Raw genomic sequence first — 72089 nt, forward strand, 5'->3', positions numbered from 1 at the left:
TATTGCATTATTATCTGGGAGTGAGGTCCACCGTGGCAAATGGGACCTCTGTATAAATGCGCGAAGGACTGCATGGATGAGATTCCAGACAGATTGCTTTTCATGCTGCCTGTCTTAATGTACAATGAAGCTGTCTTTCTTTGCTTGTTTTCTCCAGAAAGAAAAATGAATAGAAGGTGCTATAGTGGGACAACTCTCAAAATTTGGTGACTAGGTAGGGGATAATCCCTTGACTGGAAGCATCCTTAAAGGATCCAGTAAAATCATGATTTCTAAGAGAGCTAGGAAATTAAAAGAACTTCAGCATTTCTTCAACTCCTGTATCTTTGTTTCCCATGCACTATGTTATGTTTCTGTGTTGAGTTAAATTGTGGCTTTTTTAGCTTGGGTTTATTGAATAAGTTATAATTGGCCATATTCATACAACCAAGGTAGTGTGGTGTATGTTGGTTGAGGACCAGAGAGAAATCTAGATTCAAATTCACCCTCACTTTGAGCCAGTCTCTTTTTTTCCCACTTACCTATTTCACAACTTGAGCTCCTGCGGGAAAGGCACCCGGAAGTGTCTCTAGGGACAATGCCGGCTCTAAGGCTTAGAAACAGAGATGAGCACCGCCCCCTAGAGTCGGACATGACTGGACTTTACATCAAGGGAAACCTTTACCTTTATCTTTAACTAACTAACTAACCAACCATGCCCAACTGAACCATATTATAGAGTGAATCCAGAATAAACGTGAATAGAGGAGCACGTAGTCCATTCCCCTGGTGCTCAGTGTTGCAAGATGTCATAATCTTCCTCTATTTCTGCTTCAGCAAACCTCAGAGGATTGCTGGGGCATGGTGAAAGGAGGAGGTACATGTAAAGTAAATCCAGAAGAAAGGTAAATCTAAGGATACAAATGGGAGCATGCGATGAACCTGTGGACATGCAACTCAAGAGCTTCTGACAGAACTAATTTGAGGGAATTGGAAACAGAGTTGCCAACATTTCAATTGATTCCTGTGGCTATGCTTTTACTGTGCTTGGATGTAAAGCAATTTGGATATGAAATTTTCACAGAATGAGAATTTTGAAAAGGATCCCACTAATTACTGTAGATGAAGCTATTGAAAACACAGTATCATGAACACACTGAATGCTCCTAAAGGCATACAAGCATAAGTTTGTTGCATAAGTGGAAACACTGGCTGAGATGGGACTATGCAAATGAAAGAACAACTGGTTTAGATTGTCCAAGGCTATGCAGCAAGTTAAGAGATGCATAGGCAATATAAAGTTTTTTTCAAGACAGTAGATTACTCTTCTGTTATGTTTAAACCTTGTCTTCACAGTAAATGTGTTTCTATGTTACAGAAAATTTCCTTGGGGAGAAAGCCAGTTAGAACCAGCCAAATCCCCAAGCCTGGACCAGTACCACTAAGACTAATATAGCTAACACAAACACAGTTGATGTTATCCTTACTATACATACCAAGTTTTTGTTTAAAAGGCTCCAGATGAATCAGAATCAGAGGTGCATAAATAAAAAATGCTGTGCACTTTTGTCAAAACTGCTTTATTGACCAATAATGAAAATTATTTTTAATTAAAACAGTGTAATACAGTGTCAATCAAAGTATGGGGTTCCAATGTGAATAGGAATGAGAATCATGTCCGATTGTGCCTCTAGTACAATTTTTTAGAAGGCTATAAAGTACTTATGATGTAGTCCAGACCATGCAGAGGATGCCAGATTGAGACAAGCTGGTTTAGTTTTATCAGTTGCAACGCCAGTGCTTGGATCGCATGGTCACAGCTATCTCCCTTTTTTTGACACCCCCATGCCCCCCATGCCTGTCCTGGGTTCATACCATTACTGACATCAAACAAACAGAACAGTATGTTGTAAAATATTTTGCAAACATCTGTAGCATGAATTAATATATCCTGTTTTAGAACATTCCCTCACTTGTAGTGCCTGAAGCACTGTACTGTTTAGGTAAAATCTGATTTTATCACACAGTAACTGACAAACAGCTGAAAATTATTTGATTATACTGTATGTTTTAATATAATCTATTAAAAATATAATCTGTTCTTGCTGAAGTAAACCCTACTTAATTCAGTGGGATTTACTTCCTGGTAGGAATGTACAGAATTGCAGTTGACTCTTGTGCAGAGGAAACAACTCTATTCATACAGTTAAAAAAGGCAGAAGCTGTTAACCAACCTATCCATGATTCTGCAACCTTTTGATTGATTTTCACATGTGAACAAAAGAAAACCTTTCTTACTAACAATAAAATCCAATTATTTCATTGGAAATAAAACAGATATCCCATAAAATTCTGTCTTTTTTGTTTTCTATTTTCCTGCTAGAAAAATTATGTTATTCTTTAGAATCTTATTTTTATGGTTAGTAGAAAAATACAGCATCTAAAATGGTAAATGAAAATGCTTCTATCTTATGTCTACAATAATGTGCTATCTACTGTATATTTAAAATGTATATATTTAATGAATAAAAATGAAAAAAGAAAACATTAGTAACATTAGATCTGTATGTAACTAAAAATAGAATGCAGTTTCTTCTAGCAAATGATAAATTAGGAAAAATGTATACTATATTTTTTTAAAGGAAAAAATTGTGGTGGATATAATCTCAGAACATGTTCTAAAAAATTTAATTTCCTGACTCAACTGATTTCATTAAAGATACTTTCTTTTTTGAAATGAACATTTCTTATGTAGATTGACTTAAAGGGAAAAAAAAGGCAAATGGGAGGATGAGATGAACCAGGAAAAATTGGACATACCAGAATTTGGTTCTGCATCTTAAGGATTGGATGGGCATTTCTGCTTCTCCTTGAAGAGGGCATTTCCTGAAAGTTTGAATGTTAGCAGTACTGGCCAGAGAAAAATGCACCACGGCTTTTGAATTGTGTTAGAAAGGTCCATGAAGAAGTATCAAGGGGGTCTTTAACTTTTTGAAGTCCATTCTAGAACGGGTCTTCCCTGTGAATGAAAAGCTACTTCACTGAAGCAGGAAGAGTGGGGAAAACATTGAGGTTTTCCTGTTCAAGTGTTGACAAGCCATCCTCAGTACAAAGAAGATAGACCAATCAAGACTTTACAATGAGAAATAATGCTTACTAAAGTAGAAGATATTTACTATGGATGGGCCATGTGCGAAATGAGTACAAGGAGGTATTTCTCACTGACATTTGTGCACAGAAGGGGTAGAAAAAGTACAGCACCATTTTGGGGTTCCTCCAGAGTGGCTGGACCACATAAGGAATGAAGGGTACACTTTTTATATCCCTGCTGTTCCCTAGCGTCAGTGTGAAATGGCCCCTATTATCCCTGTACTTCCTCTGTTTGTGAATAATATGGGAAGACTGGCAAATTTTAAGGCACCCAAAATGGTGTAGCATATGGAAGAGGGAAAGAATTGAGAATAAAGTTGCTATTCTCTCACACACAAACCCACACAAACATGTTTCATTGTCCCCTTACATCATCTCTTAGTTTATGGAAGTCTAAGATAGGTGGGACCCAAACACACAAAAAACCTAGCGACAGTGTGTTCAATAAAATAAATGTGCCCACATGAAATTTTATTTTAGATGTGGTAACTTTCGAGTTTTGTTGTTTTAGTCAGGCAAGCAAACTATAATTCTCATCAAGTACTGCATAAAGATAAACTCTCTTAAACAATTGATCAAACGCTATGATAAACAGCAATTCCAAAGGAAAGAAAGAAAAAATAAAACTGCCTACATTATAATGCCTTTATACAAAGCTGTGGTGTGATCACACATTGAGGTCATGCATCATGCTAGACCATAGTTGAATTAACCATAGTTTATTAAATAAACTATAACTGGGTTCACAAAATGTTCTCAGCCATAAACTATGGTTTACAAGCCATAGTGGATGGCCTCACACATCACAATTGTTCTAAGCAGGTTATAGTATCAATGAAACAATGTAAGATTTTTAAAAATATATTTCTACCTGGAAAAAAAGCTGGACACCCATCTCTTTGGCACACTTGGAATGATTATCAGTGAACATTAGTTAAAGGTAAGTGATCTTTGGGAAACAAATATTGCTGTCCCAACATTACCATCACATTGATTGCATGCACTTTTTTCTTATTGATAGCAGCCTACCAGATATAATTATTCATTGGGAATTATATAAATAAGAAACAAATGTTTTTTTAAAAATCTACATAACTCATTGGGATTAGAGACTTCTGAAAGTCCTGTAGACAAAATTATCGTTTAATGCTTAAATGTAGATGGGTCTTTCCCTACTCATGTAAAGTCCATGCTTCGAAATATAGATGATCTCTTTCTTAGTTCAGCATTTTCTCAAGGCACAGGGACTGAGCTTCAATGGAGTTGTAAGAAAGGAGATTTACACTGCAGTTTTTCCTGAAGCAATACTGTTAGGTGGAAAGTTGGTGCAACCATCTTTGGTTCCAATCCCTTGTGCTACAAATTAAATTCAGTTTTCCCCAAACTAACAGTCGATCATTTTTATAAGGTTAAGAAGTTATATAAAATGGCTTTTCTGGTAAATAGTCCAACTGAAAGAGAAGCATGCTCATTGAGTTTCTTCATCCAAGAGAAACTGGCTCAAGGTGCAAAAACAACAGAATTTAAAGAACGCTGGTCTCTGGGGGACAACAAGAAAAAAAATAGTTAAAAGGATCTATACAGCCTGATTATTATCTTTTAAAGTAGCCCCTTTAATTCTTTTTCTGCATTCTATCACAGAATACTCAGATCAATTTCAGAGGAGGTGATGTAAAATGCATCCAAAACAGAAGAGACAGCACTGTCCAGTACATATTTAATTCCTAGAATCATTGTTTGATAGAAATGCATGGCTTTAAGTAATTAAGTTTCAGTCCTTGAGCAAAAATGAACAGAAGCTATCAGTATTTGTAAGGGAGAAAAATGCCACGAAGAATAATGGAGGTGTCTGTAAGTGTGCATGGTACTCATTATTTTTCATATTCCAAATATTTCCCTACATCATGAGCAAGGGGCTGGACTTGATGGCCTAAATCATTGCTCCCAAATGATTCTGCAATCTGATTGTATTTTCAATATAATGCTAGAAAGGTAGCATGAGTAACCTTTGGATTCATAAACTTCCTTTTATCTTTTTTGTACAACAGTCTAATGGAGATCAGAAGCTTTGCATTCATTTTCAGCTATCTGAGATTTCTTGTTATCTGTACCATTGAACAAACAATGGTTTGCCTTAGTCATGGTTTAGGGAAATTAGCCAATTTCAACTGATTCTGGCTTGCTTCCATGAATCTTGTTAATGTTATCAACCCACTTGCTTAACCATCAAAACTCATTTAAATTCTAGATAAAAGCAGAGACTAGGTTTTAAAATGTGGCACTGAATCAAGATCAATGTAAGTGCCAACTTAGTGTCGGGGGGGGGGGGTCCCTTCCATAATCACTCTGCCATAACCAAGAAGGCCCTGTTGCCTGTAGTCACATGGAACACAAAAGGCTTTTCTGCATATCTTAATATTATGCTAGATATAAACAGGAAGATGTGCTTCCTGAAATAGTGACTAACCATAGTAATTTCAGTTGTCTCACAGTTTAATCAACTATGTGCAGTTTAATTAACCATGATTAATTAAAAATTGAAAAAAAAGTTAATCGAATATGAAAGAGAAAACTTTCAGATCTTCATGAGGAGGAATTAAAGAAAAATGAGAGTAAAGCACTCTATTATGGCTTGGGCACATATATGAAACAAAGAATAGTATTATTCCTGAACCCACCTATAATACCTTGTACACTGTAATACATACAAATGATGTAGACTTATAAAAATGGTTCTCTACAAGAAGAAACAGATTTTTTTCAGACTAAAAGTACTGCTTTAGGATACTCTGTTCTAAACTGGAACTTACCTTTCTATCCTTTCTGTTCTGTGGGAGATGGCTTCTGAACTCCAAAAGCAGTGATAAATATATTGATAACTACTATAACAAACACCAGTCCAGTGGCAAGGTTGTTGAGAAAGTCCAGCTTGGCATGTTTTGTGGGGTTATTAAGGTCATATTTAACTAGAAGGAAAGAACAATGAAAGAGATTATATTTCACTAAGGAACAATTACCTTTAGAGGTCAGCGTGAGGAAGTAACGTTTCAAAACTGCATGCCAAAGCATCTAATAAAAGATGTGCAAGAACAATTTGGATTCTAAAGAGTTAAAAAAAAATTAAATTGGCTGCTTTTCTCTGATTCCCATAATATGGCATTATCAACCACAGGCCATGTTTTGAAGGTGAATAAGAAGAAATCTTTATTATTTGGGGTGGGGGGGGAACCATTTGCAAGCTTCCAAAGACCTCTCATCGGGGTTGAAGTAGAAATATAAAATCTGACACTACTACACAGGTCAGAACACTGTGTAGCAATGAAGTGGAGTAAAACTAAAGATAGCTCTCAGACCCAAGTTGCTGGGACTGGAGCAACCAAAGGCGGTCTAATCTCAAGAGTCTCTCTGGTGTAAGGGGTCATTCAATCCAAATTTCAATATGCAACAGCTGTGAAGTAGGCAAATTCCATGTTAGGGATCATTTCATTAAGTAAGTGAAAATATATTCAGAATTACCCTGCTCAACTTTCTGAACCAGGCTTTGTCCAAATCTTGATGCTCTGTTTTATTTTTCTTCTCTTTCTTTCCTATAATTTTCCCTTATATTTTTATGTTATATATTTATATTATAATATATTTTTATATATTATTTTTCCCTAACTTAGCAAGTTGACCTTTATTTTCTATAGTTTTGTGGTTCCTAAGCTATGAATATTAACCTCAAAAAACCTGTGGCCTCCCACATGATAGTAGTTGTACTTTAATGCCTGCTGACTGAAATAAAACACAACAAAAAACTGAATTCAGTAGGCATAAGAAACGCCTTTAGGTAAACTGCATTTAGTAATCAGAGCAATATCTACAAAGAATTGAAAAATAGTATTACATATATGTGTATTTATTCAGTCTTCTATCATCATTTTCCTGTCCAGGAGTGGAAAGCCATTTGGTAGCCCACTAAAATAAAAAAAAGGGCAATTGTAGCATCTCCCCTTTCTTTTTGCTCCTTCCTACACAGACTTATTCGAAGAAGGATATAGAAAAGAAGCCAGGGTGTCCACATGCAATACAGAACAAATCAGTCGCACCCTCATGGCCACCATCTTGAATTTTTTAGCTATAAAACAATCATTTTCTGGTCTGAAGCTCTTTGTGGATGCTTAAGGAAGCAATTTGGCAGGCTGCACTATCATCATCTCCTTAACTCAACTGTATTTTCTGGGGACTGTGTAGCCACAGAGCAAATCCAGAAAAAGGTGCAGCTTCTTAAGGTGCCAATAGGTACAATGAGTTCACTTACACACACACCCCCAAGCAACTTTCCCACTTCAGATGTGAATCCCTAATCCTAGGATTATGCAGAGTTCCAGAGCCACTTCACGAGACAATGCTTCGATTTCCCTCAATTTTGTTGGTTTTTATCCACTTTGGGCTGTTTGCTATGCTATTATTTGCCATACTTCGCTTTTAATATTTTGTTGTAATATTATGTTTAGAATTTCTACTTGTACTCAGTGATGGTTCCACATTTTAATTTGGTTATTTATTAAATTTTATTTTATTTTAAAAATAACATTTACAGGAAATACGGACTGGAATCCCCATAACGAATGTAGTTGTGCCTCAAGAATGGTGTTGGGAATTTCTTTACTTTGTTCCATTAAGCAACAGACGTCCCAAGCTGTATTATTAGCACTGGTTTCCCTGAGTGTCAAAAGTGCCTGTTGTATAACAATGGCAAAGAGGGTTGCTTTGGGGTCAGGGACGAATTCTGTTCATACCTAGCCCTGTGGATCCTGGCTGTGACAGGCATTATATTATAGTAATTCAATTCCTTTCATTTTGTGAGGACTAAACTATTCACTTCTTCATGCTTGAAACCACAAGAACTAAAAAGTGGAAGTAAGCTTCATGAAATTCAGAAACGTAAACATCACAGAATTGCCACTCAGTTTCCAGGAGCCAGCACTGCAGTTAAATTAACGGATTGGGGTATTTCCCCAGGGCTAGGCTCTTCAGAAAGGAAGGACAATCAGCGCAGTAACAGACTCTGGAATTAAGAGACGCATCCACTTTTAGAGCTGGCATGCAGTGATTTCTCCATAGTGCTGGAGTTGTGGAAGATATTTGTTAAATGCAAATGTTTGTATGAACAAAGCTGAGTTCTAAGCTTTCAGAGGGAATTAGAGTTCGGCTGTTTCATTACCATGGTGCTACACAATAAAGCTGAACTTGAAACTGTTCTTATGGATAGGAAATGTTAGGCATTATATTATAGTAATTCAATTCCTTCATTTTGTGAGGACTAAACTATTCATTTCCACTTTCATTCCAAAAAGAAGGCTCTTGTAAATAATACAGGGTTTTCTGTAGATAAAATCTATAGCAGGGACACCTGGGTGGGTGGGGAGTAAAAAAAGTGAAGTTGGTGCTCACGTCCGATCCTTTTTTACGTGGGTCACAAAGGACATAAAAAGGGGGCAGGTCTTTGATCTCTCTGACACAGCTGCTATCTTAAATGTTTCTTTTTTTATGTAATAATTTTATTAGAGTTTACAAATACAGAGACAAAAGACTAATACAAGCTAAGAAAATATAAGAAGTAAAGAAAAAGAGAAATGCAAAGAGACAGAAAAAAGAAAAGAAAAAAGAAAAAGAACAGGAAAAAGAGGATATGTAAAAGATGACCCTTCAGCAAAGGATCGTTACCTTGTCGTGGTGCTGGGGCTTGAGCACCTCAATGATGCCATGAGCTAAACCGTGAAGGGCCACCCAAGACGGGAAGGTCATGACAGAGAGGTCAGACTAAATGCGATCCCTGGGGAAGGTAATGGCAACCCACCCCAGTATTCTTGCCGTGAAAACTAAATGGATCAGTACAACCAGAGAGATGTCGGTATACCATCGGAAGATAAGACCCCCAGGTTGGAAGATGGTCAAAATGCTACTGGGGAGGAACAGAGGATGAGCTCAACTAGCCCCAGGCATGATGACACAGCTAGCTCAAAGTCAAAAGGACGGCTAGCGGCCGACGGTGCTGCTGGCGAACGGCGAATCCGATGTTCTAAGGATCAACACACCATTGGAACCTGGAATGTAAGATCTATGAGCCAGGGCAAATTGGATGTGGTTATTGGTGAGATGTCAAGATTAAAGATAGACATTCTGGGTGTCAGTGAACTGAAATGGACTGGAATGGGCCACTTCACATCAAATGACCACCAGATCTACTACTGCGGACAAGAGGACCACAGAAGAAATGGAGTAGCCTTCATAATTAATAGTAAAGTGGCTAAAGCAGTGCTTGGATACAACCCAAAAAACGACAGAATGATCCCAATTCAAATTCAGGGCAAGCCATCTAACATCACAGAGATCCAAATATACGCCCCAACCACAAATGCTGAAGAAGCTGAAGTAGAGCAGTTCTATGAGGATCTGCAGCACCTACTGGACAACACGCCTAAAAGAGATGTTATTTTCATCACAGGAGACTGGAATGCTAAGGTGGGCAGTCAAATGACACCTCGAATTACAGGTAAGTATGGCCTGGGAGAACAAAATGAAGCAGGACATAGGCTGATAGAATTTTGCCAAGACAATTCACTCTGCATAACAAACACTCTCTTCCAACAACCTAAGAGACGGCTTTATACATGGACTTCACCAGATGGACAACACCGAAATCAGATTGATTACATCCTTTGCAGCCAAAGGTGGCGGACATCTTACAATCAGTAAAAACAAGGCCTGGAGCTGACTGTAGTTCAGATCACGAACTTCTTCTTGCACAATTTAGGATCAGTCTAAAGAGATTAGGGAAGACCCACAGATCAGCTAGATATGAGCTCACTAATATTCCTAAGGAATATGCAGTGGAGGTGAAGAATAGATTTAAGGGACTGGACTTAGTAGATAGGGTCCCGGAAGAACTATGGACAGAAGTTCGCAACATTGTTCAGGAGGCGGCAACAAAATACATCCCAAAGAAAGAGAAAACCAAGAAGGCAAAATGGCTGTCTGCTGAGACACTAGAAGTAGCCCAAGAAAGAAGGAAAGCAAAAGGCAACAGCGATAGGGGGAGATATGCCCAATTAAATGCAAAATTCCAGAGGTTAGCCAGAAGAGATAAGGAATTATTTTTAAACAAGCAATGCGCGGAAGTGAAAGAAGACAATAGAATAGGAAGGACAAGAGACCTCTTCCAGAAAATTAGAAACATTGGAGGTAAATTCCAGGCAAAAATGGGTATGATCAAAAACAAAGATGGCAAGGACCTAACAGAAGAAGAAGAGATCAAGAAAAGGTGGCAAGAATATACAGAAGACCTGTATAGGAAGGATAACAATATCGGGGATAGCTTTGACGGTGTGGTCAGTGAGCTAGAGCCAGACATCCTGAAGAGTGAGGTTGAGTGGGCCTTAAGAAGCATTGCTAATAACAAGGCAGCAGGAGACGACGGCATCCCAGCTGAACTGTTCAAAATCTTGCAAGATGATGCTGTCAAGGTAATGCATGCTATATGCCAGCAAATTTGGAAAACACAAGAATGGCCATCAGATTGGAAAAAATCAACTTATATCCCCATACCAAAAAAGGGAAACACTAAAGAATGTTCAAACTATCGAACAGTGGCACTCATTTCACATGCCAGTAAGGTAATGCTCAAGATCCTGCAAGGTAGACTTCAGCAATTCATGGAGCAAGAATTGCCAGATGTACAAGCTGGGTTTAGAAAAGGCAGAGGAACTAGAGACCAAATTGCCAATATCCGCTGGATAATGGAAAAAGCCAGGGAGTTTCAGAAAAACATCTATTTCTGTTTTATTGACTATTCTAAAGCCTTTGACTGTGTGGACCATAACAAATTGTGGCAAGTTCTTAGCGGTATGGGGATACCAAGTCATCTTGTATGCCTCCTGAAGAATCTGTATAACGACCAAGTAGCAACAGTAAGAACAGACCACGGAACAACAGACTGGTTTAAGATTGGGAAAGGAGTACGGCAGGGCTGTATACTCTCACCCTACCTATTCAACTTGTATGCAGAACACATCATGCGACAAGCTGGGCTTGAGGAATCCAAGGCTGGAGTTAAAATCTCTGGAAGAAACATTAACAATCTCAGATATGCAGATGATACCACTTTGATGGCTGAAAGTGAAGAGGAACTGAGGAGCCTTATGATGAAGGTGAAAGAAGGAAGTGCAAAATCTGGCTTGCAGCTAAACCTCAAAAAAACCAAGGTTATGGCAACCAGCTTGATTGATAACTGGCAAATAGAGGGAGAAAATGTAGAAGCAGTGAAAGACTTTGTATTCCTAGGTGCAAAGATTACTGCAGATTAATCCTTGGGAGAAGAGCAATGAGAAATCTCGGTAAAATAGTTAAGAGCAGAGACTTCACACTGACAACAAAGGCCCGCATAGTTAAAGCAATGGTGTTCCCCGTAGTAACATATGGCTGCGAGAGCTGGACCATAAGGAAGGCTGAGCGAAGGAAGATCGATGCTTTGGAACTGTGGTGTTGGAGGAAAATTCTGAGAGTGCCTTGGACTGCAAGAAGATCAAACCAGTCCATCCTCCAGGAAATCAAGCCAGACTGCTCACTTGAGGGAATGATATTAAAGGCAAAACTGAAATACTTTGGCCACATAATGAGAAGAGAGGACACCCTGGAGAAGATGCTGATGCTAGGGAGAGTGGAAGGCAAAAGGAAGAGGGGCCGACCAAGGGCAAGATGGATGGATGATATTCTAGAGGTGACGGACTCGTCCCTGGGGGAGCTGGGGGTGTTGATGACCGACAGGAAGCTCTGGCGTGGGCTGGTCCATGAAGTCACGAAGAGTTGGAAGCAACTAAATGAATAAACAACAACAAAAAGATGACCTCCCCCTTGCTCCAGACAAGTATAAACCATTTTAGTAATTTAACACCTTCTCTAGTAAAAAAAGGAAAAAATTAATCTCTTCTTCCCATATTTCATCCCTTCTCAATAATCAAAGTATAAAAAAATCATCATTTAGTGCTAATTAGCAAAGGTCTATTAAAAGCTACCAGAAATAACATATATATTCCATCATAGTGTTTCTGACACACCACCTCCTCAATGCCCCTGATTTATAGTGCATCCAAAAGAAGACTTTCCACACATTCTTCACCCAAATGATAAATCATTCATCACATTCTTTTTCTATCTTTAAACATTAATCTGGGCAAGAAGTCCTGACATTTTCAAGTGAGCTGAAGTTCATTTGATCTTTATGATCACAGCAATAAAAATCAGTATCTGTTCTCCTCCTGTTCTCCCTCAGCCTGAAAATATAGGAAAACAGAGAGTTACACACCACTCCCAGCCCTCACAATCTAAAAGGCAGAAGAAAAAAGAACATACGATCCAACTGCAAAAACATGGACTTGGAACATGATCAAAGGATGCCGCTGTGAAAGGAGGAACAAAAGAGGCAGAAAAACCATTCTGGCAGTTAAGGTGACCACTTTGCTCCTCCCCCTTTTACCCTACAATTTACAGGACTATTGACAAGCCAATGTCTTCTAAATGAAGTAACCAAGAAAGAACAAAAGAAAAGGCTACCACTGTATATTGGAGGCCACTCAACATCATAACTCAGAATAATCAATGCAAGAAACATCATTCATATTACTTTCCTATGATTGTGAGCAATGTATAAAGACAATTGTGTCAATTTTATCAATTTCCCACCCTCAACCTCTCTGTAATGATTGCCTATTCAAAATCACTATCAGACTCACACAAGACTTTCATGAATATCTGATTTAATAATGAATAGTATGCAGGATCACAAGCAAAGCTGAGAATAGTAAAAGTGCGGGATTTCTCCCAGTAAAAACCCAAGCAGTGCCCAGTCCCTCCCCCCAGAGTCAGTACAATTCCATTCCCTGCAGGTGCCCCTAACGGTTCCTTCCAGTCTGTGGGAAATGTCCTTGACCAGGCAAGATAACCCAAACATGCATTCTTCACTCCTCGCATCGCAGCCTGGTGCAAGGAACAGGAGCAGCCCCCTCCCGGACAGCAACCCATGTCAGCACCAGCATGGCATGGGAACAGGTTACGATATTTTTCAGGAACATTGGAACAGGGACCATGACACTGTCTTTATACCAAGAATATGTCACCACTGAGATGCCTGTTAGGGCACATTTTGTCATCCCCCCGACGATTCCCTCCCTCCTGGTGTTACAGTATTCACTGGATCTGTATAAAGTATTTGAAAGGCATGTTTCACTATTAGTGTGGATGAAGCATCCATGTCCTTTGAAAGCTGTCTCTGGAGGTCTAGGTGTGGATATGTAACACAGAGAACATCCCCTCTGAGACTGCATTCACATCTGGGTCGAGCTACTTGTGACAATCAGGGAATTTAATGCTCTGTACATTAAAGAGTATGAGAGCCAGTTTGGTGTAGTGGTTAAGGCATCAGGCTAGAAGCTGGGAGACCATGACTTCCAGTCCCACCTTAGGCACAAGACAGCTGGGTGACCTTGGGCCAGTTGCTCTCTCTCAGCCCTAGGAAGGAGGCAATGGCAAACCACTTCTGAAAAACCTTGCCAAGAAAACTGCAGGGACTTGTCCAGGCAGTCTCCAAGAATTGGACACAATTGAATGGATTAAAAAAAAATTAAAGAAGGCACAAGGACTAATAATCTAGAAACCTCAAGAAGATAATATTCCCACATAGAATCACTGCAGATGATGAACCAAGTAAAAAATTGAACTAGATGACTTCTGGGACCCCTTCTGTGATAATACCAGACCTGAAAAATAATTTATAGTGGGACATACTGACCAAAAGTCTGAAGATGATTTTGTAAGAGAGAATGAAATCTATAAAGGCAGGCAAAGGATGGCTAGCCTTAATTATCATCAGAGAGGTGACCTTTTAAAATACTCTTTACATCTGACATAGAATAATTGGCTATAGAAATTATCAATGGGAAGGCAACTATAGATTCAAACTGAATTGGTGCACAAGACTTTAGACAAGTTGTTTGATCTATAAAATTATCTATGAAGTCTAAAACAGTCTTCAGTCACATTTCACTTTGAAAGAGGAACATTTAAGTAAGGAAGGTGTTGGCAAAAAAAAAGAAGAAGCTCAAAGAATAAGATCAGAGACCATTCTTTCCACGATACATGGAGGTTACTCAGAGCCAGAATAACAGAAGCTCAATTAGGCTGAAAAAGTAGTGCCTAAGGGAAGAAGAAAGGACAGCTGAGATGAAGTACTAGACATTACTGAGAATCTGAAACCATGCACCAGGTTCTAAATACTACTTCTAAAGAGCTCTAAAACAACTCAGATATATGATATTATGTACCTATCAAAAATAACTAACAAGCTATTAAGACCATTTCCTATACCAGGGTAGAAATGTAACACCTTATTTACTAGACAATTTTGGCCAATATAACATCAAATCTTAAAAAGTGTTCCTAATCATCTGCTTTATCCAGAGCCCTCTGCAACAGCAGTGCCACCACCTACTTAGCTGGAGTACAGATGGTGGAGGACTCAGTGCAAATATGACTGACCACAGGTGAGAGTGCATTATCACCAATCAACCACATGGCAAGTATGGCAGAAAATATTATCTTTTTGCCTCCACTACTGCATCCACCACAAACCATTCAGCAGAATTTTGGTGGGTATTTAAGGATCTGGACCTTGTCAGTGTGAAAAATCAGTTATGTCCCAATTCATTGAAGCAACACAAATGTATTTGTGAAGAACTTCATGGACAGAATTTGCTCAAATCTGCACTGATCTTGGGGTCTACTTTTCCAATGGTAGGAGAACTGGGCAATTAGGGGTAAATATATTAACACGTCTTCAGCAAAGGATCGTTACCTTGTTGTGGTGCTGGAGCTTGAGCACCTCAATGATGCCATGAGCTAAACCGTGAAGGGCCACCCAAGACGGGAAGGACATGACAGACAGGTCAGACTAAATGTGATCCCTGGGGAAGGTAATGGCAACCCACCCCAGTATTCTTGCCGTGAAAACTAAATGGATCAGTACAACCAGAGATATGTCGGTATACCATCGGAAGATGAGACTCCCAGGTCGAAAGGTGGTCAAAATGCTACTGGGGAGGAACAGAGGATGAGTTCAACTAGCCCCAGATGTGATGACGCAGCTAGCTCAAAGCCAAAAGGACGGCTAGCGGCTGACGGTGCTGGTGGTGAACGGCAAATCCGATGTTCTAAGGATCAACACACCATTGGAACCTGGAATGTAAGATCTATGAGCCAGGGCAAATTGGATGTGGTTATTGGTGAGATGTCAAGATTAAGATAGACATTTTGGGCATCAGTGAACTGAAATGGACTGGAATGGGCCACTACACATCAAATGACCACCAGATCTACTACTGTGGACAAGAGGACCACAGAAGAAATGGAGTAGCCTTCATAATTAATAGTAAAGTGGCTAAGTGCTTGGATACAATCCAAAAAACGATAGAATGATCTCAATTCGAATTCAGGGCAAGCCATCTAACATCACAGTGATCCAAATATATGCCCCAATCACAGATGCTGAAGAAGCTGAAGTAGAGCAGTTCTATGAGGATCTGCAGCACCTACTGGACAACACGCCTAAAAGAGATGTTATTTTCATCATGGGAGACTGGAATGCTAAGGTGGGCAGTCAAACGACACCTGGAGTTACAGGTAAGCATGGCCTGGGAGAACAAAACGAAGCAGGACATAGGCTGATAGAATTTTGCCAAGACAACTCACTCTGCATAACAAACACTCTCTTCCAACAACCTAAGAGACGGCTTTATACATGGACTTCACCAGATGGACAACACTGAAATCAGATTGACTAAATCCTTTGCAGCCAAAGGTGGCGGACATCTATTTGTTGTTTATTCATTTAGTCGCTTCCGACTCTTCGTGACTTCATGGAAGAAGAGATTAGGGAAGACCCACAGATCAGCTAGATATGAGCTCACTAATATTCCTAAGGAATATGCAGTGGAGGTGAAGAATAGATTTAAGGGACTGGACTTAGTAGATAGGGTCCCGGAAGAACTATGGACAGAAGTTCGCAACATTGTTCAGGAGGCGGCAACAAAATACATCCCAAAGAAAGAGAAAACCAAGAAGGCAAAATGGCTGTCTGCTGAGACACTAGAAGTAGCCCAAGAAAGAAGGAAAGCAAAAGGCAACAGTGAGAGGCAGAGATATGCCCAGTTAAATGCAAAATTCCAGAGGTTAGCCAGAAGACATAAGGAATTATTTTTAAACAAGCAATGCACGGAAGTGGAAGAAGACAATAGAATAGGAAGGACAAGAGACCTCTTCCAGAAAATTAGAAACATTGGAGGTGAATTCCAGGCAAAAATGGGTATGATCAAAAACAAAGATGGCAAGGACCTAACAGAAGAAGAAGAGATCAAGAAAAGGTGGCAAGAATATACAGAAGACCTGTATAGGAAGGATAACAATATCGGGGATAGCTTTGATGGTGTGGTCAGTGAGCTAGAGCCAGACATCCTGAAGAGTGAGGTTGAATGGGCCTTAAGAAGCATTGCTAATAACAAGGCAGCAGGAGACGATGGCATCCCAGCTGAACTGTTCAAAATCTTGCAAGATGATGCTGTCAAGGTAATGCATGCTATATGCCAGCATATTTGGAAAACACAAGAATGGCCATCAGGCTGGAAAAAATCAACTTATATCCCCATACCAAAAAAGGGAAACACTAAAGAATGTTCAAACTATCGAACAGTGGCACTCATTTCACATGCCAGTAAGGTAATGCTCAAGATCCTGCAAGGTAGACTTCAGCAATTCATGGAGCAAAAATTGCCAGATGTACAAGCTGGGTTTAGAAAAGGCAGAGGAACTAGGGACCAAATTGCCAATATCCGCTGGATAATGGAAAAAGCCAGGGAGTTTCAGAAAAACATCTATTTCTGTTTTATTGACTATTCTAAAGCCTTTGACTGTGTGGACCATAACAAATTGTGGCAAGTTCTTAGTGGTAGGGGGATACCAAGTCATCTTGTATGCCTCCTGAAGAATCTGTATAATGACCAAGTAGCAACAGTAAGAACAGACCACGGAACAACGGACTGGTTTAAGATTGGGAAAGGAGTATGGCAGGGCTGTATACTCTCACCCTACCTATTCAACTTGTACGCAGAACACATCATGCGACAAGCTGGGCTTGAGGAATCCAAGGCTGGAGTTAAAATCGCTGGAGGAAACATTAACAATCTCAGATATGCAGATGATACCACTTTGATGGCTGAAAGCGAAGAGGAACTGAGGAGCCTTATGATGAAGGTGAAAGAAGAAAGTGCAAAAGCTGGCTTGCAGCTAAACCTCAAAAAAACCAAGATTATGGCAACCAGCTTGATTGATAACTGGCAAATAGAGGGAGAAAATGTAGAAGCAGTGAAAGACTTTGTATTCCTAGGTGCAAAGATTACTGCAGATGCCGACTGCAGTCAGGAAATCAGAAGACGCTTAATCCTTGGGAGAAGAGCAATGACAAATCTCGATAAAATAGTTAAGAGCAGAGACATCACACTGACAACAAAGGTCCGCATAGTTAAAGCAATGGTGTTCCCCGTAGTAACGTATGGCTGCGAGAGCTGGACCATAAGGAAGGCTGAGAGAAGGAAGATAGATGCTTTGGAACTGTGGTGTTGGAGGAAAATTCTGAGAGTGCCTTGGACTGCAAGATCAAACCAGTCCATTCTCCAGGAAATAAAGCCAGACTGCTCACTTGAGGGAATGATATTAAAGGCAAAACTGAAATGCTTTGGCCACCTAATGAGAAGACAGGACACCCTGGAGAAGATGCTGATGCTGGGGAGAGTGGAAGGCAAAAGGAAGAGGGGCCGACCAAGGGCAAGGTGGATGGATGATATTCTAGAGGTGACGGACTCATCCGTGGGGGAGCTGGGGGTGTTGACGACTGACAGGAAGCTCTGGCGTGGGCTGGTCCATGAAGTCACGAAGAGTCGGAAGCAACTAAATGAATAAACAACAACAAAATATTAATACGTATTGGGTAAAATAATCCAACTTCATTGTATACTGATAAGAGGTAAAGTATTAATGACTGACTAGGAATAAAAAAGTAATTATGTAATAATAAAATAAAATATTAAGGATGTGTTGTTGTTTATTCGTTCAGTCGCTTCCGACTCTTCGTGACTTCATTTCTCAGTGGAAAGAAGATTCTTAAGACAAAATCACAATCCATTTATGCAAGTTTGTATTGTGACTATATTTGAAATGTTTTATATAATTTTGTTTGCTTTGCCTTAAAAATAATATTCTATACAAAAGGGCAATTAGAATTTTCAGAGGATTGGAGCAACATCCCATTGAGGTACAGTAGTTGAGATATTTCAATTTAGGAAAAAGAAGTAAGTAAAAGAGAAAATGATATGTGTTTATGAAAGTATGCATGGGACTGATTAATTAGTGGAAAAAAACAAAACTTCTAATAATTGATGGATAAGAGACATAATTTATACGAGTTCTGAAAAATATGAGTTGGAGAGTACCATCACCTTCCTGGTCCTCTTGTGGCTTCCCATTAGCGTCTGGTGAGCTCATATGGGACAAGAATGCTGCACCTGAAAGGCCTTTAGACTGATTCAGCAGGGCTGTTCTGCACAAGTTCTTGAGTTATATAACTTCAAGTTGTTGGCATATAAGCTACATCTTTACTTCTGCCTGCTTCCAAACACTAGATGACTACTTTTCATTTTGATTTCCTAATACAATACAATTTAATGCATAACCCCAAAGAAAGCTATGTATGTATGCAGAAAATGACAGTGTACTTAAAATACTTGTAACACTCTTCCTGGTAGAAGACAAGTATAATTCAGTCTATAAATTGGGTTAAAAATGTCATTCTTAGGTTTCTATGCAATTCCTGAGCTAAAAATTACTTCTCAGAAACAAAAGTTAATATGTATAATCTTCTACCAAATGTATAATTTCCCAGAGCAAATGAATGATAATCTATGATCCCTGAGGAAATAGATTATTTTTAGCCTGCAATCCCATAGAGTTGATGATTATATTACAATTCTACAGCCTCAGGGTGGACATCTAGGGGATCCAACCAAAGGCAGAAAGATGTTTACCCTTGGAGAGAGGGTTCTGTTTTGAGGCTGTCTTCCTAGCAGGCACAGAAAGCTCCAAGACCAATTATCTCTAATATTGGACAGCAGAAGGAACTGTGTTGAAGAATGGGTCAAGAGAAGCTGGGAATATTCCTTATTATGGCTCTAAGACAGCATCTTACGTGTGTTGGCCTGGGAGGGATTAATTCCCTTCCTTTTAAACCAATAAAACTGACTTGGAAGGAAAAACCCATATTCCTGATGTACTGCCTCTGCATTCACCTCTGTCATGAGCCTTGTAGGTTTCTGATAAGATGGTTACTCTGTTCCTAGCTCTCCCTGATATGGCAGGAAGGATTGGTATCATTTTTAGTTAATAATTCCATCATATGGGAAACTGTACAAGTAAACCAAACAATGTCGCTCATGCACATTGAACTTTGAAAATGGAGATGAGAAATACTAGAAGAAAATTGGGAAGATACAGGGAGATCTTTTCTCTCCCATGAGATATTTTGTATTATTTTCCTGAAAAATTGTTCAGGAAGCTAAAAAGTCTTTGAGCCAAGCCTTTATATACTTACTATGTATTACTACTGCATCATTACTCCCATCAAATGCTTTCTCAGAATTACACAATGTGAAGACTTTTATATGACACTATATATAAAATACTCTTTTATGAAACACTCTACTCATTCCTCCTCCTGTATACTTGGGATAAGCAGTACACAAGTCTCAAATGTATATCTTCCTTTGAAAAGCATTACCATATCCCAGAGATTAGAGTGGTCCTGACCCTGCCAGACTTTGGCAAATTGCTGAAGACCTGGATGAGCTCCAGGACATGGGGGTTGGGAGGTTAGATGGCCTGGGAGGTAAGATGTTATTGTATTGTACAGTGCTTATTGGGTTTGTTCTTGGAGACCACTGTAGGTCTTTTTTAAAATGTTTTGTGGAAATTACTTTTTGTGTTATTTTTAACGTGTTGTTGTTAGCTGCCCAGAGTCACATCTGCGAGATGGGCAACCGTATAAATAAATGCAGTTTTCAAAAGAGAAGGATTTATTGCCAACTTTGCTCTTATTAATAACTAGATTTTCTATTGCCAGAAGCAAATTCTTAGGAGAGTCTGGCCAATGGTTCTGCCTCCATCACTGTGAGCTTGGCTGGATCCACTCTCTACGTTGGGATGAACATCTATGAAAGTAAGCCTGCTGCACCTGTATAGGTCTTTCCTTGGTAGGTTATCCGATTGGCTGATGGTAAAGGATTCAAAATGATGGGGCAAGTTTGTGCATGCATGGTAGCCTTCCTTTTAATTCTTTGGGAATTAGGTATGGACCCATGTAGGATGCACTGATGGGGCCATGTCCCTACTCTTCACCTCCACAGTTACATCTGTTAATATGTTTTCTACTACAGATTAAGGTTACTATGGTAACTAATCATTTTGGCGGGGTGAAGCGGGTGAATTTAATTGTCCCCTTTTCATGTGTTAATGGTTGCATTGCCTAAGGGAGGAACTTGCCTGAACTTGTTTTAGTTTCAGTTTCCCTTCTATGTAGGCTTGCAGAGAATATGCAGCTGAGAGAAATCTCTCCTCTCAGCAAACAGCCTTTAAATATGTTTGTTTTCTGTAAATAAAATTATTTTTATAGAAATGCCTGGTGTGTGACTTTTCTGATCTCTCCTGGGCCAAAGGCTTTCTAGCACTCTGCCAACAACATCCACATGGAAAGTAACACCTAAAAAGGACTAATAAGTTTTTTTAAAAAAATCTGAGCCTATAAAAGGGGAGTTATAAAATACTTTTTAAAAGATATTTCTCTATTAAAATGGAAACAGTACCATAAACAGTAATGCTATGGCACAAAATAAGCAATAATTTATGTTGCCATACATACCAAGGAATATTAGGAGCACACCAACTCCAACCTGAAGTGCAAGTGAGATGCTGATAAGGACAATCAGCGGAACATAAAATGAGAAGGTGGGTCCTTGTTCCATTACAGCTTTCAGTTGGGATGCATTGGCCATGAGCAAAGCAATATCCAGCATACTTTCTGCTGCACTTTTCTTATTGGCATAATGGTTCATGTTAATTTGTCTATGTGTCCGTGGCCACTGTCTTCGAGCCTGAAAGGCAAAAATATTCCCAAGACATGTATCAGCAATGATGTAGATAGCATTACAAACGTATCAGGAGAAGGATAGTCAATAACTTGTTAAAATTAGTTACATCTTTGTTTGTAACTAGAGTGTGAAAGATGAAAACAACTTGCCACAGAGAATGGGGCTGAAGGCAAGAATGCACTTCGACTGTTCAGACTAAGGAGATATCACATTGGCTTCTGCATGTTATATTAAAATAACTCAAAATATTAAAATAAAAATATATTAAAATGAGAAGATGAAAGGAGAAAAAAACATGTAGTATTTACACCAGGAATATAAGTGAGTCTGATCATGACCCAGTATTTGAGAAATGACAGGAAATGAGCGTAAGTGTCCATGCTTCAGCATTTTTTCTTCTTCTCTATTTCATAAAAATTTTAACTATCCCATTACTGGGTGAAAATTATACCTTTTTTCTAAACACCTTTTTTTGTTTTTCTAGTGGTTAAGGTGCTGGGCTAGAAACCAGGAGACTGTGCGTTCTAGCCCCGCCTTAGGCATGAAAGGTGGCTGGGTGACCTTGGCCCAGTCACTCACTCTCAGCCCAACCCACCTCACAGGGTGGTTGTTGTGGGGAAAATAGGAGGAGGGAGTATTAGGTATGTTAGCTGCCTTGAGGTATTTATAAAAATAATAAAGGCAGGGTAGAAAATAAATAAATAATCAATAATAATCGTACCCTCAAGCAGCTTAGATCAAAACAGCTATTCACATGTCTTTGCTGACTTAGCCACTAAACATCAAGCATTTAGCATTAGCACACTGCTAAAGACCAAAAAGCCAGGCCAGAAAGCACTTTCTACTGAGATGAACACGTTTCCATTTTCCTCACTTAACTTCAATTTCTGTAGAATCTTTGCTTTACTAAATTAGTCATTTTACTAGGGAAAAAAAAGTCACATTACAGCAGCAAATCAAGTAAGTACTGAAAGAAACAGCATGTCCCATTCAAAAAGAAAAGAAAATCACTGGATGCCCAGCTATGGTTTTTGTGGTAGTGTTTTGAAGGTAGTTAGCTGCTGAAACAGCTTCTCCCAACAAGCTTTGATCCAGGCCCGAGTCAACTATCATGTGTCCAGCGGAGAATGATCCTCTATTTCTCCATTTTGTTCTACTGTAAAGGGAAGAGATCTCTCATGAAACTGCCCATTGACAAAATCTGTTCCATTATCAGAATGTAACATTTGAGGCTTTCTTCCATATTTATTTTTCATGTAAGCAACAATTTGTCTGAATTCCTAAACACGTATTCTTATGCCTCAGTTCTTTTTTTTTTAATCTTCAAAGGCCAAGACTGGGAAGACTAAAACTATCATATGGAGATGTTCTTAGAAATCCTTGAATTATGGCAAATTATGGAAATGCAAAGAACTGGCCACAAATTGCAAATTGCTCCACATGTTAAGGTAGTAACTATGCTTGAGAGTCACATCGTATAAAAAGTATTGAAATAACTGAAATGCAAGCAATGCAGCACAACAGCAATATTTAGTGATGAAAAAAATCCCCATATTAACTCTGTTCCCTTCCCACTCAGTCAAATGGAGGAAACAGGCATGTTGTAATATCCTTTTATCAGGCGTCTTGTTTTGCTGTTTATATCTGATAAGGCATATGAAAAGAAAGGATTCCAAGAATAAAGCATACTGACAGCAAATAGTACTCTGTGTGGGATGTTCAAGAGTAAGCTCTTATCAGCATGTGGAACTGTCCTACAGAACAAATGGTGGCAGATACGCTGATCAAGCCACTGCCTGGAGACCAGTTCCAGGTATTCTAAGAGAGGACAGGAATCATGAGTGGGTGCCTGAGATCATGAGAAGGCGTGTTGGAGATTGTATCATTGCTTTGCACCTATGAGTTTGGTCAAATAGCCTCTAGAGCAATTGGGAAGAAATGGATAATGGGGCTGCCTGTTAGCACTCCCTGATAGCGGGTTAAGCCTGTACTCTGCACTCAGGTCAACTATATTACAAGCGTTACTTCTTTTTCTTTCCAAAGAGACCTGCACCATCATAATTACTTGCATTCTACACATGCTCAGAAGCACATTCTCTTTTTTATATAATGATTAAAAATTACAGTTGCAACAATACAAACTAATACAAACTAAAAAGAAAAAAAGAAAAAAAAGAAAAGGTGCAGAAAAGAAAAAAATAAATCAAAATGGAATCAAAAGAAAAATAAGAACATAGTAAAGAAAAAGAAATATATAGTATATATATTAAGAATTGACTTTCCCCTTCATCACAAGTATAAACAATTTTAGTAACTTATCACCTTCTCTTAAAATACAACAAATGATCTCTTTTTCCCATATCTCATCTCTTATCTATAAACAAATCCTTAAAGCCTCGTCATTTTAGTCCTGATATCAGCAAAAGTCCATTGTTACCAGAGATAAAAACATATCTATTTTAACCTTGATCAAATAAACCAACGTTATATTCCTTCCTTTTACTTTTAACAATCTTGATCTTTAGTCAGTTCAGATAATGTCCTAGAACTTGATTTCTTTTCATTTTTCCTTTGTCCCTTCTCATAAAATTCTTCAAAATTTTAACAAGCCTCTTTTGTAACTCCAATATAGGAAAATTAGCCAGGTCACTCTCTTGGTTTGTTATTTGTATATCCAGTGTAGCATCTTTTCTTTTGTATAACCAGTGTAGCATCTTTTTCCATATCATTCTTGTAGCCTGTCATTTTCAAATCCACTTTCAGATCAGTCTCAATCTTGTCAGGTAAAACTTGTTCCTCTTCTATAACATCTTTTAAACACAATCTATCTATAGTGGCAGACACTCTTAAAATTAACTTCTGGGTCCATTGTTTGAAAATATCCTTCAATATGTCCAATGTTAAAATATTTTGCTTCATTCTGTATTTGTAAGTCAAATTTAAGTGTTCTTCTTTAATTGTAATCTTTAGTTTCTTCTAGTTCCCTCTAGTTTCCAACTTTCAAAGTCCCATCCTATCATTTTTTAAAAAAAGAATTCAAAACAAAAGCATTTTCCCATGGGAAGAATTCTTATAATTAATTCCAAAATCTTATTTCAAATCCATCTGGACCCTTAGTCCATTTGTAACTTTCCAAAATCAAAGTTCTAATCACCCTTTTGCTGTTTATTCCAAAACAATATTTTTTTAAAAAATCCTTAAACTTGTATTTAAAACTTCTTTCGCTAATGATTGAAGGAAACTCATCTGGTGTTTTTGGACTTGTTGATCCAAAGTTTCCTAATAGCTGAAAAGCAATTAACAAGCAATTTCCAAAAATGATTAGGAAAGAAAGTATGCAAACTTAGTGTCCTTTCAAAGGTGCTGACCGTGGTTTGAGCAAGATGGCTATTCCCTTGTCCCAGAGCAATAAACTTTTAGCAGAGCTGTCTTCAGTTCACCATTTCTTCCCCAGAAGTCACTCAGAAGCACATTCTCTAAGGAAGGGCTCTGCTGAGTTCAGTTATCTAATAATTACACTCCACTGGTTTTACAGTTACTCAGTCATCACTTATCTTCAGGACATTTTCTGATAATGATACAATATGTAGTAAATCAGGGAACATATAATCTCTTTTAAAGACAAGCTTAGTCCCGGGAGGATGCATTGCATTATGAATAGAAAGAACACAAATGGGACATTGTGATGATGGAATAGAAGACATATTGTTCAGCATATACTGTTTCAGAAATTTTTGATGGAAACATCATCTGTTTCCATCAAAAATATGTTTTTGAGATTGAGGACAATCTCATTGTAATGAGGACACAATTAAAGTCATGTTGATCTCAGAAAATTAGCATTTTATCCTTCAAAATTTAACAAAATGCATTCATTGGAATTATGCACAAAAATATATGTAGCTATTTACAAGACTGCTTTTGCAATCAAGATAATAACTGTGTTTTGGAACTTATGCAGAAGATAGTTTCCCTGTTTAAGACATATACTCAAGATTGCACACAATATTAATTCAGGGAAATATCCCCCAACTTTTACAACTTCGCAGCATTTCAAAAAATTCCGTCTAATCTTTTTTCAATATATTTGTCAGAAAATCCATTAGGTGTTGAAAGGAGCAAGAGTGAGTAAGGGATTTGTTTATTTAACATTTTAGGTTAGGTGGAGACCTAAGTGTTAAACCACAGCAAGGGATTTCATCATTTAGCCAATCACTAATGTAAATACTGACCTTTTAATACTATAAGCATTATTTAATGGTTTTTCCTAGACTTCAGGTGTTTAAACACTAACTCAGGTCTAGTCTGTATGAATAGTGACATTATTGGTTAAGATGAAAATGGCTGGGTGTCACTGAATAAGAGCCACAAAGTGAAATGTTGGTCTTCTATGAAAGAAGCTTTGTTTAAATCAAAGCAAGGGCATCAAATGAGGATTCGTATATTGCACTAAGCCATCCAGCACTTCCTTTGGATTCATCCTACTGTACTGTGTAACACTGACTTGAAGACTTTAGTAGGTTTGCCTACCATATTGAGGACAACACTAAAAATGCAGGATCAGGACCTAATGGGGGGAGGTGTTGGGGCTTTTAATGGGCGAAATGGGAGCCTTAAGTCCCTGCAAGCCTCAACCAACCACCACAAACCCCACTCCCAAAGGATCAGACCTTTTGGCCCCATCCATTCTGGCTTACTGTCCTAACAGCCAGGAATCACGCTGAGACAAGGAACTGGTCTCTAGTGTTTTATTGCTTGTACATAACAGGAATCCTAACAAACTGAAGAAGCGTGGGAAAAACCCAGACATGTAAACCCCAAAGGTTAAGGCGGTCCCGATCTGTGTCTCTTTGAATGGCTGCCCAATTCCTCAGTGCTACACATGCGCTTAACAGTCTGCATGGGAGCCCCCTGCTTGCCATCCTTACTCATGACACTTACTATGATCTGTGAACCCAGTAAATGGCTTTTATGTTTATGTTCTATGGGGCCTTTGGCTTGTTTTAGAAGGCAAAGCATCCACTGGGAACAATCTTGTAGGATTCAGGCATATATATAATATATGTGACTTCTTTGTTCCCAATCTCAAAAGAAAACATAAGACAAATTAAATGAAATCACCTTTAAGTACATTGATATAATTTAAATGGGAAATCTCAGTCATTTAATTACCACAATGAACTACTTCCCAGAATATAAGTCCATTCACATCCACTTTCCATTTAGATATTTTTAACATGCCATAGCAGTGCTTAAGGGCTCTTGCTAGGAATTAGCACTATGAACACCATACTTCAATATGAGGCAGACACTTTCGTTTACATGAAAAGCCATTAAAATGTTTAATCAAATTATCCTCTGCAAAAAATGCCTTTTAATGTTTTCTACTCTGCAGAATCTACTTTACAAGGCACGAAGAACTCCAAGCTCTTGAACTACAAAACGCCAAGCCTGACAATTTGTCTACACAACTCCTTCATCACAAAAAGGAAGCTGAAAGTGGGCTTCACAAGATGGATTATCCATCCCATCACAGATGAAGCCCCACTATTGTATGATTTTTCCATATGGCATGGAGAATTTTCATGCTGGACTAAATCATTTCATCCTGCAACAGGACTGTTCCACAATTATATGACAGTACATATTCCACAAAGAATCCATCTCACTGAGGCTGTCCCTAGCTGTTACTGTCGCTACAATGAACACTTTGGGTAGGGTTACCAGATATCTGAACATCTGGTAATGGAGCAAAGGAGGACACAGACAATTAGAAAGGAGTACACACTATTTAACTTCCCTGGCATCAAATTACAGTGAAAAACTGAAAAAAATGTACTTAGGCCTACACGTATATGAAATTACTTTTTCCAGCATCAGAAAGACTGGGTTTTCAATCACAGGAATGTACCAGATCAATTAGGTGGCAAAAGCCTTAAGGCTATAGCTGATTAAGATCTTGTCAATTTCAGGCAGCACAGCAAGCTGGCTGGAGGGTATTAATCAACTAATTAAGGTCACAAAGCAGAGTTTGCTAACTTCTCTGAAGCAAAGTTATTCAGGAAGAGATACTCAAAAAGCCAGACAATATTTGATTTTAAGGCTAAGCCTGCTGGACAGAGGACATGAGGACCAAAAGGAGAACATGCCTTCCTTTTGCCAGACATCTGGTAACCCTACCTTTGGCAGAGTCCCAAGTTTGGCCTTTGCAGCTTCATGAAATAAAATGGAAACTGCAAACCTATTTATGTCATAGACTGGCCCCATCCAATTACAATGGACATTTAACTGAATGTGTGTAGTATGAGGATTGAACTATTTATAAATTTGGAATTTGAATTCAGTGGGAGCCCTTATTAGAGAATGTGCTCCTTAGCATATGCACAATGGTATAAGAATACTGTTTAATTAATTAGCAATAGATTCCCTTCAAAAACAAAAAAATGATTATAGTTAGGTGCAAGGTATATTCTTATTAAAGAATGTTGATAGATACTAATTTAACTACTTTAACAATAGGCCAGGTGAGAGGCAGAACTCTTCCCTTTTCTGTCTTTGCCATTTGCCTGTGAGGTCAAAAGAACTCATAAGGCAAAGAGATAAGGCAGTCTCCAACATATAACCTATCATCCAGTCTTAAAAAGAGAAACCTCCTTGTTAAATGTTAATTCAAAAATGTTATTTCAGATATTGGGATACATTGGTCCTGATAATGATGAAATATTATTCCTTAAGTATTCTTTTCTTCCTAAGAGAAGGAAAAGAGGATGCAGCACGCATGTAAGTAATTTAACGAACTACTATAAAAAGGCAGTTTCCTAAAGCATACTCTTTTAACAATGTTTATATTCTGTCCAATATTTAATCCTTAGTTACTCAGGAATATTCTCCCAGGAGATACTCCAGAAAGCCTTATTCCACAGAATCTTGTTGTGGCTTGCTGATTATTAAAATATTACTTCTGCCTGAACATGAAATTAAAGCTGGGTAAGTGGAGAATGTAAACAAGGAAATGATTCATAGGATTAATGCTATGACACATGCATTTTTTAATTTTGCTTTTGCTTGGCATAATTCACAGAGAATCAAAATCACCCAACTGAGAATCATCCAATTGTTAAAAAAGCAGTATATAAACAAACATTTTACAGAATTAATACAATGATGTCCCCGCTCAGCTGTAGCTTTCAGTGCTCAGGACAAATATATTCCTGAATTACACTTTTTTCTGGAACCATTTAAATTCTGACATCCTATAAGACAAACATTTATTTTCAATCTCTCTGCAATATTCAATACCACTGACGTTTAATTAAAGTCTTCTCAAGTCAAACCTGACTCCTGAAGACATCATGAACATGTGCACATACTTTTCTTGGCAATAATATGGAAATGGTTTGCCACTGCTTTCTTCTGGGTTGTTATCTGATCTCCCAGTCTAGTCTATAATTCTGGTATTCCCTGGTGGGGTCCCATCCAAGAAGTAACCAGGCCCAACCCCACTTAAGATAACCTTTTTCAAGATTAGCTGAGGTCAGCTGGATGCTTCCTCAACAGACGGTGGACACATCCACACAGTTTTCTTGGCAACAGGATACAAGTGGCATGCTACTGCCTTCTTTCAGTATTCTTTTAAACTACCCACTGTAGCTTATACTCTCTGGTGGTCCAAACCTTGCCCAAGTCTGCTTATCTTCTAAGCCCTGATAAGTTTGGGTAGATGCTGCCTCTTGCTGAGATCACTGATACTTCCTTTTTAAAAGTACAAATCACCATGGGTATAGCTGACAGAATAATTGAACAAAAATTATATAAAATAAGTTTTGGGAATAGATTGACAGGAGTTACTTTAGGTTAATGTCAAAATGAAATGTGTTTGCTTATTTTTTTTAAAAGAATGATGAGTTTTGCATTGTAATTTGAGAACTTCCAAGCTTTATATATAACAACTTCCCTCATCCATTTCTTCATTCATCACCCCCAGTATACAGACAGTGGGGCTGCTTCCTACCTATGTGTTTAGCATCTCTTTTTCCACAAAGAAAAATACATCATAAAGCCAGTACAGGCCATAGCTCCCTGTGGTGTGAACAGAGTCACTTGTTGAGATGGGTGGCTATAGAAATCAAATAAATAAATAAATATTGCAATAAAAAAGAAGAAATGTATAAAACTCACAAGAATATTCCTGAGCTCTCCAAAATATTCCCTTCCAAAATTAGTGAGTTTTGTATATCTGTAGTAATAGTCTACAGCAGTGTTCCTCAATTTTGACAACTTTAAGATGTGTGTGTAATGATTGCCTATTCTAGAACACCATCAGACTCATGAGCAGGATCACAAAGATATCTGATTTATTAAAGAATAGTATGCAGGATCACAAAGAAAGCTGAGAATGAAAAAAGCACGCCAAATGCAAACTAAAAAACCCTCGGTACAAACGAGATCCCTCCCCCCTTAGAGTCTTCCCAGGCTCACAATCCCAGGTGCTCCTAACGGCTTCTGATGGTCCGCGGGAAAAGTCCTTGAGCAGAGCACATAACCCAAACACATTCCATTGAAATGAACACAGATACAGAGCTTGGCACAAGGTTTCACAGCAGCTCCCTCCCAAACAGAAATGCGCGTCAGCGCCATGGCATGTGAAACGTTACGATGTACAGTGCACATTGAAACAGTGAACATGACAGTGTGGACTTCAACTCCCAGAATTCTCCAGCTAGCATGCTGGCTGGAGAATTCTGGGAGTTGAAGTCCACACATTTTAAAGTTGCCAAGGTTGAGAAACACTGATCTACAGGTGGCTACATAACAGTTTGATATAGCAATAACAAATCAGGGCAAAGGCTTGCTCATCACTCTGTGGAAAGACACCTAGTCTGAGATATAACTAAAACACCATGAACTTTCTATTAATTAGGGTACATTAAAATAATATCCACTAAATGTCATCCCTTTGAGAAAGCTGTTTATCAATATACCATATAAAGACATTAATAATAATAATAGTGCCTTGAACAACCTACAGTATATATCTAATTTCAGATACAAAGAGTAATAAGAATATACTGTAACTACCCCTGAGTTGGTAAGTCATTCAGGGGTCAACTATATGACATGATCAGATCTCTCAGGATCTTAACAGTCACCAAGACATGGCTGCTTCGGAAAGCATTTGGGGATTGATGATATGGCAGGCCACAACCTGCAATAGATATTGCTATTAGGACTGTTTTCCTCAATATGTCCATGGCTATGAAATGGATTGTCATTGGCTTTGTGGGGGGAGTGGGGTTGTTGCCCCCCCTCCTTTTAATTCTATTTTACTTTACTATAATTATGAGCTACTCAGAGCCTTTTTGGAATTGAGTGGAATTTTCAGTTGATGAAAATAAATAAATAACTCTATTTCTTTAGAGCTCATAAAAATAGTCATGAAAATGGGCAATTTGAGAGGAAGAAGATAATGAGGATGGAGAGGGAGAGGGAGAGGGAGAGAGAGAGAGAGAGAGAGATAGTGTATGATGAGTACATGACAAGAGAAAAGGCAAATATATACACACAGTCCACAAAACTTTTGCAGGGATACAGCAGTAGCCTCATAACTGGATGTCCAGCTCAGCTATCCAGGCGATCACTTCTGGTGTTGCTTCTGGTGTTGCTGATGTTGCCTCTAAGGAGCCAGGGAACGCACGTTGTGGGCAGTCTTGCACAATATGTTTAATAGTTTGCATATCGGCACCACAGTTGTAACAAGGAGAATCTTTCCAGCCCCACTGATACAGAGCAGAGGCACTCCTTCCAGTGTCACATCTGATTCTGTTCAATTTTGTCCAGACAGAGTGAGGCAGGTTAAAGCCAGGAGGTTTGGAAGAGGAATCATTTGGACCATTCCTCTCTCCAGGAATTCTTAAGGTTGAACTGGATAGATGTTAGATGTACAGCTGTTTTCCAAGCTGGTCTACGAGATTTCAATCTTGTGGTGGTCTGTTCAATATCCTGATGAATAGGGAGGGCCTTGTTGTTCAGCATTCTTGACCATAACTGGGCAAGGGCTTGTCGTCTTCTAATGTGGGATGGTATAATATTGCTGAGTACTGGTACCCAGTACACACGGGTAGAATGCAGTGTGCCAGAGATGATGAGCATTGTCTGGCAGAGTTGAACATCGACCAGTCAGGTGTGGGAGCTGTTAAGCCACACGCCAGCACAATACTTGGCTATGGAATAATGCAGGGCCAAGGGTGTTGTTCACAGGGTGTTAGCGTTAGCATCCCAGGATGTTCCAGCCAGTCTGTTCAATAGATTTATGGGGAGTAAAAGTTACCAGTGTCCATAGCATTCCTTAAGCTACACGTACTCCCTGGGTGGTGCTAAACGGGTGACAGCAATTTGATGCAGCTGTACTGCCCCTCTGGGCCTCACGGCCATGACAATCAGAAGTGTACATGAGGACAATAAACTGAGCAAGATAACTTTATTACAGTCCCAGATCAAAAAGCAAGGGAGTTAATAATTTATAATCATTTATAATAACATTTACAATAGAAGACAATACAAGCAGGAGACTTTAATAGCAAGCATAAACACATCAATTATCTACACAGATGTAAATTGTCACCTAAACTTATATGTGAGCTTAGCAATTTGGTAGCATGGTGTTCGATCTAGGTTATCCATAAGATATCTTACACAGAATTCATGGGCATCCAGGAATATTTCCAATCAGAGATAATATTAAGTTGTTATATATTGGAATGTTGCATATTAATTTTATGCATTTTTTAAATGACTTATAAAGCCCTACATGGCATGGGGCCGGGTTATTTGAGGGACCACTCTCCTTGGTTACACCTACCCATCTCATCAGATCTGGCAAAAGGGGCATGTTGCAGGTCCCATCTACGAAGGAGTTCCATTTGACAGAACCCAGGAGAAAAGACTTTTTTGCTGTGGCACCTGCATTCCCACTGAGGTTAGATGGTCCCAATCTGGTTGCCCTTTAGGAAGTTGTTGAAGACATGTGTCATCAGGCCTGGGGATCCCATGGTCATGGTTAAGGTTGGCATTCTCCCACCCTTTTATGTTTTTTGGTTTGTTGTTTCCTTTGGTTTTAATTTTGTTTATACAAGTTTGTTTTTTGCTGTTTTAACTCACAAGTTTCCCAGAGTCACATAAGTGAGATAGGCAGCTAAAGAAATTGAAATAAATAATTTTCCCATTGAAAAATTCCATGTATTGCAACAGTCTTTTGTTTTTATGCAATAACTTATTAACTGATTTTCTCTGCGCTCCTTAAAAACGGTGCCATGTACCACATCATCAAAAAGTATTATCACTCAGCAATGGCTGCTAGATGTATCACTGATTCTACATTCTCCATTACATTGGAGGCAAATTGGAAATATGTACCCCTGGCCAAAGAAGGTATTGAACATTGTTAGTGGTCCACTCTGAATAAGAAGCAACCTGTTTCATGCTAAATTGTTATAATGCTTTTTCCTCTGTAACTCAGAAGTATGTATCAGGTTTCCTGTTGCAAGGGGGAGAGAGCTTTAACTCTTTGTCCCTTACTGTGTCTCTAATCTGGATCAGGTCTCTGTCATTAAACTTGCATGATCCAAACAGGATTTTTTTTTTGCTAGATGCTATAAAATAATAGGGTCTTGGCAAGATGCTGTGGCAGCTGAACCTCTCTGAGGAGAAAAATGCTGGCTTGAACTCCTAAGCAAGGAGGTGAAGTGATACAAGAGTTTCCACCAGTGGATACCTCCAGATTGCCTCCATTTCAAAAATAAAATTACCTAAAGTGTGATTTTGAGGCATGGATCTGATCTGAAATAAACTAACTCCATAATGAGCAAAGATGATAGCATGGGACTGCACTGATGTGACAGTAATTTGGAAATAAAACCAAGATCTTATAAGGAAGTGTCCTCAACCTTAAGCCGCTACACCACAGGTCAACAATCTTTTCAGATGGGACACCATCATATTATTTTGCAAGATAGTGGGCACAAAATAAATAAAAAATATTTTTAAAAGCCTAAAACCTTGTAAAATCACCAAATCTCATGAGATTTCAGCATTCTCACTCCAAAATCCCATGGTATTCTGGCATTCTCAATCTATCTCTCACTAGATTTTAGGCAAGAATCCCAATATCGTGCAAGATTTGGGCCTTTTTATTAATTTATTTGTGTGTGTCTATGTGTGTGTGTGTGTGTGTGTATAAACTGGGGCATTGTGGATAACATGGCATCCACACTGCAGATTCCTGTTCAATAATCATGTTTCCCAAGAGAGAACCAGTTGAGAACTGGAAGATGTCATCAATCAGTAATTTCTCTTCTCTTTTAAAAGCAAAAAAAAGCAGAAGGAATCTAGTAGCACCTTTTCCAACTAACACATTTTATTAAAATTTGTTCACTGGAAAAGGTACTACCAGACTCCTCCTGATTTTCTGCCACTATAGTTCTCTCTCACATGGCTCTCCTCTTACAGTACAATGTCTATGGAGCACCAGGTGTTAACAGCAAAGAATTTCTATTTCCCCTTAATAAGGGATTCATGTTATCTTTAGAAAAAGAGAAGTCTGTCTGGAAACATGTTTCTGAAGGCCATCCTTTTAACCTCGGATCAGTAATGATTTAGAATACAGAAGAGGCAAACTAAACCCTGCTAGATATTGTGGAATTTATTAGCCCCAAACACCATAACCATACAGAAGGGATCATGGGAATTATATCTCAAAATGCCTAGAGGGAACCTGTTGCCTGCTACTGATGTAGTTACTCAGTAGTAACTAGACTGCATTCTGCACCTACTTAGAGGCATTGCCAAGTGTGTGCAAATTAATTCACCAACACATATACATTCTTGGTGTTTCTGAAAGAATTACACTGGGGAGCATGCATCTTCTTCCCAGAGACCTTACCTGCTGAAGCTTGGATACAAAATTCCTTTGTATCTCCAAACTGTAATGCAAGTGAGAGAAAATCCTCTTTGGTTCTTGTGCGCTTTCTGACAAGTTTAAAGGACTTGAGAAAAAAGAAGAAAGGGTTTGACTTCACTTGCACTAAGTTTGTATAAAATAAGAAGCAGCAAGTCTTGATCTCCCTCATTTCCTTTTGCTATACTGATGTGTAGCAAGTACCAGTGATGTTGTTGTTTATTCGTTTAGTTGCTTCCGGCTCTTCGTGGCTTCATGGACCAGCCCACGCCAGAGCTTCCTGTCGGTCGCCAACACCCCCAGCTCCCCCAGGGACGAGTCCGTCACCTCTAGAATATCATCCATCCACCTTGCCCTTGGTCGGCCCCTCTTCCTTTTGCCTTCCACTCTCCCCAGCATCAGCATCCTCTCCAGGGTGTCCTGTCTTCTCATTATGTGGCCAAAGTATTTCAGTTTTGCCTTTAATATCATTCCCTCAAGTGAGCAGTCTGGCTTTATTTCCTGGAGGATGGACTGGTTTGATCTTCTTGCAGTCCAAGGCAGTCTCAGAATTTTCCTCCAACACCACAGTTCAAAAGCATCCATCTTCCTTCTCTCAGCCTTCCTTATGGTCCAGCTCTCGCAGCCATATGTTACTACAGGGAACACCATTGCTTTAACTATGCGGACCTTTGTTGTCAGTGTGATGTCTCTGCTCTTAACTATTTTACTGAGATTTGTCATTGCTCTTCTCCCAAGGATTAAGCGTCTTCTGATTTCCAAGTACCAGTGATAGGATTTCATTCTGGGATGTATAAGCTTGCCCTGTCCCCAGTTGCTTCTTAAAAAGTAGAGAAACTAGCTCCTGTCTAGTAAGTTCTTCATTTGCTTTGATCGTCTTGGCAGAAAGTGACTATGCACATCTTGATTGACTTCAGACAGTATTTCTGACAATTCTTCGAAATATGAATGAAAATCATACAAGAAAAAGCCACAGTTGCTCACGCTTCTGTATTTTTTGATTTTGTCATTCTATGAAACTGGGTATCCTTTCTGGGTATCCACAGAATGGGACCGTGGTAAACACCAGCATAAAGGATACCCAGTTCAGTTCAACCATGTGATTCCAGTGCAACTGCTGAAGGAGTTCTAAAGAAATTTCATAGAATGACAAAATCAAAAAATACAGAAGCGTGAGCAACTGTGGCTTTTTCTTGTATGATTTTCATTCATATTTCGATGAATTGTGAGAAATACTGTCTGAAGTCAATCAAGATGTGCATAGTCATTTTCTGCCAAGACGATCAAAGCAAATGAAGAACTTACTAGACAGGAGCTAGTTTCTCTACTTTTTAAGAAGCAACTGGGGACAGGGCAAGCTTATACATCCCAGAATGAAATTCTGTTGACAGCGTTATCACATTTTCTCAAATTGAAGAATGGGAAGAGGAAGAAGATTGTTTGTTTGTTTATTTATCAAATGTATATAGCTGCCCATCTCACAGATGTGACTCTAGGCAGCATATAACAGAAGCAAAACGATTAAAAACAAAGCCTCAAAACCATTAAAAACATAAATATCAATAAAACCAAGGGAGAGTGCATTCAAGGTCTTACATGCAATACAGCCATTCCACTGGCTCCCTATTTCCATGGGATCCCCAAGCCTGCTGACAGAACCAAGTGCTTTCCGGAAAATCACTCGGGTCTGGGCCAATCAGATTCCAGCTGGTATCCAGCCTTGCCCTGGAGGCATTCCAAAGCGAGACGCGATTTACGGGAATCTCCGCCCTGAGAAGAAGCACGGCGGGCACTACGCAAGCCGGCCCCGCTCTCCCAGAGCAAAATGGTCCATCATCTCCTCGGAGGTTCCCCCCCAAACGACCGCCAAGAGCAGACCTCTGCCCACTCGCCTGCCAGGGAAACCAGGCCCCTCGGAGTCCACAGACCTCCACGGCGCCGGCTGACGAATCCCATGCCCCCGGGTACCTTCGCCCAGCTTCCCTCCCGGAAGCAGCGCCGAGCAGCTGCCCAGCCGCGGCTGAAGCAGGCTTTGTCCCCTCGGCCTGCCCGCCATGAGAGAGCCTCTAACCTCGTCTGGAGGCGTCGCGTCGCCGTTGCCGTTTCCCACTGTCAGCCCGTTCATCTCGTGGCTATCTGGGGTCGTGCCCATGTTGCTGCGGTAGCTGCGGCGGTCCTGTGCAAAATGAGACGGGAGAAGGCGCGCAGCGGGGCCAGAGACGCGTGTTAGGAGGTCGCGCGCTCAAGCTGGAACCCAGTTCTCAGTGCCGCTCTCGACCCTGCTTGGGAGAGGGAGAGAGGAACGGAAGGGAGTAGGGCGAGCGCTGGGTTTCCCCTCCCGGCTCGCGGCACCAATCCAGAGGCAAAGGAAACCGTTCGGCGGTTGCTATCGCGACGAGAGGCAAGTTTTCTGCCAGCTGTTTGGGGAACTTGGTCCTGACGAGTGACCTCTGGCGGGGAGTGTTTCTAGCGGGCGCACTCCCTCCTTTTTCTCGCAAGGAAAGTGGGAATTGGCCCACCTCCAGAGATACGCTTCTTGCCAACCAGTGTTGCCTTGAGCCCGATGGGGAACACAGCAGACAGGGTTGCCTCCCTTTGCTGTTTAACTAATCTGTATATTTACTGATTTCAGTAAGGTCCAATGGTTTCCTCTCTCTGCTCTCTCCAAGGGACCAGAGTAAATGTTGTGCAGCATCAGGTAAAACACACACACACAACTCTTTTCTAGGACCCAGGGGTACCAAATGCAGTACAATATGGGAGTTACTTACCCTGTAGTCTTCTGGCTGGTGATTCAAGAAGAAATTGAGTATGACTGCCCAGCTGTTAACATTCTGCTTCTTCTCATCTATTGATACCTTTTTGAGTGCCAAGGTACAACTTTTACAGATAACATTTTTTATTATTCTTACAGCACCTATAGGTGCTGAGGGTGATGAGGAAACAAAATATATGGATTTATCTTATCCTTTTCTATCATTTGTCCACCCAAAATTGCATTCCCTGTCACTTTGTTAACTAGAGCTATTAAGTCATGGATAATGGGGGAGGAGGAAAGAAAAATCTATATGTGATGGTCTAGAACAGCCTTTCTCAAACTTTTGAGCCTTGAGGAACCCTTGAAATATTTTTCAGGCCTCGGGGAACCCTTGCATATTCAGGTTCAAGTATAGGCCAGAAGTTACAAAATTATTGCATTCATTTCATGTGTAGGCCTGTATATATGCATTAACAGTGTTCTTAAACTAAAAATAATGAAACTTACCTCTTTAATGTGAAGTTGCATGAATTTGAAATAATTTTTAAATAAATCATGATCTCCTAGGGAACCTCTAGTGACCTTTCGTGGAACCCTAGGGTTCCGCAGAACCCTAGTTGAGAATCCCTGGTCTAGAAAAACACCTTGTTTTGCTCCCTTCTTCCTGCTGTTCATGTAGAATCTGCAAATTAGTCAAGAAAGATGAGAATAACAACATGTGAGCTGGTCCTCTCTTATCACACTTGTAGTGTGGAAAAAATAGAAAGGGAAATAGAAATAGAAAAGAAAGAAAAATAAGAATATGGTAAAGAAAAAAAAAGAGATATATAAACAAGTGACTTCCTACCTTCATCACAAGTACAAACAATTTTAGTAACTTATCACCTTGTCTTAAAATACAACAAATGATCTCTTCTTCCAATATCCCATCTCTTATCTATAAAGAAATCCATAAAGCATCGTCATTTCAGTCCTGGTGTCAGCAAAAGTCCATTAAGGATTACCAGAAATAACAACATATCTATTTTAACCTTGATCAAATAAACCAACTTTACTTTCCTTCCTTTTACTTCCAACAATCTTAATCTTTAGTCCACTTAAATAATGTCATAGAACTTGATTTCTTTTCATTTTTTCTTTGTCCCTTCTCACAAGATTCTTCAAAACTTTAATAAGTCTGTTTTGCAGACCCAATATAGGAAAAATTTCCAGGTCACTCTCTTGGTTTACTGTTTGTATATCCCTTTTAATTATTAAGACATCAGCTGGTTTCTTTTGTATGTCCAGTGTAACATCTTTTTCCATGTAATTCTTGTAGCCAGTCATTTTTAAATCCACTTTCAGAACAGTCTCTATCTTGTCAGGTAGAACTTGTTCCTCTTCCATGACATCTTTTAGACACAGTCTCTCCATAGAGGCAGATGTCTCTGTTGACACTATTAAAAATTAACTTCTGAGTCCATTATTCAAAAATATCCTTCAATATGTCCAATGTCAGAATATTTTGCTTCATTCTGTAATTGTAAGTCCAGTGTATGAGTTCTTCTCCTTTAATTGTAATCTTTAGCTCCCTCTGATGTCCAATTTTTAAAATCTTATCTTACTATGTTTTTCTTTAAAAAAATCAAAACAAAAGCATTTTCCCATGGGAAGGATTCTTTAAAATTAATTCCAAAATCTTATTTCAAATTTATCTGGACCCTTAGTCCATTTGTAACTTTCTGAAATCAAAATTTTAATCACTCTTTTGCTGTTTATTAAAAAAAAGTTCTTAAATTTGTATTTAAAACTTCTTTCACTAATGATTGAAGGAAATTCACCCGAAGTTTTCAGACTTGTTGATTCAAAGGTTCCTAATAGCTGAAAAGCAGTTAACGAGCAATTTCTGAAAGTGATTAGAAAAGAAAGTATGCAAACTTAGTGTCCTTTCAAAGGCACTGACCGCGGTTTGAGCAAGATGGTTATTCCCACATCTCCCAGAGCTCTAAACCTGCTGGAAACCACTGTCTTGCAGTCTCCTTGCAAGGAGCAAATGTCTGGAGAACTTGTGGGCAATCTCAAGTCCTCTCCTTGTCCAGAGAGGAATTATCAAACAGCTGGTCTACTTGTTGGATCTTCATTCTGCCACAGTCATTGGCTTCGCTTTTCATGGAGCCGTCATTAGTCTTCCACCATTCTTCCACTAGAAGCTCTAAAATTCCACATCCGATGTCAAAGACAGTTCAAATAATTTGTGTAACATACTTTGTTAATATGATTGGTAATTCAGATTGTGTTTAATGCCTCCTTTCCAGGAGACAGATACTTGCTGAAGCTTTGTGCTATAATGACCAAATCTGCACTATTTACTTAGATTTTTTTTTCAATGTTGACTCCTGGCAATTGCCTGGACTAGTCCCTGCAGTTTTCTTGGTAAGATTTCAGAAGTGGCTTGCCATTATCACATTCCTAGGGCTGAGAGAGAGTGACTGGCCCAAGGTCACCCAGCTGGCTTTGTGCCTAAGGCAGGACTAGAACTCATGGTCTCCTGGTTTCTAGCCTATACCAAACTGGCTCTCTATTTACTTGAAAATAGCTAATATTTAATTTAAAGGAGGCTTTTTTCTGAATAACATATGTAGGATTGTACTGTAATTAGTTTTTAGTGTATTGACAAGCAAAAGGGGAGTTGGACAGTTTCCGCAAAGGTTTAGAGCCTGCATTGTTAAATGGTTCATGAAGCTGCTTATACAAGTTGGCTTTTCTTCTGGGGATGCTTCTGAGAGAAGTTAAGAGTTAGTTGAGGAAATTACACAAACCTCAGGTGCATAAACAAAGAGACAATGAATGTAGATCATGGATTTTAAAAAATCTTTATATTTTGCTTCCTTTTGTCTCTTTTATAGTGTCTTCTAGCATCACCCAATCATCACTGAGGCAATATGAAGGCTGTCTTTGATATTGTTATATTGGTACAGTGATGGTTTAATGGTTGACTAGAACAGTGATTCTCAAACAGGCTTGTGAAGTCCAAGGACGTCCACAAGATGGTTTGCCTCAATCTACCACATTGACTGGTCAAAGCCTGCTATGATGGATTGTCCAGCAGGCCCTGGGAATACAGGAGAGGAAACAGGACCATTGCAAAAGAGATACAATGGGAAGGCCCCATTGGAAGGGCCCAGGGAAGGGGGTAAACGTGAGGAAGAAACTCGGAGCAACTCTGCCTTAATTAGGCTAAGTATAAGTTGAGCTGGAAAATTGTTTTAGCAGGCTTTCAAGATTCTGTTCTGTGAGCCCACTAGCAATAAAGACTGTGTCCGAGTGGTTCTTGTTCCTGAGTTTGGCAGCCTTGCAGGGCTTGACATCTGCTCACTGCAGATCAGCTGGCCAAACCAAAGCCAGTCATTGCCTCAGTGTCCACCTCCCACCTTCAGCGATAGTCAGCTGGCCAGACCAGAGCCTGGTTGTTGTTTCACTCTCTGCTGAAGTGGTAAATAAATTCTTACACTGTTTAATGGGGTGTCCCAATATTTTCCAATGTTATTTTTTTAGCAGTCCATGATTGCAAAACAGTTGAGAAATACTGCCCTACAAGATGCTATAAGGGGCTTGTGGGAAAATGTCCTTTGACTATTTGATGGAGGAATTATGCTGGGCCTCCACCTGCACTCATTCTGTATATTTAGAAATCAGGTACTTTGTAATTTTTTCTTTGAATGAATGAATGAATGAATTTGGCCAAATAACAGAACACAACAACATTTAAAATAAATAAAATTAATACAGTCATTGTTGTTGCATCAAGAATAATTGAGCTCTTGCCTTAATAGCTGTATAAAATAACTTTGCAACTGTTTTAGTTAAATCCTGATTCTAGAATACTAGGATTGACACCTGCAAGACAGTAAGTAACATAAAATAAACCATCTCTTCCTGGGAATCTCAAAAATAGGAGTTCTATCTGTTCCTTCCTTATATCCCAAAAGAGAATACAGTATAAGAGAACTCATGACATGGTTTCTAAAGTACAAGAATTACAAGGACAGATATCATAAGAGGACTGATGCCTTGAAATCTCTAGGAACGAATGAGGGAAGTTCATTTAAATGGGACTTGGAAAAAGAAATCCTAAATGTAAGGAAAGTAAGTGAAGATGGGAATTTGTTCCGTTGTTGTCCAAAATAAAATCTATGCCATAACTGAGAAGTGAACAGATCCTCTGAGCCTGAGACAATAGTTTCTGGTGCTTGGTATGGTAAAGATGTTGGGAAAGGGCTTCTGGGCTTTTTGGCTTTTTGGCTAAATCAAGTGTAATATATTTTTAAATACCTCCTCCCCCCACTGTATAATGTTGAGCATCCATTAGAAAAGAAAATAAATTGGTGAAGCAGGAAATTGGCTTTCTTGAGCTCCTGACAACTTATAGCCCAAAACTGACACTGGGAAGATGTGGGGCTTCACCTACCATAGTTAGGTGCCATCAAGTTGCTTTTGACTGGTGACTGTATAAACAAGTGCTTGTTATCGCAGCTTAGCAGCAACAATGTGTAACATTTCCAAAGTTCTCGTGCTGGCCAGGAATACTAGGAGTTTGTCTAATCCAGTGTTTCTCAACCTTGGCAATCTTAAGAAGTGTGGACTTCAACTCCCAGATTGAAGGGAGTTGAAGTCCACACAACTTAACATTGCCAAGGCTGAGAAACACTGGCCTAATCCATCTGGAGGGTACTAGTTGGGAAGATTTGCTTCTAGTATCCCCGGAAAAAGCATACTGTTTGAAGTCCTGTTGAAGAGGACTCCAGTTAGAGAGTGAAAGCTACATTATCTCTTTTTGTTGCTGCTCCCGCTTGAAATAGGAAATTAATAATACGGAAGTGATAAAAGCCTTTTAGATATCCTTCCCTGGCTCTGAAGCTAGAATCAATGATTTTTTGGAGACTAAAAGCCTAATTCATCTACAGAAATGAACTCTGGGACCTGAAACTTTTAACAGAGCTGGCACTTTCACAGCATCTTGGCATTTCCATATCCTTGATTATCTGGATGCTTCTCTTGTCTTATAGTCTTATGCTTTATCCTCTCCAGTTTTTTTTTTTTAGCTTGGCACAGGAAAGTAAGAACTCTGAACTCATATTAAAAAAAATCTTGCTTTTCATGTTTTTCTTCCTGCTGAGAGGAACCCAGCATGATGCGACATCATGGGCAATATGCTGCTTTCAGGCACTGATATCCAGGATGTGAGGGACAGGCTGCTGGGACTCTTAAACCCTCCTGATAACTATTCATTTATATTGATTCATGTGGGGATGAAGAGAAGGTTTAGAAGAGACTGTGAACAGATCTTTCGAGGCTATGAGGACCTTGGAAAGAAGATGATGGAACTGGGAAGACAAGTTGGGTTTTCTTCAAGTCCTCGAGGTGAGGGTTGTGTTGTAAAAAATGTAAACAGGATTCTGGAAGTAAACAAGTGCCGACATAGATAGTCCCATTAAGAAATGCTTGGGTTCCTTGACCATGGGTCTAACTACATGAAGGACTCCTGGGAAGAAATAGGATGGAAAGGATGTGTTCAGCAGGCACCTCAGCAATATCGTCAAGAGGATGGTAAGTAGAACAAAAGAGGAAGGTGGAAAAAGCCTAGAACTGTATCAAGGACTGGGGCCAACAAGGCAGGAGATAAAAGAAGAAACAAAAAACTGGAGGGTAGATTTATTGATGGCAGCAAACTGCAACAGTGAATCCAGTAGGGAATACCATTCATAAGTGCTTGCTGTCTTAACCTAGTAATAATAACCTGTGGCTTTTCCAAAGTTCTTGTGATGGCTGGGAATTATAGGGATTAGTTTAATACATCTGGAGAGTACTAGTTGGGAATCTTTGCCTCTTGTATCCTGGAAAAAGCATGGCTGTTCAAAGTCCACATGTTTCTATACCAATGCACAGTGTAGGAATTAGTGATTCTCAAACTGGCTTGTGACGTCCAAGGACATCCACAAGGTGGTTTCCCTCAACCTCCCACATTGACTGGTCAAATCCTGCTTTGAGGAAGAGAGAATTTGAATCCTGGCATAGATTATATAATAGGCATTACTGAAAGTTAGTGGGTGACATATAGGACTGGAACATAGCCCTGCAACTTATTCAGAAAGAACAGACACACAAAAAGGAAGTAAGTGTTGCATTGTCTATAACGAAAGCATTTGCCTGCACAGAAATTCACAAATTGGAGTATGTGAATCCTGTTCATAGTGAAAGAGAAAGAAAAGTGATATCACTGTGGGAGGTTATTATAGACAGCCTGGACAGGCAGAAACTATGGATGAGCATTTTCTGTGTCAGTTGATCAAATTTTCAAAGAGGCATTTTATAGGGACAATGGGAGATTTCAAAATCCTGACATCAGCTGGATATCTAATCCTTTCAAGAATCGAATCAGAGAGCCAAGAAATTCCTGTCCACATTTGCAAACAACTTTATTTGTCAGAAGCTGAAAGAAGAAACGAGAGTATCTGCTATTCTGGATCTAGTCCTTAATATCCTCTCTGAAGGAGAAGCCTGTGGAAGGTGAAAAATTTCTTACTACTTCAACGTTTTACTTTATCTGGGCTGTAAAAATCCAGATGCCCACTAGATGGCAGCAAAGGATTACTGATTGTACAGATTTTTGCAGCCTAGATAAGGTAGTGCTACATTTTATTTGCCTTGATAACCACTATGTACAGCAGCAGTTTTCCCAGCCTGGGGACCTACAGATGGGTTGGGACTCCAGCTCCCAGAATTCCTCAATGAACATGGCTGCTGGCTGTGCAATTTTGGGAGTTGAAGTCCCAACTTATTTGAAAGGTTGAACTAGTCTGTCACCTTTTTATGGCAGGTAAATATTGAATAATTGGAGGAACTGAATAACTTCATGTTTTTTAGGAAGTTATGGAATGCAAGGAAAAGAAATTTTAGAAAAAGCAAGCCCAAACTGGCATTTTACAGTGCTTCTTTTCAGATGATCTGTTTTTTTTTTATATCCCAGTTTGAACTAGAAGACTGAGTTCTGAAAATGTTATAAACAAATTGTTTGATTCAGTATTAATTTGGTGTTTCATGAGAAATACTGCATAATTTATGAACTATGCACATTTTCTCGTTTTAATTTAACATACAACACAGGTCAGTTTTAGACAGTGCTCTTTTCTAAAGGGTCCCCCCCCCCCCCGCTTTTGTTGCTTTAATAAAGAGCACAGTGCCCTCTAGCAGTCACGATACGCTATTAAAGTAATAGGTGGAAGTACAGTAGACTCATTAAATTAGATCAGTACCAGCTGAAGAGAATATCTGGAGCTCAGGGTTGAACCGTGGAGTCCTTGGTGCTCTCTGAGCTTGGTTGTTTGCTTGCAGATGTTTCATTGCCCAACTAGGCAACATCTTCAGTGCTAGAAGGGAGTGGGGCTTGCTCTCCGTTTATTTAGTTCGGGCATGATGGCTGGGGAATTCTGGGAGTTGAAGTCCACTTATCTTAAAGTTGCCAAGGTTGAGAAACACTGAATTAGATTAATAAATAGGGCTATCATATCTTGATTAGGCTTTTCTGCATCACTTGGTTGACGTCTAGTGGTCATCTAGATGCTTGTAACAGAGATATAATAGCTCTTGAATAATTGGATATATCACAGCACTTCCTTCCAGTCCTGGATGAGTGTAAGGAGAGCCCAGTGCTGCAGCAGCACTCATGACCTGTGGTAGTCAGGGCACCTTTCAGCCAGTTTATTTGCTCCCCACAGAAATACTGTTCTTATGTTCCACTAAGACATTCAGAGTTTTTTAGCTGACTGTACGAGTGATGTTTACGAATTGTTTGTGCTGTGGAGAGCAGCTTTTCCTGCTTGCATATAATACTATAAAGATTAAGATGCCCTTGAGTTGAGCTCAACTACAAGGAACTTCATGGTCACATCCATGTACCTTATTTGGCAAGGGTATAGAAATTGGCCATTGCCTTCTTCCAGTCTATCTGTAGAGAAGCTGTAAACCCCCCTCTCCTTGCCATTCTCTTCCAACTGGCCATCTATCACCGTACAATGTTGGAACAGGTCTTCTAAATTGTCTAGGTGCCTTGTCTCACCAATTCAGTTCTCAGCTCATCAGCAAGTCCTTTATGAAATTGGTAAGTCAGAGCCAAATCATTCCACTCCACATTAAATCTGATACTCTATGATGACCTTGTTGGAGCTTGCAAATTTCTCAATCAGCTGTTACCCTCCTAGTTAGATCATTGAAGGATGCTTTAAATCTTTGCATGAAATTCTGGAAATGGTCCAGTACTTGGTCATTGCCTTCAGTACAGCCCACTTGGCTGCCACTTCTTTCAGCAAACTCGGCACGAAAGTCACCTTGGTGTGATCTGTAGGAAACTCTACTGGTTGACCCTCCATAAACAATTCCTGCTAAGTTGTAAAAGCCAGGAATTGATTTTCTCTAAGCTTCTCTGGCAGAGTCCCATGAGAGTGTAGACATACCAGCTGAGCTGCTGGCTGCTGCACCACTGCTGGCTGAAGTAAAAGTTCTTTTAAATACGGTGTTAGCTCCATCCTGGCATTCTGCAGATTAGTTATTTGTAAATCTACCTGGTGGTGATATTGTAATAATGCTGCAGCGAGGTATTCCGCAGACAGTGGGTTCCCCTGAGGGCCCGATGCCATCTCTAATTCTCTCCCTCTCTTAATACAGAGTAGGAGGCTTTCAGGTTTGATGTCAGCCCTTTGAGGTAGGCCAGGTTAGGAAACAGACTCCACAAGTTTAACTAGAACTATAGTTTATTGATATAGGTTATAGTAACAGAATCTTGCAGGCCTGACTGTGGGTTCACTTGCCTCCCTCTTATACCCCAATTAATTAGGGTGGAGCCAGCCTGAGCTTCTTTCTAATGCTTTCTCCATTTCCTGGGCTTAAAGCATTCTTTTGCTTTTGTAACTGTTTCTGCATATTTCCTCCAAGGTCCTCTCTGTTGCCCTCCACACCAGCCTACAGCTCTGGAATTCCTAGGTGGTCCCGCATCCAACAGGCCCCACTCTGCTTCGCTTCTAAGGTCGAAGCCAGCACTGAGGTATATGATACTAGAGCAATGAAGGTGATTTGCAGCCAGTTCAGAAGTATTTCTATTGTGTTCCCCCGCATGTTTCACTTTAATAACAGGTTTGGGAAAGGATTCAAGCCAGGACTGTCTGTGGCACAAACCAACCTCCATCTCCCCATTTTTTTCCTGTCAGCCAAAGAGAAAAATTGGTAGGGGTGTCTCTTCCACTACACTTGACCCTTAAAACAAGAGTGGTCCTCCTGTTACATTTGATTAGAACTCCCATGATCCCTTGCCACTGGCCATCCTGCTTGGAACTGAAGGCAATCTGAGTCCATCAGCATCCCGAGAGCCACAGGCTTCCCATCCCTGCTCTTAGTGCCTTCTAGGCCAAGAAATGGAAATCAGGGCCAGACCATCCATCCGGCAAGAGGCTACTTCCATTGGGCACCTCCTCTACCTGAACTGTTCCCAGGTTTTCCCATTTAATGATAAGAATGTGTGACTGTGTTGACAATCCCCCCCCCACTTTTCCCCATCCTTCCCCCCCCCCACTTTATGTCATTTATTTTAGATTGTTATCTCTTGGCTGCAGGGGCTATCTTGTTTTATTGATTATATGTTAGCTACTCGGAGAGCCTTTTCAGCTGAAGACTGGAGTAAACATGCTTCAAATAAATAAATGGGCAGTGATTAGGAAATCCAGACAGGGCATATTTGTCAATGGCTATGAGCAATGACCAAAAGTTCCAGCATCTCATTTCTTACAGCAGCCAACCAGATGACAATAGCCCCCATCACAAGGACATCTTCCCCAACCATCCTGGCCAGACAGAATTTCAGGGAGTTGGGCTTTCCAAAACTCCTTGTAATGTACATTGTCCACAGGCCACCCCATAGCAAGTACAGCCATTTGGCTAGTTAATATTTAAAACTATTATTGACTTAGCATACTGTTTTAGCCCCTTAATCGATATTCCTAATGTATCAGTGGTGTCTGATGAGTGCCACTAGCTTGGTTGGGAATTTTGAGAGCTGCAGACCTAAAACATCTGGTGGATTTAAAATTGTGGAAACCTGACTCAGAGATAAACCTCATCTTCCATCTGATCTACTGTACATGAGGACTGGACTTGGGATCATATGCAAGTGAGACAAGAACACAATTTTATTTATGTGTTTGTGTGTGTGTGTGTATGTGTGTGTGTGTGTGTGTGTATCTGTTCAATCATGGAGACTGCCTGGACAAGTACCTGCAGTTTTTTTGGCAAGGTTTGCCCTTGCCTCCTTTCTAGGGCTGAGAGAAAGTGACTGGCCCAAGGTCACCCAGCTGGCTTTGTGCCCAAGGTGGGACTAGAACTCACGGTCTCCTGGTTTCTGGCCTGATGCCTTAACCACTGCACCAAGCTGGATCTCTCTATATATTAATAGTAACATCAAATTGCAACAGATAACAGGGGCAACATAAAACCAAGGTTATAGGGGATTAGTATTTTATATTGGAAAGTTATGGAAAAAGAAAAAAAAAGCCTGATGCCAAAATGAGCACAGACTAGGCAAAAGGCAAGCTTAATTAATTAGGCACAGAGTAGGCAATATCAAACTAATGGGATTTTACAAGCAAAAAGTCCCCTTTGCAATTACCACTGCTGGACTTAATGCAGAAGACATCTAGAGAAGGATGTCAGAAGACAATCTCAGTATATAGAGGTTCTGTTTTTATGATACAATTTCTCCCCAGTAAATATGATAAAATAACACATTTTCTCTTGATGGGAAGAAGAAAAGAACCATTGTTAGGGTTGACCCTATCATTCTTCAGAGTGAGGCAGTCATCTTGAGTAGCTGTGGCAAGGTATAGGAAGCACTGTCTTCTTTGAACTTCTAGATGTGATGGACCATGCTCCCTCATCACTAGAGTCAGTTAGCAAATTCAGTCAACTTTTTATATTAGAATGGGAACCTTCTTGCATTTTACTATTTAAATTGAGTATTTTAAATATTGTTAACTGCCCAGAGCCTTTTTGGAATTGGGCAGCCTCAAAAATCATATATAAATAAATAGCTCTATTAACCCCCTCCAGCATGGCCTTAGGGGTATGGAGTTGTAATCCTCCTAACTTGAAAGGCAGCAGGCTAGCAGAGGCTAGTTGTTACGGAATGTGTCTCTGAAGGTGGGGGTAGGATGTGGTGGATATTGGTGGTGCCGCTGGTTCTCAGGAAGGAGGGAGCACTTTCCAAGGGGGTGGAGGAGATAAGCGTAGGCCAGTCCGGGAGGCAATGGTGGCAAAACGAAGAGGTTCAGGATAGCTCCACCCTAGAGTCTCCCAGGTTATTTCACTTAGATTAGTTAGAGTAGCTTTAGTCTGGCAAGATTCTGGCTATATGGTGTGAGCAAATAAAGAACTGGAGTTTGAATGGACTGACTCTTCGTTCTTGGGCTGGGCCTGACACTAGTACAGAAAGAGTTACTCTGCCATCTAGATCTCAGCTATGCAAAACCTGAAGGTTCCTTCTTTGGATTGGTTACAGTTATAACAGCTGTCCCCAGCAGTGCAGTGCCTGATCTGTTTCCATTTGACAAATGGATAAAAGTGTAATATAGAAGAGATTATTGCAGGGCTTGAACAGGCATAAAAACCCAACAGGAGAGAGACAAAGCAATATACTAGAGAATATAGTATGCTCTTCAGCTATATTAGCATTTTTTAAAAGTCAGATTTAAAATCTGTGGATAAAACATACTGGTGTAGGTAATTTAATTGGTGTTTCTGAAGGGTTTTTACTGTTTACACTGTAAGAGCTTAAAGACAGTGAATAATGGATTAAAGCCAGACAAGACAAATAAAAGGGTATAAACCCTAGTCAAGGGGTTGAGAAAACAGAATGTGGGACTTGTCTACAAAACCAGCTGATATTATTGTTACACCCACCTTCGTGTGGGGGGGGGATCATGAGAAATTCTAGGAATATAGCACCACTATGGAAGATCCCAGGCAGGTTATTGTCATTTTATATTTGCCTTTCTTCCCTAATAAACAGCTTGAGCATAGCACACACATACTACAGAAACTCTAGTTCATTGTTTTTCAACCTTGGGAACTTTAAGATGTATGGACTTCAATTGCCGGAAGTTCTGGTAGTTGAAGTCCACACATCTTAAAATTGCTAAGGTTGAGAAACACTGCCCTAGTCCATTGCTTCCATGTTGAATCTCCAGGAAAACAGCCTGTACTCTAAGGTGCTGGCAACTTCATATCTCCATAGTCAAAATTGCATTCTCTCCTTTATTTCCTTCTTGGACACACACACACATACACAGTTGTATGGCATAGCAGTTCGGTGTTCAGGCTGCTTTTTCTTGCTGGGAAATCCTTGTGAGGTCCAGCAGCCAGATGTGTAAACTATTTAGCCATGACAAGTCATGTTGCCTGGGGTGCACCATGAGGAGGCTAGTCTACATTGCACACTGAACACTTATATGATAACATCCTTATCTCCAGGGTCTGCCTTTTGCCTCTTCCAGATACTTCTTAGTGGTTCAAAAAGTATAAAGAAAATGGTCTATTAAATTGTTCCCATGGAAACACACAGCTGTGCTACTAACGCTCCTTCCTCAAGTTTGTAGTTTCTGACCAGCTACTTCTTCAGAGCAACTCTCACTGATAGCTTTATTGGCAAAGCTAGATTTGGTTTGGAATTAGGTGGCGCCTAAATCAGATTAAACAAACAGGTCTGGGCTCCAGTACTCTTCAACATTTTCATTACGCGGCTCAGATGAAGAGGTAGAGGGCATGCTTACCCAACTGTAGATGATATTAAATTGGGAGGAACAGTCAATACCATAAAAGACAGAAACAAAATATAAAATAAACTGGATAGATTAGGGAAGTAGGTTGACAATATCATAATGGAATTTAATAGAAATAAATGCAAAGTTTTTCATTTAGGAAACAGAACCTAAATGTGTGCGTATAGCTAGGGGAATCCTAAGTTTGGTGATATTCTGTGTGAAAACAATCTGCAATCTCCTTGGCTTCTCTTAACATCACTTAAATTCCAAGGGAAGAAGGCATCAAGATGGAATCCCCACCACAGGCCTTTCTTAGAGCTAAAAGCAAGGGCATGAAGAGAAAAAAATACCAACACAATACTCACTACCTTGCAACAATAAAGAAAGTAAAATTAATGAGCAAGACAGAAAAATAGAAGCCTCTTTCACAGGGGGAAAAATCAACTTGAAGGAAATTGTAAATCAGAGTTCAGCACAGTATTACTTGAGATACCACAGGGATGCCATTATTTCTGAATCTCATTCACACCACTGCATCTGCAGAAGAGCTGGGGCCCCAGCATCTGAGAGAGGATCTTGCAATGGATCTTGTGGCTCTGCTTCTTAGATTGAGTGCTGTTGCTGCAGCTTGAAATCAACTCTGAAAAGAAACCATGCAAACCACAAATACCCACCAAAAGTGGTGATGGATTTTGTGTTGTGAGAGAGAAGTTAATGATCATGAGGCAATAAGGAAAAAAGGTTTTAATAAGGGAGATTACTATAATGGGCATCAGAATCAGCCTTGTCTCTTAAGACATGCATCTTCCTGCCAGCATTTTAGGGCCCCGTGGAAGAGAAACATCAGCCTTCATCACCCAGTACTTTTTTATGTGTTGATGGGCTACCTGCAGAAGAATTCCCAATCAGCTTCACCTGAAAGCTGGGAAATCTGTGGTGATGTACATAGCACATCTGGATGGTGTCAGATTGTAACAGTCTAGATAATGCAAGCAGAGCAAAGGCCAGCACAACTCTTGGGTCTTTGACTAGAGCCATTCCACATGTTTTGCCATGCAGAGTGAACATGGAACAAAAGAAAGGAATCACATCTTCTGATTCTGTCCGAAACATTCCTGCATGCAAAAACCCAATACCATTCTCCATATGTAAGGCTGAAAGACAAAAACAAAAAACAAAAAATCCTTGCCGACAAGACTGGTATCCATACATATTCCCCAAAGTCTTGAACCTCCACCCACCTGCCCAAATAATACAGCTGTCACATACTGTGTAGAAACATAGGCACTATTTTTCATACCATAGCTTCATATGTAAAGGATGAAAGCAGGTCTAATAAGGCATATCACTGTAAGAGGCAAAGCCAAGGATGCAGTCCTGTTCTGTTTTCTGCACAATCACTCTGGATCCACACATCGCATATTTAAGCCAAAGCCAAGCATATTGTATTATGCTTACTTTGATGTCTGAACCCAACCATGTGCAACAAATCTGAAAAAGCCTTAGGCCCAATCACATATTATGTTAAACACACTTTTTAAAAAGTGAAGGGAATGAATAGTTAGGTACTTAGAAGTCATTATAATCTATATACTGCTAAAACTCTCATTGTGTTTATCTGTTTGTCTGTTTGTACCTCAAGTTAGCTCAAACGGTGCATTATACTACAACAATTTTTGAATCAAAGTACCTAAAATCCACTAACTTAAAGAATACATAAAAAATCTGGGACCCATTACTTCCGTGGAATTGAAATTTCCACAATGTTCAGACCAGTTTTATTTGCAAAGTTGTGGCTGTTGCAGCATCCCCATGGTCACGTGATAGTGATTTCCAGTGCTCCTTGCCAGTGACCCACAAGCAAAGTCAGTGGGGAAGCCGGCAGGAAGTCAGAAGTCACTCTTGCTCCCACTGTTTTTTTGCCCATCTGTGGTCATTCTGTTTATCTGTTTAGGTAAGTAAATATTGACTTATTATTGAAGTTAGTTTGCTGCTACAATTATTTTTCTATTTCTGATATATACTTTTCTTAGATGATCATGGGACCGTCCAGCATTGGGGTAAAAAAAATTATGGTCAGCCTAAAATTTAATTTTCATTCTGGTCACATCAGACTGCACTACCTTTCCCTCAGAGGATGACCCAACTGGTCACATGATTGCCTAGTAAAGCATAAAACACAAACACATAAGTTACAATCTATGTGAATGTGGTCTAATATAAGTTTGCTGATATGGCTGGCACCCAGGAGATACTTTTGTTCAGATGTAGCTTATTTCAATGCTTCTTGGGTTTCAGAACCTCTGAGGTCATAATCCCAAATGATTCAGAGTTCTGCTCCTTTCCTTTGCTTTAGGCAAACTTACTGCTGGATTGCCTACCCAGAAATACTGTTTTTGGGATGCTGCAGCTGCTGCAGATCTGCTTCCCAAACAGACCAGACATCCTGCTTTGAGGAAGGAAAAGAAGAAACAAGTGGCACCATTCAGCACTAGTCTTGCCACAGAGTCTATTGTGCACTGACTTAAAATGGATTGTGGTAACAACAAGCACAAAGAACAGCTTTGATGGAAGGCTTATCTGATACACTGATACTACTGGTCTGATGAAGAGACTGTGGTATCAGTGAAAGAAGATATCAGCACTTTTATCTCCTACTGGGACAGTACAAGGGAACCAAAACTGGATTTCATGAACATAATGGATGCTTGGAGGAAAGACAGGAGGAAAAAGAGTACTTGGGAGAGGCTATTTCAGTGTGAACCTCTCTTTCTTTCCATAGTTCTTATATAACTAACAGTCTAAAATAAACTATAAAAATTGAAAACTAGTAAAAATGGTAAAATCATTATTTTGAAGAGTTTAAGTCATATAATTCAAATGATTGCTGGATAAATAATTCAAATACTACTCAAATAATCATTTGAAGAAGGAAATTGGTGATTAAGGAAACATCAGGGGTTAGAACATGCTGCACTACAGTTGTTGCCCAACCTATAAAAGGCCATCAGTTCATAACCCCAAGTTACTGTTTTCCTTCGTCTTTGTCCTGCAGATGCCCTTCCCCTTGCATTTGCCTTTGTTTCCAGTGACTATTGATGGAAAACAAACGAGAGTACTGATCTCTTGTGAGTTTTTGTCTAAAATATTTATATCCCACTTCTCCACTTTCATTTCTGCAATGACTTACGACAAAAATTCAGAGACCCACATAAGAAATAAAACCAATAAAATGCAAATAGCAGTAGAAACAAAATAGACATAAGCAAGATTAAAAGCAGCTATAAAAACAAGAATGCAATAATAAACTCATGCTTTGTATAGATCAGTGTTTCTCAACCTTAGTCATTTTAAGATGTGTGGACTTCAACTTCCAGAATTCTGGGAGTTGCAGTCCACACATCTTAAAATGGCTAAGGTTGAGAAACACTGGTATAGATCATGCCTTTCTTCTTTCCTTCTCTCAGTTTCTGTTGGCATTGTGTTCCAAGTTAGGATGTGCTACTTAACATGAAGGGAATCAGACTTGGGAATCTGCTGACAGATATGTTGGGAGAGGGAGAAAAAAGAGGAGACATACTCACTGGCTCAGGGTTTCTTAACCAGGGGGTTCCATGAGTGGTCACTAGGGGTTCCCTGGGAGATCATGATTCTTTTTGAAAAAAATTTCAAATTCAGGCAACTCCACATTAAAGAGGCAAGTTTCATTCTTTATTTTCAGTTTAAGAACACTGTTAATGCATGTATAAAGGCCTACACATGAAACAAATATAATCATTTTGTAACTTCTGGCCTATATTTGAGCCTGAATGTGCAGGGGTTCCCCGAAGCCTGAAAAATATTTCAAGGGTTCTTCCAGGGTCAAAAGGTTGAGAAACACTGCACTGGCTGGTCCTGGAATCCCTGTTTCCAGCATTGGTTGGAAAGTGACATTCAGGAGAGACTGGAGATGAGATGAGGCAGCATGAATTTGAACAGATGGTGCTTTGTGATGATGTCGGGGCTGTGCAAGTACCCTGCCTTGCTTAATGGAATTGTGGGGGTGGGAGGAGGAAAGGCAGAGATTTGTTTCTCCTGCCTATTATCCTTGCACATTTTTCCATGGCTGCCTTTTTATAACCTCAGAAATCCCTTCAAGGAAGGAAAGATGGAATACTTGGGTCTTTTAACTGATAATGCTAGGAGAAGTTTCCATCTGGAAGAACCCAGAGAGTCAAAGAATGGAAAATGTGTAACTGGCATTGGCTGAAATGCCTCCTGTTTGGCAATCTGGTGCAAAAACTGCAATGGTTTGCCTGGTTGTATGATTCTTCTACTCTGTGTATTTTAAACTAAAGCAAATATTAAAAGATAGCAGATGTGAGAAGGGGGGATTCTGTAAAAATGTTAATATAAACTAGTATGAACTAGTATGTTCAGGATTCCAGCCCTTCCATTCTGTTTCTAACCACCCTGAGTCTCGTATTTTTCCCTAGTCAGTCAGACATTTGGTGGACATTAGTGGCCTTTAATTCTCAGAGGCTCTTAGGGGATTTTCCTCTCTGCATGTTTTGAAAATGATTCCTTGTACTTTTGCAATTCTCAGGTTCCCTGGGATCTGCTATAACCCTCCTGTTGTGTTGCTATTCTGGCTTGCATAAGCAACAACGCTCTGAGAACTGATTTGGTCTTAGAAAGTATATGGTATTATTTTTATAGCATCAACAGGGGAGCTATTTGGAATGGGTGTTTGTGTTTTAAAGGGAGGAGGAGGTTGTTATCCAGCAAATAAAACAATTATTTTGAGATGTTACTTCTATTGCAATATCAGTACAGATATTATGTTCTTTTCTAGTCATTAATACTAAGGGTATAGATGTCAAATTCTACAGCCCCGTTTCCAACATTATGTGAAAAGCCATCATTCATAGAATGGGGATGCAAGGTTATATTGCTAATAGTTCCAAGGTCACATGGAAATCTGGCCTTGGCAATTAGAGACCAAGGCTATATGAGTGTAAACCTTTGTTTGCATAAATTTTCCATAAATCCTAGAAACCCAGTCCAACATGTGATGCTCTTTCAAGTAATACATGAGTGAAGAAGGCTAATGTTTCTCTGAAAATATAATTACGTTACTAGAAAAACCACAGTCTATCGTAGAAATGAATTTCATTCTTCTGAAAAGTCTGAACCTTGCCTTCATTTTCCCACACTGTTTCCTACTGATTGTGATTTTCATTCTTCAAAAATTTCAGTGCCATTGCCTACTATTCCCTGTAAGCTTACATTAGAAGAAGAATCTCGGTTTGAAGCTTTCATTTTTGTAAGAGTGTATGTTCTGGAAACAGGTTTTATCTCTGCTTTAAAAAAAACCTGGGAGTTTCAGTTAGTTAAGCAGAGTGGTGCGCCGAAGCTGGCTCGTACTGGCTCGCAAGAGCCAATTGTTAAATTTTCTGGAGTTTTGCGAGCTGGTTGAGAGCAGAACTGAGCCACTATATCTAGCCTGCTGATCAGTTGTTTCATGGCTAGTGGCCCGGTGGTGGCAATGGAGCCAGCAGAGCCAGTTTTTAGACATTTACCAGCACACCACTGATTAATCCATCTAGAGAGGATTGGCTCCAGGTGGCTATATAGACCAACACTCACTATCTTCCTGTTAATAATACCTCATAGCTATTCTAGGGATATTCCAATAAACTCTTTGGTCCAATCCATCCACTTATATCCGTCATCTTCCCTTCCTTCTGTAACCCTCAGTCTTGCCAATCTTCGTCCCTCATCCTCTTGCTTCAATGCCCAAAGTCATGACTTGCTGATCATTGACTGTTCTGAACCACTCTTTTTTCCCAAACTTTTATTCATTGTAAAATTTTCTCAAGAGATTAACAGGTGTTCTAGCAAACCCATCAGCCATACTATGTTTCATATTCTGGCATGATTTATACAGTCAAAAGCCTTGCTGGAGTCAAACCTCTTCTTGTTCTTTCCACTTTCTATTCTATTCTATGTTGGCTGTTTGACCTTTTGTCCTGCTACCTTCTGAAACCCACCTTTTCATCAGGTATTTCTCCCCCCCCCCGCTCCTCTTCCTCCTCCTCGTAAGATCTTAAGCCAAATTCTGCTTATGTGAAAAATTAGTGGCTTTGGTAATTTGTACAATCTTTTGGATCTCCCTTCTTTGGTACATATATTCATGTATGTCTCTTTCTGTATGTCTGTAAACAGACATACATATTCACACACAATAGCAGGTTAAGAGCCTCTTCTCTTACAGCTTTAAACAGATCAATGGACATTTCATCTGTGACTGATGCCTTTCTATTTAACAGCTGGCCAAATTGCCTGTCATAGAATCCTTTCTAGGAGATTCAGCTTCTGATTACATTATCTACGATATCTCACTACAAACGTTTCTGTCAGTCTATAATTCCATTCTAAAAGGTTTTAGTATAGTCTTTTAACTTTCCTACAGCTATATTTGCCAGAATCAAACTTCTTCCATGAATATTTTTGATTATTTTCATTTTAGCTATAACAGTTTCTGTAATTTCTCTGATCTTCTTAAAAAATTCTCATGAGGTCAATATAGTGGGACTTATTATAGGGTCCACCTGCATAAGATTACCTCATAAGGATTCTAAGACTTGTTCTACATTATTTTTTAGATTTGTTTGACAATGGTGTTCAAGAGAAAGGGAGGGAGAGGTGAATCTAATTTTTCTGGCTCATTATTCTCTTTTATGCCAATAAGTTCCTGTCTGTTGATATAGTCTATCTGCCTATAATTGGTGTCTGCTTCTCATTGTGTTGGTGCTCCATTGTCCCATTAATTTAGTCTCCAATCTGCTAACAAGTCCATCATCCTTGGTAGCTTCTTCCACAGCTGTTTATTCTTTACAGAGTGTACAATGCGTGTCAGTCTGTACACATATATTTTAATCACAATGTATATGTCTGCGTTTGTGTGTTTGCATACACAAGTGCATATGCTTTGTAAAGTGAGGAAAACACATTCCCAATCTTGCTTAAAAATTCAGTTTCTGCTTTAATGTTAATAATAAATAAAGAAAAATACACATTTTCATAGCTTCATAGATCTTTGATTAGAAATAGGCTACAGTATTCCTAAATAAGAGTTCTACCTTTTTGTATGCTACATAGCATATTACATGTTTGTTTGTATTTTAACAGCAACATCAGTAGCTTTTTTCTTATTAATTCTGAAAAAGAACTCTTTGTACCAAAAGAGGGTCAAAACTCTGAGTCAGAAAAGGCAAGCATTGCTGCCAATCTGATATTCAGATTGCTGAACGCATTAGAAATAATGTAAATTAACTTTTATATTCAGATAAAGAAGCACATCTGTTCTTTAGGTAGAAGACACTTTATACAATTCTGCCAGAAAGAAAGAAAGAAAGAAAGAAAGAAAGAAAGAAAGAAAGAAAGAAAGAAAGAAAGAAAGAAAGAAAGATTTGAGTGGGATTTATTGATGCCTGAAAAAACACAAGTATCATGGGGGCTGCAGCTGACTTTTATCAGCACTAAAAATCAGGAACAGGACATTAGATATCCAATGAGTGTACATGTTCTGAAACAATAACTGCAATCTAGGCAATAGATTCTGCCTGGTCATTGTTACTGGTGCATTTTGCCATTGATTTGCGTAAGTCAGATGTAAAATCACACAGCTCTTGAAAGGGAAGCAAAGGCTGAAGGCCTGGAATTACAGCACACATTTTCAGATGACATAATCAATCTGAATCAGTGGGATTTGAAGACAAGCCAGTCCTACCATGAACAATATATTGTTAAGTTTGTCACCCCAACTCTATGGGATCATGTACCTGCAGTTTTCTTCTAAGTTTTGTGTTTCCTCCTCTGCTCCTGTTTCTTCCTTTTAAAAATGTTTTATTACAATATAGAATACAAATAATAGCCAAGTACTGATATTATTATACAATGGGAACTAGAAGCTATTAACACAGTAATGATTAAAGTTAATTGAACCTTTCAAAATAGAAAATTTATATCCATGTTAAATATGAATTCTGTGGTGTAAATGGACAGAGAGTTGCTTAAATTGTACAGTTAATGCTGAATATAACATGGCTAAGAAGTTGCAAAGTATACTGAATTATTTTATAATATGAAAAAGTTTAGAACTTTGAGCTTAATACTTAAATCTCCATTGTATTATTTATATTCAATAAAAGAAATGATGAGTTAAAAAAAATAGATTGGATCCAGCCAGAGGTTGCAAAGAGAAAAATCAATTAAAAATATCCCAGTGCATCTCTATGGGGGAGGCAGCTTGGCAATGGCTTGGAATGTTGCTGACTGCTCCATTCTAGCTTCCCTCCTTCCTGGTCATGTGACCCAGAGGGGAGCTGTTATTAAAGGGACTGGAAAGAATTCCAGAATCTGTGTTCTATATACTTTCATTACCTTGTTTCTTTCTGTTGCCTTGTCGCTTTTTACACCTTAGGACACCACCTCAGTTTTTTTACTGCACTCCCAATTCTACTGATCAGGATTTGAACTTGCATCTCAAGGCACCTTGCTTTAGGTGCTGCACCTATCAGTATGTGATTGGGTCATGTGGCCAACATGAATGGTCCCGTGCCTCATTCATGCATAAACTTCCTCTTATTCAAGGCCTGAATGAAGCTAGGATGACTCTTTGTATTTCAGCACCAAACCAAGATCCTCTTTTCTCTGCGGCCAACAAGGGATTGAGAAGAATTGCATATGGTCCATATTTGAAACTAACCTCCTTTGCCTTCCTGGATTTTGTTCAAATAAACAAAAACAAAATTAAAAGATTAGATAATTTATTATGGCACAGCATTCATACAATCATAAGACTAACACATTTCTACTTTAAGACTTGTAAAATAATTACTTAACAGGTCTGTCTAAACTCCCTACTGATAAGGAGATATCAAGCTGTTCTTTTCAGGTAGATAAAGTGGCTTCAGCAAGAGTCCCTCTTTAAATTCTTTCTAATCTAATATTTATTTAATTGTTCATACCTAACAAGTATTTATAGCAAAAAAACAGAAATAACATAATTTTCGCTCCATGACCATAAAATTTTCTTGTATAAAACATCTTTGTCAATGTACATTTTACTCAGATTGACTTAACATAAGAAAGTGATGTTGCCAATATCTGGAATATCTGTCTAATGTCTTCTTAACAACTTCCTTTCACTTTTTGCCTTTATAAATATTAAGCAAGGAACTTATGACTCCAACAACCTTGACAGCCAGTTTGGTCTAGTGGTTAAGGCAACAGGCTAGAAACCAGGAGACTGAGAGTTCTAGTCCCACCTGAGGCATGAAAACTGGCTGGGTGACCTTGGGCCAGTCGCTCTCTCTCAGCCCAACCCATCTCACAGGGTGGTTGTTGTGGGGAAAAGAGGAGGAGGAAGGAGTATTAGGTATGTTCGCCACCTTGAGTTGTTTATAAAAACAATAAAGGTGGGATAAAAATTAAATAAATAGACCTTCATTTTTTGGTCCTTCTTGGCTTTGATTTCTACTCATACGGTCTCACCAGATACAAGAATCTGAATTAGGAGAAGGAATGTAAGATCCCTTCAAATAAGCTGTCAGCCTTTTTCCCCCCCCTCAGGATCCTTTTTACTGCATTCACTTGCAACCAAATCCTTAATTTTGGAGGTTTCTTATATTTAAGTTAGTAATATTGTCATCCAAATTGTCCAGCTGGTACTTCCTCTCCCATACCCAACATGATGCTTTAATGAATATAATCAAGAAAATTGGAAACAAAGTTCAAATTGTGCCCTTTTTAAAAAAATGCAGATTTATGCAACAATAGGAGAAAATGAAGCTATGACTGAATATGGAGGCGCAACCAGAAGTAGACTGATTTGTCTTCCATTATTGTCAAAAACCTGCCCCAGGTTACTATTTTTACTGCAAGAAATCTTGCTGTCCCTGTTCACACGACGGATTTGCAATTATCTTGAGGATAGTACTGTGTCAACAACTAGGAGGGACTTCACACACCCATGTATATGCTGCTTGTTTAAAATAATTCCACATTTAATCCCCCACATTTCCACATGGAGTTGGGAAGGAACTCTTTCTGAAATGCTTGAGAAGTTTGCCAACTAGTATAGATAATGCCTGGAAAGATTAATTGATTAATCCACATTGTTTATTCCTCACTGCCTTTCAAGATGCTCTTCTTCCCAGGACAATTTCTATCATAAAACATGCAATTCAACATCAAAATAACAAGTAGATACTCAGAAATCACATTTAAATAAATTTAAGACTCAGAAATATTAGAACAATCAAACCCAATATTTAAATAGCAAAGATATTTAAATAAATATAACGATGACTTTTCCTGTTAAAAACCAAAGAAAACAAATGCATTTTAAATTTAACTAAATGGTCTAAAAATGATGTTGTGGGATATATTGTGAATTAAATACAGTCAGTCCAAATTCCCAGGGGAGACATAACACTTTGTCACAAGCCCAAAGGTAAATTATCCCAGCACTTTCCTCTGCAGGATATAGAAAAATGTTGGTTGTTTGAAAAGTGGAACTCTAGAAGCAGCGAAACAAGGTTTGGACAAGCAGGGGACTAATAGCATTATCTACAGCCCTCTGATTAAAGTTTGGAATGTTTCAGCAGGGGAACATCCCTTGTAAGAGTGTCTTTTTATCAGGTTTCATTTGGTTGCCATGAAGTGCTACTCTCAAAGTAAAAATGTTCTTTAATACTCGGTGCAAGCGAGTGATGAAGATATTTCTATTTAGAAACTTTGAGTGATTATTTTTAATATTGCAACAGACCAGCACTGTCTTGTATTTTCTTTTGGAAAGTTTCTTGCTTAATTCAGCTGCTATATCCCTTGATCGGAACAACACTGTAATTTATTGTTTCCAGTACTGATTATTGGTATTGTTAATTTAAAGTTAAAAGGGAGGGGGGTTACATTTTTTAAAAGCTTGTTTTTAATTATCCCTTGTGGGATTGTTCTGTACCCAAAGAAAGGGTTGAATACTTTAGCCATATGTCTCAGTGATATGTGACCAAGAAGTAGCATTATGAAAATTATTTCAATCTTTGCATTTTGAATTTTTTATCTGCAGAAAGACAGCACAGATCATGTGACTTTTCTCCCTCACACACAAAGATTAGGTGGGGAGGCAGCAGATAAGGGACCCCTCTGTAAGCAAGAACCACCAAAATAGAAGGAAAGGTCAAGGTGTAAAAATCCAAAGGATTTTTGGGAGAGGAAGATGGAAACCTCCAGCCTTTTACTGTATGGTCCCAGCCATCCGCTACAGGATTTTTCAACCTGCACTGCATCTGTAATATTATTGAACCTAAATGCAATGGGTTTAAAATTTCACTTTCTCTAGCATAATCTTTTATATTGTAGAAATTTACTTTGCTAATGTAGAACAATCAATATAGTGTAGTATTGAGCAGCTTTTGAAAACTGATGACTTAATAGAGGATGAGGTCACTAATAAGGTTTTTCAATTTTAGATAATGAGCAGCAACAACCATGTGCTACTACACACATCATATTACAATCTACTAATTGTAGAATAGGGACTGTTTTTCTTTTCTGACACCATCACTAATGTAGCAATGGGTGAAAAATTAAAAAGGACCTTGAGGAAGGATAGACTTTGATCACCTTATTTATGAAACTGATTTTTTCTCAGAATATTCAACACCAGAAAGGCTAATTGCTAGGCTTCAGAGTTAAGATTTTTGTATGCCTCTGAAAATCTGGAGCATAGAAAGCTTGTAAAACCTGTCAAAGAAGGGATGCGTTTATCGACAAAGCTAGCTGCAATATCTGGGCTCCAGCATTTGAAACATATACAGACAATTCTAGCACTGCCTTTGGGGACATAATCCAATAAAAATTAAGCTTCAGGTGGCAGTTATCCAGTTTGCATGAGGGCATAAGTAAGGCAATAGACTGGATTGCATGGTAGTTCTATGGGAAACTGAAAATTAAGATTTCTGATCCTCTGTTGTTAAGTAACAAGAGAAAAAACTCTCTCCATTTCAGTTTTACTGCTGCAATGAAAGGTGTTATGGGGTGGTCTTTAATTCTGATATAAATCTTTAATCTGAATATCATCTTTTATACTTGACTCTGATTAGTGGATCTCTGGAATCTAGTAAAGAAAACAATATTAGATTCCACAATGGTTCTGAAGTCTGCCTACCCGATAGACCAAGGTAAACAATCTAGATCTAGCTAAAAGTAACCTTCAGCCCCATTTTAGCAGCACCCAACACCAAGGATTGTGGTGCCAATCTTCATCAGCAATATGGCTATTTTCAGTGATATGATTTTAAAATTAATTTTACAGTGTAAGCATTTTCTCTAACCTGCTCTCACACAGAAAACCCAGCATTACCCACTCTGGGGACATCACTGTGTCACCACCATGCTCTCTTGCAGTTTTGAATGTGAAAATATGGTGAAAAATACAAATACTGTATTGTGTTTTCTGTGGGCTGAAAAAAAACCCACTGATGTAGATCACATTGGATCCTTTTACTATGATGGGAGCTTAGTAATGCTAATCAGACTGTCTTCTTCAGATCCTGAGTTAGAAAAAAATATGGTAGAGCTGCTGTTCCCTCTCTCTCATGTTGTGGTGACGGTATAACTAGAGACTGGTTGAACAGGCTTCCATAGTGCTTGATTCCTATGGAAATCAAAAGTATTCAACTTAGTTGCAGCTGTATGCTGTACCACTTTTACCAATGCTTTCCCTTCCAGTAGTACATATGGTCCTGCCGTCCAGTCTAGTCTAGTCTAGTCTGTTATTCTATAGCAGTAAATGGAGAGGTAGGTTGTTATAGGAGGGATTAAATCCAGTTCCCTTCTTGATGGAAATGGCTGGGGCTAATTTGCTGGTCCTCAGTGTGTTTGTTTGTTTATTTATTTATACCTATATTGGACACAACTGACATCCCAGTCCAGCACTGAAGAGCCAGGTCTTCATAGCCTTCGGGAAGGCTCTGCTTATTGGGGCCCTCCAGATCTCAGGGGAGAGGCTGTTCCATAGGGCAAAGTCATTAGCCACTGGATCAGGCTGTGAATACGTAAGCTCATTTTTGTATGAATCTGTGAAAGTATTGCTGCAGGGACTGAGGTCCAAGTCATTCAGGTGACAAAATTAGTTTCCCCACTAACTGAGCTACAAAATTATTCTGCCTTCATCATTATAGCTCACACGGGTTCTTTGCTTTAATGTATCAAGTTTATTGTTGTGACTTATAAGATCAGCTCACAAATGAAAGAGAGCTCACTGTGTGAACTCAACTTCAACAGGCAAGTTGCTAGATCTCATAGGCATAAAGAAGCATAGGCATCAATTTATTCTCTATAAAAAGCTTGTTGATGGGTTGACACAAACATTTTAACTCTGTCTCTCATATATGTAGGATTGCAATAAAATGCATCCCACCTGTTTCTCTTTTCAGGCACCAAAAGTATTCAGTCCCACCCACCAGGCAAAATGGATTCTTAAGCCTTGCAGGGATTTAAGGCATCCATAACACTCCTTAACCCCTCCCCACCCCCTCGGAATCATGCCAATTTGTTCTGAGAATATCCCAACCTGAAAAAGAATTAGCCTTTTGCTCCATCTAATGATGGTTTAGCTGTCCCCTTGCTCTTCTGTCTTGTTAAAAAAACAGGGAAAGGGGAGATGGCAATGTTTCCTCTTGATCAGTAGAGGGAGTTGTAACATTGAAAAAGAGACTCAGCGTCATTGCATTCTCTGCTGATGAATTAAAAAAACGTTTTTAAGGTTGGGAAATTATTTTTACCAAAAAGTAATTTTAAAAGACAGTACACAAAACAAAATAATTAATTAAAAAAATAAATAGTAGTTCTGCTCACATTCGGAACTGATCTCTTTGCATGCCATGCAAAGCCGAGTGCAGCCTTCATCCTGACACCTGAGATGCACACTGGAATCTATGGCGCACTTTGGCAGCCTAGTCTGAATCCGACTGCAAAAGGCGGATTGGGAACAAACAAAATAAATAAAACATGAAAGGCTTCCTAAGTTAACAATTCCACTGCTACAAAATGAAATCCTGTCCCCCACTCCCTGAATTCAAGTGTTAAGTAATTTGCCTCAGGAGCCCCTGAATGAATTTGATTTGTAGCCACTAAAGTGGGTTTCATTCAACTATTTGGTTTTCCTTCCTGCTGGCTAGCTATTTAAGGTACCTTGAACTGCCATCTGCCCTAAATGCAAACTCTAATCTCACCTCATCTTCTATAGGCTGCACCTATTGAAGCTTCGTGGTTTGGCATCAGGGAAAAAGGACATTGTGTGCTCTGGCCTTGACCTTTCTGAAAGCAAAAGCAGAATGGAACAGAGCGTGTCGTCTTAAACAGGAAGAACAGAAGAAACATTATTTCCGTTTAGAACAGAGTTGAGTCCAATTATACTGAGAACTCCTGGAAAGATACGAAGACTGGGTGCTTCTGAGTCTTTCCAGATCCATAGTTTTCTGGAGAGCAATTATGTTTTGCTTCAACTCGTCTCTAAGCAATTTTCCCTGCTGGAAATTCTGTTGCATGGCCATCTGTGAGTTCTAGGATTTGTAATTTTTGATATTACCATGTTAGAGAGAGATGTTCAAAGTTAGTGTTATGCGAATGTTGGTAGTATGGACTACTAAAAATGCTCCTTTTGGGGGTACTTTATCCAGAACAGCCAGCAGCCCCTAAATCTCCTTTATTACAGTCTCAGCCTAACTGTACTATTTTACCGTATAAAAATTATACTGCAAGCCTAAAAATTATTTATTTAATTTTTGTCCCACCTTTATTACAGATTTAACCCCATCAAAAAAATAATAATAAAAAGCCCAATCCCTCCACCCAAGCAAAATCCAGCTTCAGAGGCATACATGATACTTTAATTTAGCACTCCCATTGCCACAAGCTTCCTCAAAAAAAACCTTTAACAGTGACCCTTTCTACCCCTGCCATAGATAGAACTGGTGTGTGGTGCCTTCAAGTTAGTCTAGACTCCCGGCAACTGCCTGGACAAGTCTCTGAAGGCAAGGTTTTTTGGAAGTGGTTTGCCATTTCCTGCTTCCCAGGGCTGAGAGAGAGTGACTGGCCCAGGGTCACTCAGCTGGCTTTCATGCCTAAGGTGGGACTAGAACTCCCAGTCTCCCGGTTTCTAGCCTGGTGCCTTCACCACTACACCAAACTGGCCCTCAGATAGACCTGTACAGTACCTAAAAAAAAAAGAAAAAAAATATTTATTTATTTATCGTATGGCAGCACATCATACATATTACAAATATATTACATTAAAAAAATGGGAATATAAAAAGATATATAGAATATATACATTGGTCATAGGGCAATTATAACTAAAAGCAAACATTAAGATTACAAATACAGTCTTTTGCGACATCAGTTGCCATCAGGAAATCAGCAAAGTTCCCATCGTAGGCTTTAGTCTTACATTCTTGTATTATGTATTAAACAGTTTGCCTGTCAGCCCCGCAGTCACACCTTGGAGATGGTATCTTACCCCATTTATATAGGGAACCTGCACACCTGCCATGATTAGTGCGCACTCTATTGATAGCTGACCATATTTTGCGTGGCTGATCAAAAGCAGGAGGCTTTGTTGTAATACAGGGTAGGCTTTGACAATGCTGGGGGCAGGCTTTTTGCCAAGATTGCCTCCAGGAATTGGGGAGATGAAATTTTTTTATATCCAATTCCCTGGCAGTAGCCATAAGTAGATGCCTAGATCGCAATCTGTTTATTCCTAATTCCGCTATATCGCCGTGTATGGGGAGCTCGGAGTTATCAACTATCCTTTTATATTCTTGGAGAAGAGTATTCTTCTGCCGGAAGTCTGGAGGAGGGATATGGCTCAAGATGAGCAGCCATTGGGTAGGAGTGGACCTGATGGTTCCGCTAATAATCCGCATCGTACTGTTGAGCTGTAACATAGTGAAGATGACAAAAGTGGATGTGCTCTAGCCAGGAGATCCATAGGATTATCTGGCTGCCTCCTATATGATAGACTATTTAGAAAAGAAAAAAGACTTTCAGGACGATATTATAAGATCCCCACAGTGATCTTTAACCAGACTGATTTTAAGTTCAGAATTTTCAAGGAGAAATGTAAAAGATTAAAGAAAGCGACTGATGGTATAATTTGAAAACAGAATCTGAATTTAGAGGACAAACCTGCACAAGTCTGCTCAGAAATAAGTCTCCTTAAGTGGCCATAGGTTTATTGCCTTCCTTCTGTCCAATTATAAACTGTATCTTCCAGCTTAGAAAAGGCTGGTTGAAGAACTCAGTCTGACTGCTCCACTCTGGTTCCTTGAATGGGAAATCTGAGTTTTAGGGCCTTTCCCCACTGACAGCCAACCACAGTATCAATTTCACCTGAATTATTTTCTGATGATTCAGAAGATGGGTGGAGAGCATTTCCACTCAGCAGTGGGGAAAGGCCCATAATCCCAACACATCTGGAGGACACCAGAGATGTAGAAGGCTGGTCTACATACTTGACTTTCACCAACCTGAATGCTTGTTTTTAAGGAAAAATTTTCCTGAACAACAAAGAACATTTTAATTGTAAAATAAAGTTGGGGGAAAAAATCTATACAGAGTCAATGTCAGCTGGCTTTAATGCAATGCATTGATGAGAAAATGAAAACAATGTATTTTACTCTGTAGAAAATAATGTTTGCATGCTAAATTGGATCCACTGAAAATGAATTAAAGGGAATAAAAAGAGAGATGAAATTTTAGCAAGGAGGACTGATGGAAACTATAATTTCCAACAAAAACAGATAACCTTTTGTTTCTTGGAACCCACACAACCAAGCAGCAAATGCTATGTGAGGATAATAGATTTAATGCGAATGAAGCAACACCCACTACTGCATGCCATTATTTCCTGTATCTGAATATGAAGCTAGTTTTCTGGGGAAGGTATTGATTCTACTCCCATTAGAAACTGTTAGGAAAACAGACTCCATATTAAAATAGTGGGTTTTAAGTTAGTTATGACTGTGTTGTATTATTATTATTATTATTATTATTATTATTATTATTATTTTGAGAGAGAGAGAGAGAGAGAGTTAAGATCCCATTTTTTCTGAATTCTGGTCCACTATATGCTGACTAGGCAGCTATGAAATTTGTGGTTGGGGAATATTTCTAGGTTAAGGCATTATATAAAGTATATACTTCCGTTACACCTATATGTGAGTATTTTTGTTAGTATTCATAGAACGGAATGTTTCAAATACTGGAAATACCATATTATCACCACATCTGGTAAGTACATCTTATATATTCATAAATTATTTCATAATTAAACATCAATGCCAAGATAGGGGAGATAAAATATTCTAACTGTGCACAGGCATATACCCTGTCTTTGACCTGAATATTTTAAGTAACATTGATTTATTTCTTTTGGAAGCTGTTTTTTTTTCCCTACAGAAATGCCTAAAACATGAGTAGCAAACTTTTCTTGGTACTCCCAGGTCGACTGGAAAAGAAAATATAAGCCTTTAGGATTTACAGTACAAGCATGTTTCTGGTTGCAGCTTTGTACTTTGTTCAAAACTGTTCCCACCTTCCCAGAATGAATGAGAAAGGGAGGGAGGGAGGGAGGGAGGGAGGGGAGGACCAAGTTCACCAGCTTGTCTTCTGGAGAACAGATGTTTTGTGACAGACTATATGGCCATGGCCACCATGACAATCATTTTATGAATACCCAGCAGCGATTTTGGGAGAAAGCTATGTCTGCTCTTAAGCTTCCATATATGTCTGTCTGTTTAACTGAAGAAGCTCTGTCTTTAGGAGAAATGCATAAAACAGTATTTTGGAAATCTGCAAACAGTAGTCTCTATTTCACAAGGCTTCTAAAAAGTTATGATCTTTAAAAACAAGTTGCATTGTTTCAATAATTTGTACTGAGATACATTATGTAAGATAAATTGTTTCTTGGCTATTTTAATAACATTAAAAATGTTGCAACTGGCAAAGGAGGCATAATGCAATTTCTTGGAAGGTAGTAAAAAGGTGATAGTGTCTTGAACGAAACAATCCTTGAAGTTACATTTTTAAAAAATTTGTTCAAAGGACTGAAGAACATTGAAGGTTGATAGTCAGGATACATTTTCCCAGCAATCACAGAAACAAAGAGCAGGAATATCCCTCAAGAATGGGGTTTTTTTCTACTAGAAAACAGGACCGGTATTATCAAAGAGACATTATCAAAGGGCTTTATCAAAATGAAGATCTAGAAAATTATAAGCCTGACTTGGTTCTGGACAAAATTCTAGAATAAAATTAACAATAATTCTTGGCTTTTGCAAAGCCATCATAAACAGTCAAGACTGAACAAAGATTTTACAGTTTACATGGCAGATTTATAGGGTATATATCATATATTCCAGTTTCTGTTTTTCAAAGCATGAATGAAAAGTGAAAACATAATGTCACCCTAAATTGTAGGGTTTTTAAATTATTGAGCTTGAACACTTTTTATAACTTCAAGTAATTTATCAATATAGTGCAGTGACAGTTCATGTTTTGCTTGAGCCACAAGCTTAGCATTTTTAGAAGTGTACTTGCATTGGGGAAAAACTCAAAACACTTTGCTTCAATGCTAAATTTCCATGAATGGAAAACAGAATTTGAATTTTATGAGCAACAGAATGTCCAGCAAACAAAAGGTAGAATATAAAAAACCTCCAGTTTACCTTATATGACATATGTTTCTACCATTGATAATTTAGCCTGTGGGCATCTAGAAAATTGGTCTATTAATCCACAATTTTGTTTTAAATTTCTTATCATGCAGTCTTTGGAACTGATGGATAAACATTTTCACTTTTTTTTTTTGCTATTCATTTTTCTAGATTATTTTAACTAAGTGGTATAACTAAGCGAATTTAGATTTCATAGCTATGAACTATCAGATACTTGCCAGTTACACTGATTTTAATCAGTTTTGCTCACTTTTGTGTGGATTCCAGCAATGCATTTTTTCATTCCATGGTAAATGCATTCAACTTCTCTATTTTTAAAATAAAATCTGTCAGGAGGCTCCAATTCTTAACAGAGAAGTAAGTTTTTTTATTTTTAGTTTTTTTTTATCCCACCTTATTTTTTATAAATAACTCAAGGTGGTGAACATACCTAATACCCCTTCCTCCTCTTATTTTCCCCACAACAGCAACCCTGTGAGGTGAGTTGGGCTGAGAGAGAGGGACTGGCCCAAGGTCACCCAGCCGGCTTTCATGCCTAAGGCGGGACTAGAACTAACACTCTGCTGGTTTCTAGCCTCTTTTGAAACATTTTTCACACTTACAATCTCCTTTTTATCTCAGAGGATCTCAGAAACATTCTCAGAGAATACAGAAACATTCCTGAAACTACATATATCAGCACCTATCAATGACTTGAATGGAATTATACTCAATTTTCTTATCACAGGAGGATCCTTCTAGGGACTTTATCCTGAACCATTATACAGATATCCTCCAAAAGGTGTTGGACTGAGACTTTCTATACAATACAATGCCTTAACAAAACAGGATAAATTAAATCAGCCTACCATGGTGAACGACAATTTCCGTTATCTTCAGTCAGTGCTTATGCTAGCTAGAGTTGATAGATGCTATACATATCTCAACAGTACAAGTCAGAAAGACTGAACTGAAATTTGATTTTAATGACAACAGGTGGAATGGTGGAAAACTTTCAGCTTGAAGGCTCTGAAGTGTCCTAATGTAATACAACTAAATACTATTTCCTAGACTTTTCTCCATCTCCCTTCTATTATGTTGATGGATAGCTTCTTATGCAATTTCTCTGCAGCCTACTACTTCACAAGCAGATGAAACAGGTATTCACAAGAAAGTCCTTAGATCATTCTTCTCCCAAGAAAAACTGAAGTCTCAGGGAAACTACTTTTCTCCCAACCAACTGGATTCATTTTCCAATTCTAGTTAGCCCAGGATCCAGGGTCATCCAGAACAATGACAGTAATAAACCTGAACCAAACCACCTTATGTTTTCAGCACAAGGTATCCCATGTTTGTATCCCAGGAATTGTGGAACAGCCAAGCTAAACAATTAAGTTGGCCTTCTGTATCCCACTACCCCAAATGTCTGGGGAATTTAATGCCCAGAATTCCTGGCAAGCATGTATTTTGCCAATGCTGATTGGGAATCCTATTTGCAGTACATCTGAAGAGCACCAGGTTGGGAAAGGCTGGCTTAAATTCTTTGCTAGTTCCTGGAAGTCTCTGATGCAACAGCTTCTGTCAGCCTCGCTATTGGGTTAGGGTTCTACCCATGTTGGACATTTGTCTCTTTGCGGATGCTTCCAAACAGTCCCCATAACTACTTCATTTGTATGTGTGGTGTGATGGTGGTGGCAGTGGTGGAATCCTATAGATTTATTTCTACATCTGACTATAAAGCATAATCATATCTGCTGTTGGAAGGGCAGTGATGGGACATTTTCAATGGTAGCACCCAAATAATGAAATTCTGATATAAGGGCAAGAGCAAAAGTTTGCCTTGCTTCCCTCTCTCTCTCTCTCTCTCTCTCTCTCTCTCTCTGTGTGTGTTTAAAGATGCCTGGAAAGGATTGTTTCAGACATTTTTGGAGCCCTCACTTATAACATTAGGTGAGGTAGGGAGCATTCTGGATAGCAAGGGCATAGGACAGTATCTAAGTACATCTCTTGCACGTAAAATGTCCCAGATCAAATTGTCAGCTTCTCCAGGTAGATCAGGAAATACTCCTCCCTGGCCATGACTAGTCTAGGCTGACAGAGCTATACCAAATGGACAATAGCCTGAGTCAGGCAGTAGCCTGTGTGTTATCACTTAGCAACTGAAGATTTGTAGAAGGACAGCCATGTTAGTCTATGGTATTCAAAAATCAAGAGGAGTTTGGTAGCACCTCTTCCAACTAAAATATTTTATTAAAAGGCATAAGCTTTGATATCTACTGGCCTCCCCTCACATGCCAGAACCTACCCAACCGAAAGCACATATAAGCAACGTAAACCAGCAGTGGTTGCAATATGCCCCACCTGCATTGTCAAACATTTTCCACACACCCACTAAAAAAAGGAAGTATTCTGATGATAGAATAAAAGAATTCATATAAACCAGATGAGTTGGTTCGCTACCTACAACCCTGAAGGCCTTGGCACAATTGGATTTTCTTCAAGGCAATCCTTACTTAGATGAATTCAGCTTAAATAGGATTGATCTGCATTCATAAAATGGATTCTTCTTTTATTCTAATGCTCTGAACCTGAGGTGCTCTACATACTGAGCTTAGCCTTCTGCTTTCACAAGCCAAGAATGCCTTGACATGCATTGTTCCCAGTTGTGTCATTTTGCTGCTGACAAGTTATTGTCTCCTGAATAAACCAGAAAGAATTAACAAAGAAGGTTTGGCCAGAGACATGTAAAGGAATTAAGTCAGCAAAGAGAAGTGAGAGAAAAAAGTTGCTTCTTTTCTATGCCTGCTGATCTCTATTCCATCATAAGCCAAAACAGAGATCATATGCCAATTGAACTAAAGGTAGAAAAGACCATGCAAAAAAATATAGTAATAAAGCCCAGACAAAGAGGGCATTGATTTATAGATTTGCAGATGATTCGCAGCACTTACTTACCTCTTCTTTTTTGGAAGGGCTAAAAGTGGCATTCATGAGTCCCCCAAGTCCTCATGATATCCCAGTGACAAAATAAGGCTGAGAGATATTGAGAAATCCAAGGGCATTAATGGGTGGATCCTGGGTCCCCCCAGTTTTATTCTGATGTACTGATTACAATACCACACTGTCTTTTATTAGCAATTGTTAGAGCTTTGGTAGCCAGGGTTCCAAATAATACCCTGTGGGGCACATTCACTTGTGCTTGCTTTTCATTTGAGATGCCTTTCAGCATTTACCCCATCTCTGGCCAATAAGATGAGTTTCAGCTATAGTCTTCCTTCTTCAGAAGTCAACATTTTTAGATGTATATAGTACTTCAACCCTCACATTAAGAGTATCCATTGGATTTATTTAATTCACAAT

General features: G+C 39.1%; 1 protein-coding gene across 1 annotated transcript; it reads right to left on the minus strand.

Annotated features, from left to right (window-relative positions):
- Positions 1 to 2715: 2715 nt before the first annotated feature.
- Positions 2716 to 37241, minus strand: NINJ1 (ninjurin 1). Its single transcript, XM_063291794.1, has 5 exons — positions 37134 to 37241; positions 36434 to 36538; positions 21182 to 21413; positions 5940 to 6095; positions 2716 to 4669 (listed from the first exon to the last, which is right to left on the minus strand). The coding sequence occupies exons 2-4, from the start codon at positions 36512 to 36514 to the stop codon at positions 5944 to 5946; spliced, it is 465 nt and encodes a 154-aa protein (XP_063147864.1). The 5' UTR covers positions 36515 to 36538; positions 37134 to 37241; the 3' UTR covers positions 2716 to 4669; positions 5940 to 5943.
- Between the last annotated feature and the right edge of the window lie 34848 nt (positions 37242 to 72089).

Source organism: Candoia aspera, chromosome 2 (assembly GCF_035149785.1).
Source record: "Candoia aspera isolate rCanAsp1 chromosome 2, rCanAsp1.hap2, whole genome shotgun sequence".
NCBI lineage: Eukaryota > Metazoa > Chordata > Lepidosauria > Squamata > Boidae > Candoia > Candoia aspera.

Bases quoted from the DNA above. Each gene is read 5' to 3' on its own strand.
- NINJ1 (XM_063291794.1), bottom strand. From the start codon at position 36,514: ATGGGCACGACCCCAGATAGCCACGAGATGAACGGGCTGACAGTGGGA. The intron at 21,414-36,433 runs GTTAGAGGCTCT...TTTGCCTTTCAG, and splicing joins ACGCGACGCCTCCAGACGAG to GCTCGAAGACAGTGGCCACG. The intron at 6,096-21,181 runs GTATGTATGGCA...CTTTCCTTCTAG, and splicing joins TGTGCTCCTAATATTCCTTG to TTAAATATGACCTTAATAAC.